The sequence below is a fragment of the Saccopteryx bilineata genome, chromosome 2, assembly GCF_036850765.1.
Source record: "Saccopteryx bilineata isolate mSacBil1 chromosome 2, mSacBil1_pri_phased_curated, whole genome shotgun sequence".
Lineage (NCBI taxonomy): Eukaryota > Metazoa > Chordata > Mammalia > Chiroptera > Emballonuridae > Saccopteryx > Saccopteryx bilineata.
The window spans coordinates 66,172,046-66,241,918 of NC_089491.1; the positions used below are offsets into that span (position 1 = coordinate 66,172,046).

Sequence of the window (69,873 nt, forward strand, 5' to 3'; positions counted from 1 at the left end):
TATACCTGAAGTAAGGGAATCTCTTTTTATAAAAGGGGGAAATAAAACCAATTAGGCCAGTGTTTCCCAACCTTTTTTGTGCCATGCCCCACCTTAACCTTTCTAAAATTTTTATGTCCCCCCCATGTAACATACATAATTTTTAACATTAAAAAATTGATTTGTTGCCTGACCTGTGGTGGCGCAGTGGATAAAGCATCGACCTGGAAATGCTGAGGTCGCCGGTTCGAAACCCTGGGCTTGCCTGGTCAAGGCACATATGGGAGTTGATGCTTCCAGCTCCTCCCCCTTCTCTCTCTCTGTCTCTCCTCTCTCTCTCTGTCTCTCCTCTCTAAAATGAATAAAAAATAAATAAATAAAAATTAAAAAAAAAAATTGATTTGTTCACTTAATAAACATAAATGATAGGTTCTAGGAAGAAATCACTATGAAATTGTTAACAAAACACAGTAAGTAAAATTTCAAAACATATAATGAAAAAACAGAAATTTAAATTCCAAATAATTTTAATACAGATTTTTCTATATTAATTTATTATTTTAATTTAGTGTGATCCTTGCGCTTGATGCTTGCTGCACAGAGATTTTTTTTTTTTTTTTTTTTCATTTTTCTGAAGCTGGAAACAGGGAGAGACATTCAGACAGACTCCCGCATGCGCCCGACCGGGATCCACCCGGCACGCCCACCAGGGGCGACGCTCTGCCCATCCTGGGCGTCGCCATGTTGCGACTAGAGCCACTCTAGCGCCTGGGGCAGAGGCCACAGAGCCATCCCCAGCGCCCGGGCCATCTTTGCTCCAATGGAGCCTTGGCTGCGGGAGGGGAAGAGAGAGACAGAGAGGGAAAGCGCGGTGGAGGGGTGGAGAAGCAAATGGGCGCTTCTCCTGTGTGCCCTGGCCGGGAATCGAACCCGGGTCCTCCGCACGCTAGGCCGACGCTCTACCGCTGAGCCAACCGGCCAGGGCTTGCACAGAGATTTTATATTAGGTTCCAATTTGGTTAGCTTTAGTCTCAAGTCTCCACGTTGTGTTATATCCAGCCGATTTCTTTTTTTTTACCAGTAAATGATTTACAGCACTAAATCCACATTCAGCTAAAAGTGAAGATGGAAACGGTAGCAATAGTCTTCTTGCACATTTGGTTGAATTTGGGTATTTGATTTCTGTTTCCTCACAAAGCCATGCCATCGCTCCTTTGATATTAAATAAAGCTTTAACTGACACATCATTTTGCAATTCTGCGAGTTCTTCATTTTTTTTTTTTTTTTTAATTTTTATTTATTTATTTATTTTTTACAGAGACAGAGAGTGAGTCAGAGAGAGGGATAGACAGGGACAGACAGACAGGAACAGAGAGAGATGAGAAGCATCAATCATTAGTTTTTCATTGTGTGTTGCAACACTTTAGTTGTTCATTGATTGCTTTCTCATATATGCCTTGACCACGAGCCTTCAGCAGACCGAGTAACCCCTTGCTGGAGCCAGTGACCTTGGGTTCAAGCTGGTGGGCTTTTGCTCAAACCAGATGAGCCCGTGCTCAAGCTGGCGACCTCGCTGGCGACCTCGTGGTCTTGAAGCCCGGTCCTCTGCATCCCAGTCCGACGCTCTATCCACTGCGCCACCGCCTAATCAGGCTGCGAGTTCTTCTTGATACTGCATATTTGATATATCAGACAAATCCACTAACATTGGCTGCATCACCCATGTTGGGAAATCAATTTGTTTTAAATCAGAAAATCTTTCTTTTAAATCAGCCGATAGAATATTCAAATGATTGACAATAACAAGTAAAGTGGTATCAGTTACTTCACATTTTTGGAGCCAATGAAACTGTTTAAAGTTTTTGTTGTTAATATGTTTCTGACATAACTCAATATTGGTAATGAAACCAAATATCTTTGCTTTTGCATCGACAAGAGTTTTATTTGTTCCTTGAAGTTGCTTATTTAATATATTTAGTTTTTCAAAGATATTGGCTAAATAACTCACAAATACTTTACCATCTATTGTTAACAGATACTTCATTTCAGGTTTGTCGCTTAAAAAAATCACTAAGAGTATCAAACAGTTCCATAAATCTTTTCAGTTTCCTTATCTTTAGATAGCCATCTTACTTCAGTATGAAGTAAAAGTCTCATGTGGTCTTCATTTTGTTCTTCACAAAATAGCTTGAAAAGACGCTCACATTTGGCACTAGCTTTAATAGCATTAACACACTTTATTACTGTATGTAATGCTTCATTCAGAACAGGTGAGATGTTTTTAGCTACCAAGTTTTCCCTATGAATAACACAATGCACAAGAATCATTTCTGGATTCGCATCTTTCATCAATTTTAAGCAGCCATTTTTCTTGCCCATCATATTGGGAGCACCATCTGCAGCACAAGATGTTATATTTTTCATTAGTATATCATTGACATCTAAGTAGTTTTTTAGCTTATTATATATATCTTTGGAGGTAGTGGTGCTTTCTAATCTTTTACAGAACAACATTTCTTCAGCAAAATGTCCTTTATCAATATATCTTACATAAGTTATCAATACTGCCTCACTGTCTCTCAAAGTTGATTCATCCATTTGCAAGGAGAATTTTCTTGTTTACAGCTTTTCAATAAGTTGTTTTTCAATATCCTCACTCATTTCGTCTATTCTTCTGCTAACAGTATTGTCACTGAGAGGCATAGCTTTTACATCTTTGTCATTTTTTTCAAGAACCGTTTTTAAGAAATGCTGATATTGACGGTTTTATTAAATTCTCTCCTATAGTGTGATTTTCTCCAGTTTTAGCGACGAATAAAGAAATTTGATAACTAGCCTCAAGAACACGATTATTAGTTGAAGTATGAGCAGTAAATAGAGACTTTAATGTTGTTCTATTTTCAAAATTTTTCTTTAAAGTTTTAAAGTAACTCAAATCTGAATTAATATGAGCACTATGTTTCGCCTTCAAATGCGCCTCAAGACGACCTCGTTTCATTGATTCGTTGGTCAAGCATTGCTGGCATAAAAGACAAAAAGGAATCCGCTCATCGTGAACAGCGGGTATGAACCCAAATTTTAAATATTCCACTGAATATTGACGAGTTTTTTTCTTGCTTGCACAACTCATTTTACTATGGGCTATAAGAAATAAAAATAAGATAAATTAAAAACTAATATTAAAATATGTGTTAAAATATATTCAATGTGACATGGAGTAAACGTATACTAAAAATTCATATTTATTTAAATGTATATAACACATTTACTACACTACCACCCGCAAATCAAAAGGTATCTATATTTTTTCCACTTGACAAAATTTTCTGGAAAGTTATGCTTCTAAAATTAAAATTGTCGTGCATGCATTATTATAGCCCCAATAATATTGCTTTCTAGCCCCGATGCAAGAAGTACTTAATAAAGAGTTTAATATTGATAAAAATAAAATCAAATACTTACCAATTATATCTATACAATATATATATGTATATTTATTAAATCAATGAGCTTTTACAACAGTTTTGACTGACACTTATTTCAAATTAACACCAACTGAATGATGTGAAACACTACAGAAGTTGCGATGAGCCAATTAGGTGAGAATAACTGCGTTGTTTAGTGAGTTTTTAAAACGTCCGGGGTTCCCCGTGGCAGACGGCACGCTCCGCGGTGAACCCAGGACGAAGTTTACTTGACGATGCCAATCACCCAGTTGATATTTTGGTCTCGTCAAACAAAATTATACTTAATAATTATTTACCGCAATTATTTAAGAATTGCATTTTTTGTTAAATTTGGCACCACTATCTAGCATTGCATTTAAATGGCCCCGGGCGAAAGAGTTAAAGTCATGTTGAGTCCATTTTCATATTGCCCCCCTTAACTATCGAATTGCCCCCCTGTGGGGCATGGGCCCCACATTGGGAAACACCGAATTAGGCCCATTTGCTGTTTGGAAAGTGCATTTCAATCCAGTTGTTCCGTTTCAAGGATAAAAATGTATTAATGATGATCCATATGTATTCTCAGTGGGTAGAAGCATTTCTCCCTCAAGGAGCTACAGCCATAGCAGGTACTAAAATACTACTAGAATATTTGCTGTTTGGAAAAGCCCCATAGGGATTGGGGAACCTGTCACACCAGACAAATTCTACACCAGGTGTGCAACATTCGGCTGATATTGCAGCATTTCCATTGAGCTTATCGGCCCCTGTTCTCTGGTTTTGTAAAACAAATGAATGAGATAGGTTAAATTCAATTGGTAAAATGTGTTGAAACTTTTTTAAAATTTTGTTGAATTTATTAATTTTAGCGAGAGAGAGGAAGGGGGGGAGAGAGAGGGAAAAAATATCGATTTGTTGTTTCACTTATTTATGTATTCATTGGTTGATTCTCATATGTGCCCTGACCAGGGATCAAACCCACAACCTTGCCATATTAGGATGATGCTCTGACCAACTTAGCTACCCAGGCAGGGCAAAAATTGTTGAACCTTCTCATTTGCGCTGTGCTAAAGCTTTGTCCTTGGTATTGCTTAATTTAAGATCAGTTCCTTTTGGTATCGATTGTCCCCTTGTTAAATTGTTACTGGAAGGTCTAGCCTATGAGCTTAGATTGGGTATCCTGAGGACCTGCCTTATTAAGGAGACCTTCTAACTTACTGCAAAGAACTTACAGAGGCTGCTGAATGCAAGGTTGTAGAGCAATCTTTCCACAATTCACTTCCAGGAGATGGATACTCTGACCATCCTGGCCTACAGTCTAGATACATGGAACTTCAAAAAGACATCTCCAGTAGGACACCCTACAGTTTTGCTGGCGTGGACAATACTGGATATTGTTAACTTATGTTTTTTAATTTTACAAGGCTTCCAAACTTGTACTTTAATCACCTGGTTGAACACCCCAGACTATAGGAGACCTCAAATATGAGTTACCCTGAGCTTATTTTTGCCCTGACAGTTTGACATTAAATGTCTTATCTTCACATCCATATTTACCTTGCTGAAGGAGATCATTATGTTAAAAAAATGATCTATTCTCTTGGTATTATGTATTTCTTAAGTAACTATTAATACCATTTAAATAAATGGATATAATTTATAACTCACAGACTGGCAGCTTTTGTTGGATTTGTCCTTTCTCTTTCCTGAGCTTATTCTAATCTCTGAGTGTAACTTGTAAACATCTGTCTAGAACTAAAGAAATGACCCCCTTTGGGTCTCAGTCAGCTCAGCAACAGAGACAGTTTAGGAACCGAGCATCACACAAGTAAGGTAAAAAGTAACAAACTAAAGTGTTGTGGAGGGAAAACCTCACGGGCTAATCCCTCCAAAGATTCCCTTTACACAAAGATGAGACTTTGGGAGAAAAGTGTTGAAGGAAAATAATTATTAGAATAATAACTTATATACGTGATTAAAACACTTGATGTACTGACTGTAGGGAGTTTTCTCAAACATTGGTTTGAATATAATGTGCCAGAGGCTCCCTCCAGTGTTCTCAGGCCAGCCTGCTCCCTCTCTGCCTCTGTAAAAGGGGAGAGCTTGACCCCACATACTCCCTCACACTTTGTACCTCTGCAGAAATCCTTTCATCTCCGGGTTTCAAAGTGTTGCTACAAATGTATATTAACAAGTGTCAGCATCCTTTCTTTCCACAGAGATGGTTCATTTAAGTAACAGAAATTTACCTAGATGGCCTCCTGCAGGTTACCTGAGAAGTCTTTTGTGTAGTCTGGAAATGCATGTCTAGAGTGTAAAAACACCTTGCAGCCTTACTGCAGATCCACATTCACTGCATCCTCTGGCGAGTCCTGGAGGACGAATCGTCCTGTCTGATCTTTGCAGCAAGACTCCTTCAGCCAGGCTTCCCTCCACCTCACCAAGCGCCCACGTTCCTGGGAACAGGACTGCAGCCCTCCTCTGTCGTCTTATCTGCCCCGAAAGCTGAGTGAGGACAGAACATGAATTTTTTTACATATTTTTTATGAATCACTTTGATTCCATAAATGCTTGGCCATTATTTTATTTGTTCCCCCAAACTCTTCTATGAATCCGGTAAACTAATATTTATATCAAGCTCTTATTTCACTGCCAGTCACTGTGCTGGACACAGGGCCACTACAGTCATGCTCCTCCCTTCAAGGAAAGGCAGACTGTCAACAAGAGTCACACATGCTGTGGTCAGTACTCTGAGATGGTGAACGTGATGGGGCAGGTGAGGGAGGCAGGAATGGATGGTTCCTTAGGCAGGTGAGTCTTGAACTGAGACCTGGAGCAGGAGAATAAGTCAGACTTTTCATTTTCATTTTAACTTTTTTGCTTCTTAGAGATTTGAGTTTCTAGTAAAGTAAATTTCAATCTTTTAATAATCCCATAAAAACAAAAAACTCTTTGGGGATCTTTTTATTTTTTATCTGGAGTAAGTGGATAATGAGCTGCAAAAGGAAGAAAACCACTGTGGTTTATCCCCAGTGGTGATTAGTCCATTTCATGCCCTGACCTCATAAGGCCCCATTGTGATGGAATTACAGACTACCCCTATATAAGGCCCTGGCCTGGTGGAGGTCATTGTCCATAATAGCCCAGGAAGCTTCGGTGACCAGTGGCTGGACTTGGCTAGATTTTTGACATTTTGACCTTGGATTTAGATTTGGACTAGACTTTGGACTAGATTTTAGACTTGATACTGATGCTTTGACTGGTTTTGGTTAATTGGTTTTTGGCTTTAGGATTTTATTCTTGGGTTTTAGCTTTGAATAATGGCTTCAAACAGATGTATGGACTCTGACGAGCAGGAGTATTCATAGGAAATTACACCATCCTACAGACAATTAGCCCGCCACACCTTAACGGGGATGAAGGTAGCCGTCAAGGTAATCAGTCGGGTGCCCTGCTATGTTTAAAGGAGATTTTTGCCTGTTCCGTCTCAAACATCCAAATATCATCAGACTATAGTAGGTCATAGAAACAAAAGAAAAAGAGTTTATGTTCCTTGAGTACATAGAGGGAGGAACATTGAGCGACCATCTAATAAACTGTGGCCCCATGACTGAAGATCATGCCCGACCCATGTTCTGGCAGTTGCTATCTGCCGTCCAGTACTGCCACACAAAAGGGATCGTGCACAGAGACCTCAAGCCTGAGAACATCCTTCTAGATTGTAACCAGAACATCAAGGTTGCAGACTTTGGCTTTGGCCAACTGTTTACAAAAGCATATCTAAATACATACTGTGGCACTCTACCATTTATGGCATGGGAGATAGTATATACAATAGCAGCCATATTTTGGGCCAAAGGTGGATGTATGGAGCCTGGGGTTCACCCTTTACTGGGCAGTGGTGGGGACATTGCCATTTCTCAGGGAGACCTCTAGGGAAATCAGGAAGAAGATAGTGAATGGCCACTTCTTTGTGCCAAGTAACCTCTCTCAGGAATTCCAGTTGCTGTTAAAAAAACTGATGACACCAGACCCCAGCAAAAGGCCAAGCTTGGAAGATGTTATAAGGGACACATGGGTGAACACCAATCAGGAACAAGAGCTGAAGGCCATACAGCCAACCACCCAGGAGACACATGGGCCCTCAGATAATGGCCGTAATGGAGGCCCTGGGAATAAATAAAAAATATATACAGGATTCTCTAACAACTGAAAAACAGCAATATCAGGGTAACATACCGAATTCTAGAAACAACAACAACAAAACTGTATGGCCACAGAATCAAAACAAAGCCATGTGCTCTCTCTGACTCCAGTAGCAGTCTGTCCCCTGCTCAAGTAGCTGCCACTCCCCAAGCCAGTCAGGAGGCGAGGAGGATGACCACCAGCCCTCCCCCAGCCAGCCTGGAGGCGAGGGGGAGAACCACTACCACCCCTCCCCCAGCTGGCCTGGAGGCAAGGAGGACCATCACCACCTCTCCTTCAGCCGGCCTGGAGGTGAGGAGGACCACGACTACCACTCCCCCAGCTGCTCTCAGGTGGTGAGGAGGACTACCACCACCTCTCCCCTACAACACAACCCCTTTCCGAGCCAGCCTGGAGGCGAGGAGGACCACCATCCTTCAACCAGCCAACCAGAGAGTGTGGAAGTCCACTACCACCACTTATGCACTGGCATGAAAACAGAAGTCTACCATCACCACTCATGCACCAGCCTGAAAATAAGGAGGATCAGCTGCCCCCCCCAAAGCGGCCTGAGGGCAAGGAAGACCGCCACCATCGCACTCAGACTGGAAATGGACATAACCACCACTGCTCCCCCACTGGGCTTAGTGTCCAGGACCACCCCCTGCCCATCCCTCCACCATGGGCCTGGAGGCTCCCCCACAACCCGCAGCACCAGCAGTGCTGGTGGAGCCCCAGATGGCGTTGCCACACACAAATGCCCCCCAGCTCCACAGCCTGATTGTGGGACCCCAGCCTTTTCCTCCAGCCACCACCAGGGCTAGCATTGGGCAGTTTGGTGTGTGTCCCAATTTATTTTAAGAATGTTATTTTGCATTCCACCAGGAAGACACAGCCAATACCGCCATTGCTGCGCAGCTTGTTTCTGTGACAAAGTTGAAGAAGATACCCCTGCTCCTCCTATCTTTAGATAAAGTAGAGAGTCTGCCTGTGGGTAGTGAAGCTAAGAAGCTGTTGGGTTTAGGACAGAACCAGCTAGTGATGGGGGAAACTTTAAAAACAGAGATAAGGAACTCAATAGTAAGTTGAAGACTGAGGTAACAAGTTTAGCTAATAGAACAAGCCAGATAGAAGAAAGAATCAGTGACATTGAAGACAGGCAACTAGAGATACTACAGAGAGAAGAAGAGAGAGACTGGTGAATGAAAAAAACTGAAAGAGCTCTACAATAATGGTCTGACTCCTTCAGAAAGAACAATATAAGAATAATGGGTATATTAGAAGAAGAAGAGAGGGAGAAGGGAATGGAGAGTCAATTTAAAAAAAATTGATGAGAACTTCTCAAGTCTATGGAAGGAATTAGAGCCTTGAGTCCAAGAAGCAAATAGAATGCCATTACCACAACCCAAAGAGACATACTCCAAGGCACATTGTAATAAAATTGTCAAAAATCAATGACAAAGATAAAATCCTCAAGGCAGCTAGGGAAAAGAAGAATGTAATCTATAAAGGAAAGCCCATTAAGTTATCATCAGACTTCTCAGCAGAAACTCAACAAGCCAGAAGAGAGTGGACCTAAACATTCAAAATACCATCAAAGTAATTGTTCAAATATGAACAAAAAATAAAAATTTTGCAGGCATACAGAAGCTGAGGGAATTTATCACTAGAAAACCCTCACTACAGAAAATACTCAAGGGGGATTATTCAACCAGATACTGTACAAAGAACAAATAAAAACTACACGTAAAAGTTCCAACTAGATCACAATAAAAATAAGGATAATCTGTGACAATAACATAAAGGGAAGAAGATAAAGATATACAGAAGCAAAGGAGGATGGAGTGCAGAAGCACTTACAAGACAAACATAAACAGCTTTAAAAAAGATGAAACAAGGGACAGAAGTATGGAATATCACACACACACACACACACACACACACACACACACACACACAACCTGAGAGAAACAAAAGAGAAGAACCAAACAAGACAAAGAGCTACCAGAACACAAAACATAAAATGGCTATAGGAAATCCTCAAGTGTGTATAATTATCCTAAATGTAAATGAACTGAACTTGCCAATAAAGAGGCACAGAGTAGCAGATTGGATAAAAGAGCACAACCCAACCATATACTGCCTTCAAGAGACACATCTAAGCTGCAAGGACAAAAGTAGATTCAAAGTGAAAGGTTGGAAAACGATTCTCCAAGCAAATAATATCCAAAGAAAAGCAGGTGTAGCCATACTCATATCTGACAATGCTGACTTCAAGACAACAAAGATAACCAGAGACAAAGATGGATTTCGCAAATGATAAAGGCGACATTGTATCAAGAAGACATAACACTTTTTAATATATATGCACCGAACCCAGGGAGCACCAAAATATATGAGATGTCTACTAACTTGTCTAAAAATAGAAGCAGTCAAAAACACAGTCATACTTAGAGTTTTCAACACACCATTGACGGCTTTAGATAGATCATTCAACTAGAAAATCAATAAAGAAATATCAGCCTTAAATGACACTCTGGACAAAATGGACATAATAGAGATTTGTTGGGCAGATAAAACATATTATGCTCACTTTGTTAAAAATGGTGCTGCCCACGTGAGGCTGTCGCCCAGGTGATATTAATGTGTGTTGAGAATCCTTGTAGCCTGGGGCTTGGTTTTGGGATTAAGCTTTTCCCACCCTTTTTGATGTGGGGTGGTACAATCCAATCATGCCTCAGAGAAGTGACTTTGTATTAGAGACTTCCCTGTTTTGTATATTGGATTAAAGGTTGTGAAGCTACACTATAAAATAGGGGCAGAATAGGAGCTTACTCTCTTGGTTCCTGGGATGATTAGCATGAGAGAGTAGAGCCAGCAGCGGAAGGAGGCCACATGGAGGAGGCCAGGAAAAGCAGCCAAGATAGCGGAGTGCTGAGTGAGATGCCAGTTTGTGTAGAGTTTGTATCTGGGATAAGGAAGGAGATGGGGAACTGAGGAGAATAAGGCTGGTGAGCTAGAAACCTTTGATTCTAGGAAACTCGGATAAGTCAGTGGCTTTGTGAGCACTGAATGTGAGTGGGTTTTGGAGCCCAGTGTGTATTTTTACTTGCCCGCCGGGTGCAAGCTAGGATTAAAGATGACAGCCCATCAGTTTTTGGCTCCGCTGTTTCTTTACCGACAGTCCGAATCCAATGCGAACCTGCATAGGCCTGGCTGCTGTGATAGTGGCCCTGGCCGTGGCTTCTGGCTCTACAAGATTTATAGGACATTTCATCTCAATACATCAGATTATACATTCTTATCCAGTATGCATAGAACATTCTCAAGGATAGAACATATGTTTAGCCACAAAACTAACATCAACAAATTCAGGAATATTGAAATTATACCAAGCATATTTTGTGATCATAAGCCTTTGAAATTAGAATTTAACTGTGAAAAAGAAATAAAGAAACCCACAAAAATGTGGAAATTGGACAACATACTTCTAAAAAGTGACTGGGTCACAGAAGAAATAAAAGCAGAGATCACAGGATACATACAGACAAATGAAAAGGACAACAGAGCATATCAAAATTACTGGTGCTGAGACCAGTTTGGCAATGGGTGTGCACGAGAGGAAGATGCTGCAGAACAAGAAAAAACACACAAGACACAACATAAAAAAAGAGACAGGTACAGGGGACTCCCAGCCTCTAGAACTAAGGGCCCAGATCTCTGCAGCCTCATTATATTTATTTGCTTCTTTAATCAACAAGCAAGTTAGAAGAGCATAGGCTCAAGAATAGAGAAGGATGATTAACTAAAACCTTGTAGGTACGCAGGAAATGGTTATAAGGTTCAGAAGCTTCCATTAAACAATGTTATCAGTGCTTGCCAGGGCAGCGTTCTGCCCCTACAGGACTTGGCATTCCAAAGTCCGCAGCAAAGACTTGTTTCAGGGCAGCATTCCAACATTCCAATCTCCAGCTCTTTTCTTACATCTGGGATGCAGCAAAAGCAGTATTATTATTCCTCTTATGAGGGAAGTATATATCATTAAAAGTTTATATCAAGAAACAAGAGAGATTTCAAGTAAATAACCTAGCATCATACCTTAAAGAACTAGAAAAAGAAAAAAAGCAACACAAACTCAGCAGAAGAAAGAAAATAATAAAAATTAGAGCAGAACTGAATGAAATAGAGAACAAACAAAAAACAATAGAAAAAATTAACACAACAAAGAGCTGTTTCTTTGAAAAAATCGATAAAATCGACAAACCCCTGGCTAAGCTCACTAAAGAAAAAAGAGGAAAGGCTCATAAACAAAATTCAAAACGAAAGAGAAGAAATTACCACAAACATCATAGATATGAAAAGGATTGTAGTACAATATTATGAAAGATTATATACTACCAAATTTAACAATCTAGAGGAAATGGATCAATTTCTAGAACTATACAATCTTCCTAGACTGAGTCACAAAGAACTGGAAAACCTAAATAGACCTATAAGGGAGGAAATACAACTATCAAAAACTTCCCAAAATCAAAAGTCCAGGACCAGAGGGCTACACTAGTGAATTCTAACAAACATTCAAAGAAGATTTGGTACCTATCCTTCTCAAAGTCTTCCAAAAAATAGAAAAAGAAACAATACTCCCCAACATATTTTATGAGGTCAACATAACCCCCATACCAAAACCTTGCAAGGACAACACAAAAAAAGAAAACTACAGACCAATATATCTAATGAATATGGATGAAAAAACCTAAACAAAATATTAGCAAATTGAATACAACAACACATTAAAAATATACTACACCACAATCAAGTGAGATTCATTCCAGGAGTACAAGAATGATTCAACACACAAAAATTGATCAACATAATATACCACATCAACAAAACAAGGAACAAAAATTATATAATCCTATCAATAGATGCAGAAAAGGCATTTGGTAAGATATAACATCCTTTATGTTTAAAACACTCAATAAAATCAGAATAAAAGGAAAGTACCTCAACATAATAAAGGCCATATATGGCAAGGCATCAGCTAATATCATACTAAATGGTGAAAAAATGAAGACTTTTCCTCTAAAATCAGAAATAAGACAAGGCTGCTCACTCTTTCCATTTTTATTCAACATAGTTCTGGAAGTTTTAGCCAGAGCAATTAGACAAGAAAAAGAAATAAAAGGCATCTGTATGGCCAGCAGCTGCTGCCATGCAGGTTCTCATTGGATTGGAGCAGACGGTAAAGAAACAGTGGAGCCAAAAAATAGTGGCCCATTCTGTTTATTAAAATTTCGTACCAGTGGCCCTGGCCAGTTGGCTCAGCGGTAGAGCATCGGCCTGGCGTGCGGGGGACCCAGGTTCGATTCTCGGCCAGGGCACATAGGAGAAGCGCCCATTTGCTTCTCCACCCCCCCTTCCTCTCTGTCTCTCTCTTCCCCTCCTGCGGCCAAGGCTCCATTGGAGCAAAGATGGCCTGGGCGCTGGGGATGGCTCCTTGGCCTCTGCCCCAGGCGCTAGAGTGGCTCTGGTCGTGGCAGAGCAACATCCTGGAAGGGCAGAGCATCGCCTCCTGGTGGGCAGAGTGTCGCCCCTGGTGGGCGAGCCGGGTGGATCCTGGTCCGGCGCATGCGGGAGTCTGTCTGACTGTCTCTCCCCGTTTCCAGCTTCAAAAAAATACACACACAAAAAAAATTTGTACCAGTGGATGAGCAAACAGGTAGAGAAGACTGCTTCCCTCTCATTCAGAGCTCCCAAAGCCCTGCCGCATTCTCCAGTTCCACAACTTGGAAAATCTTCTCTGGTTCCTCCTAGAATCAAAGGCCCCCACCAGCCTTAGTGGAGCCCCCAAAGCCCCTCAGCTCCAGTTCCACATCTGCACTCCTTCTCTCTCAGCAAACCAGGCTGGGGAAATCCCTTCTCCAGCAAACATTAGCAATACAATAGCCCTTCCCAAGCAGGAAGGTAATCCGCAATTTGCAATTTGCCACCCTGAGGGCAAGCACCACAACCTTTCACAGACTACATACACATAGTGCTGGCCAGGCCAATGCAAAATAGGAGCAAGCAAACCTAAAACCACATTTTATAAATTTATTTGCCCAATAGCGTCCATATTGGAAAAGAAGAAGTAATTTTGCAGGTGATATGATCCTTACATAGAAAACCCCAAAGACTCCACCAAAAAAACTATTAAAAACAGGCTCTGGCCAGTTGACTCAGTGGTAGAGGATTGGCCCAGTGTTTGAATGTCCCAGGATTTTTTTTTTTTTTTGTATTTTTCTGAAGTGAGAAGTGGGGAGGCAGAGAGACAGACTCCCGCATGCGCCCAACCAGGATCCACCCAGCATGCCTACTAGGGTACTATGCTCTGCCCATCTGGGGCATTGCTCTATTGCAAACAGAGCCATTCTAGAACTGGAGGTGGAGGCTATGGAGCAATCCTCAGTGCCTGGGCCAACTTTGCTCCAATGGAGGAGCCTTGGCTGTAAGAGGGTGTTGGTCAAATAAGTTTGTAAATATGATATATATGTTTGCTCACTTGTGACTTATAATGGGTATGGGGGACAGGCTATAAGCAGGCCAGGTTGTTATAGCCTGAGGTTTGGTTTTGGGACTAAGCTTTTCCCCACACCCTTGACTGATTGTATGATCTGGGTGGTGCACTCTCATGAGGAATCCAATTATGCCTTGGATAAGTGACTTTGTATCGGAGACTTCCTTGTTTGTATATTGGGTTAAGGGATTTTGGTTTTCTACACTATAAAGTGGGACAGACCAGGAGCTTGGACACACAGTTCCTGCTATCACAATTGCAGGGGCTCCCCTGATCCCTTGCCCTTCATGGGAAGAGCTGGTTTTCTGCTTTTCCCTTGTCTTCGTTTGTGGTTTGCCTGTCTTGGTGAGACACCAATAAATAGGATGGCCCCCCATCCTCTGACTCCGCCATTTCTTTATCGTCTGCCCAAATCCAATGGGAACCTGCATGTGAATGGCCACAATGGCAGCTCCTGGCCTTACAACTGGCGTAGTCAGCAGGATTCAGAGATTGGTATGGAGCCACCACCCTTGATGGGTGGGATAGAGTACTGGTTGCTGCTCTGGCTCCCCATGGCTGTCCCTTTAGGGGCCATGGGCTACATGTTTTTTACTCAAGAGGAAACTGCCCGAGGTCAAAAGCTTCAGCATGAATTGCAAACAGAACGGCAGAAAAGGCTGGAATTGGAGCGAGCACTGGAGAAGGAATTACGGGTTTGAGAGTTGCAGTTTACCCTGGAAGCTGAACATCTTCACCGGCAGTTGTTGGAGAAACAACTGCGGATTCAAGAGCTCGAGTCTCAGCTTCTGGCCAAAAGCCAGCAGCCACAGGAGCCTAAACGGTCACCAAAGGAGCAGCAGCATCCGTGCCGGTGGATTGGCTTTGGGTCAGCGGGAGCAGGCGCTTGCGACTCCTCTTCTGAGGATGAGAAGGCTCAGGCTGAAGCTGCCATATGCACACTGAGAGCCCGCCAAGAAGGTAAAACCCCAGCAACAAAGAGTCCCTCAGGGGCAGCCACAGCCTCCTGCCAGGTAATGGAACACTCTGTGGTCCGGCCCTATACCCAGGCAGAGCTGATGGAGTTGGGGGCACAATTTAGGCAGAAACCTACTGAATCCCTGGTAGCCTGGTTACTACGATTATGGGATATAGGGGTGGATGGCATCATGCTCTCCGGAACAGAGATGGAGAAATTTGCCACCATTACCACACACTCTTCCTTGAGGCAGCGTCTTCAGAACTGCCATGGCAACCCAGGAGACCATACCCTATTAGAATGGGTGATGGCTGCCATTCGTATGGTCTGGCAGAATGCTGGAGAACTGCTGGGGGCAATGAGTCGGTGGCAGTGCTACAGTGAGTTAGTAAAGGTCCTTCGAGAACTAGGTATGAAGAATGCTGTTTTCAACCCTGGGTCTCGTGGGCCAGACGAGGAAGTGTTTACGGCCAAAATGAGGGAATTTGTCCTTGCTAGCGCCCCGTCAGCCCTTTTTGGGTCACTTGTGGCTATCTTGGGCCCCTATGTGGGGCAGCCCATCAATGCAATTACACAGATGGTAGCAGATTTGGGAGAGCTGGAGGCCGCTCGGGATCATAAAGCAGTGAGGGCTGCTGCCTATGTTTCCCCCCCAACTAACAAGGGAAACGGGCCTGTAAAGGTTACCCGAACGCAGATGTGGGTAGACTTGATTGCGGCTGGAGCAGATAAGGGGAAATTGGATGGCCAGTCTAATAAAATTCTTTTGGAACTTTGGCAGCAGCTTAAACCAGAACAGAAGTTTCAGCCACTGAGACGAAAGGCCCCAGCAGCTACCAATAAAACGTTTGGTGCACGCACAGCTCGGTTACAAGATTATATGATAGAGACAGCCGAGGGAGAGGGGAACTCCCAAGACCCATTGTACCAGTTTGAATAGGAAAAAGGCCGAGGGACCCGTCTAACGAGGATGGGCGAGGACCGGAGGCCACATGTGGAACTGGCTATCCACTGGTCCCCTTCCAACGTACAACAGGTGTTGGCCTTGGTGGATACAGGTGCAGAATGTTCCCTTCTCTATGGAAACCCAGAGCGGTTTGCTGGGACCCCAGTGGCCATTGACGGTTATGGGGGCCAAACTGTTCAAGTGAAGCCAATAACTATTCCATTGGGGATAGGGAGACTGCCTCCTAAGCCATATAAGGTGTATGTATCTCCTATTCCTGAATATATTTTGGGGGTAGATGTCTTGCAAGGACTGTGGTTGGAAACTACAGCTGGGGAGTTCCGGCTGCGGATCAGGGTTGTGAAGGCAGTATTGCAGGGACATGCATCACATTCCCCTTTGCAATTACCCATCCCTCGGCGTGTGACTAACACCAAGCAGTACCGCCTGCCAGGTGGTTATGAAGAAGTCACAGGGACAATCCTTGAACTAGAAAAGGTGGGGATCATCCAGCCAGCACACAGTCCTTACAACTCCCCAGTATGGCCTGTGCGCAAAGCGGATGGAACCTGGAGAATGACAGTAGATTACAGGGAACTTAATAAAGTTGTTCCCCATTTGCACGCTGCTGTTCCCTCGATAGCTAACATGATGGATCGGCTAAGCCATGAGTTGGGGACATACCACTTTGTGGCAGACTTGGCCAATGCTTTTTTCTCTATTGATATAGCCGCAGAGAGTCAAGACCAATTTGCCTTCAGTTGGGAAGGGAGACAGTGGACCTTTACAGTGTTACCCCAGGGCTATTTGCATAGCCCCACCTTGTGCCATGGGCTGGTGGCTGCTGACCTGGCTAAATGGAAACAGCCAGAGGTAGTTCGCATGTACCATTATATTGATGATATTATGCTAACTAGTGATTCTCTTTCAGAATTGGAGCAAGCAGTCCCTACCCTGCTATCCCATTTGAAAGCATGTGGCTGGGCAGTTAACGAGAACAAATTACAAGGACCTGGGTTATCTGTTAAATTCTTGGGAGTTGTCTGGTCGGGTAAGACAAAAGTTATCCCTGACGCAGTTATAGATAAGATTCAAGCATACCCCGTGCCCACTACGGTAAAACAGTTACAGGAATTCTTAGGTTTGTTGGGGTATTGGCGAGCATTTATACCGCATTTGGCTCAGTTACTACGCCCCTTGTACAACCTTATTCGAAAGGGGGTTCGCTGGGATTGGACTGAGCAGGCGCAAGGTTCATTTGCAGCTGCTAAGAGAGCTGTCAAGGTGGCACAGGCCTTGAATGTGTTTGATCCTGCCAGGCCCTGTGAGCTGGATGTTCATGTAACCTCGGAGGGGTTTGGATGGGGCTTGTGGCAGCGGACAGAGTGCCTACGGCAACCTATTGGATTTTGGTCCCAATTGTGGAAAGGTGCTGAAGTTCGTTACTCATTAGTAGAGAAGCAGCTGGCAGCTGTGTATGCTGCCCTCCTGGCAACTGAGAGTATTACAACCACAACACCAGTTACAGTCAAAACAACATACCCTATAACTGGATGGGTGAGAGATTGGGCAACTAAACCACGTAGTGGTATGGCCCAAATGTCTACCCTGGCCAAGTGGGGTGCCTATCTGCAACAACGCTGTGCTCTTAGCACCAGCCCATTGAGGGCAGAACTGCAGGAAGTCTTGGGTCCAATCACCTATGCGACCTTAGAGTCAGGTGCAACTGGGGCTCAGGAGGCAGAACCTGAGGTCAGTCCCTACCAGGAGGGGCGGGTGCCCATCCCCGAAGATGCCTGGTATACTGATGGTTCCAGCAGGGGCCAACCTGCCAAATGGACGGCTATCGCCTTCCATCCGGCCACTGAGACTATTTGGATGGACACGGGTACAGGCCAAAGCAGCCAATGGGCAGAATTAAGAGCTGTTTGGCTAGTTGCCCATAATGAACCTTCACCTCTGGTGATCTGTACTGACAGTTGGACTGTCTATCGTGGACTGACCCTTTGGATTGCTACTTGGCACATTAACCAGTGGATGGTAATGCACCGTCCATTATGGGGTCAGGCCATGTGGCAGGACTTATGGGAAATAGGACACCAGAAGCAGGTGACAGTATATCATGTCACAGGGCATGCCCCTCTAGCCCATCCTGGGAATGATGAGGCAGATACGTTGGCAAGGGTGCGATGGTTGGAGACTGCACCTGCAGGTGATGTGGCACAGTGGCTCCACTGGCGCCTGCTCCATGCAGGACAGAAAACTATGTGGGCTACGGTTAAGGCTTGGAACTTGCCTGTGTCCTATGCAGAGGTACTTACAGCCTGTGAGCAATGTGCAGTATGTTCCAAGGAACACCCTCGGAGACCATTGGTGTCACCTGGACAGATCCAGAGGGGTCGTGTCCCACTGACACGATGGCAGATAGACATCATTGGACCCTTACCAAAGTCAGAAGGGTATCTGTATGCAGTCACTTGTGTAGATACTGCCACCGGGCTGCTTGCTGCTTACCCCGCTCGTAACCCTGACCAGAGGGCAGTCATACAGGCTCTGGACCGCCTGAGTGCTGCATACGGGCGACTGCTGGTCCTTGAAAGTGGCAATGGTACCCACTTCACTGGTTCAACGGTGAGGCAATGGGCTCAAAAGCTGGGGGTGGACTGGAAGTACCATGTTCCCTACCACCCCCAGGCTGCTGGTATCATTGAGCGTTATAATGGACTCTTAAAGCAGGGACTGCGACAGGAGGGGGGGCACCGGCTCTCTTACTGGATGGACACGCCACTTATGGACAGTACTTTGGATTTTGAATGAGCAACCTCGACGGGGAAGCCCCGCTCCAGTAGAGGCCCTCCTGCATCGGACAGCTGCCCCCATTCAGTTGCAGATACGCACCAAGGACATTTTACTCAAGCCAGGTTTTGGACAGCAGGGCAACGTGCTCTTGCCTGCTCCAACAGCCCTTCTTAAAGGACAACGGCTTCAATGGACTTGGCCCTGGACTGTACAGGCCCCCCATCTGAGATGGGTGGCCTTGTTGGCACCATGGGGAAAGGGGTTAGAGGTGGACCTCCAGTTAACTCCTTGGGCAACCAGCACCTGGCCACCTAAGGTAGAAGTGTATTATCCCTTGAGTGCTCAAGGGGACAGCATTTTGAAGGGCACCTTTGTAATTTCTTTATGGCCAATAATGAGTTCCCCTATTTTACTACACATAGAACCAGCAGATGCTGGTGTATTGGCCAATAAGGTTTGGTATGCCCGCTCAGGGCGGCCTCTGGTGCCAGCTACGGTGCTGTCTGCAGACAAAATTCTGGCCTGTATTCTGCCAGAGGGAAAAGATTTGCCTCTCTTGGTGCCACTGACAGCTCTCTCATTTCGCCCATAGTTTTTGATCTGTTAATCCTATTGCTGTATCTGGTACTATTTCTGTTTATGCAATGTATCCTACTCCTTGCACAGTGACCATCATGGAAGATGCCTGTGGTTTAGATTGTAAAGCGAGCAAAAGGGGTGGAATGTTGGTCAAATAAGTTTGTAAACATGATATATATGTTTGCTCGCTTGTGACTTATAATGGGTATGGGGGACAGGCTATAAGCAGGCCAGGTTGTTATAGCCTGAGGTTTGGTTTTGGGACTAAGCTTTTCCCCACACCCTTGACTGATTGTATGATCTGAGTGGTGCACTCTCATGAGGAATCCAATTATGCCTTGGATAAGTGACTTTGTATCGGAGACTTCCTTGTTTGTATATTGGGTTAAGGGATTTTGGTTTTCTACACTATAAAGTGGGACAGACCAGGAGCTTGGACACACAGTTCCTGCTATCACAATTGCAGGGGCTCCCCTGATTCCTTGCCCTTCATGGGAAGAGCTGGTTTTCTGCTTTTCCCTTGTCTTCTTTTGTGGTTTGCCTGTCTTGGTGAGACACCAATAAATAAGATGGCCCCCCATCCTCTGACTCCGCCATTTCTTTATCGTCTACCCGAATCCAATGGGAACCTGCATGTGAATGGCCACGATGGCAGCTCCTGACCTTACAGAGGGGAAGAGAAAGATAGAGAGAAAAGAGATGGGGAAGGGTGGAGAAGCAGATGGGTGCTTCTCCTGTGTGCCCTGGCCAGGAATCAAACCTGGGACTTCCACATGCCAGACTGATGCTCCACCACTGAGCCAACCAGCCAGGACTGTGAATGTCCCAGGTTTGATTCCTGATCAGGGCACACAGCAGAAACAGCCATCTGCTTCTTCATCCCCCTTCTCCCTTTTCTCTTTCTCCTACTCTCTCTCTCTCCTCCCTTTCTGCAGCCAAAGCTTAATTAGAGTGAGTTGGCCCTGGCCACTGAGGATGGCTCCATGGCCTCTGCCTCAAGAGCTAAAAAAATGGCTCTGATTGTAACAGAGCAAGGGCCCCAGATGGCCAGAACATCATCCCCAGTGGGCTTGCCAATTGAATCCTGGTTGGGGTGCATGCAGGAGTCTCTCTCTGCCTCCCCCTTCTCACTAAAAAACAAAACAAAAAAACAACAAAACTATTAGAAACAATAAACCAATACAGTAAAGTCATAGGATACAAAATCAATACATACAAAAGTATACTGCTTTCCTATATGCCAACAATGAAACATCGAAAAATAAACTCAAATAAACTTAAAAAACAATTGCTTTTACAATTGCAATAAAAAAATAAAATACCTAGTGTAAAGCCAGTAGCCACGGCCAACATCACAGCTGCCTGGCCAGTGCAGGTTCGCATTAGATTCAGACAGACGGGAATGAAACAATGGAGCCAAGAACTGGTGGGCCATTACCTTTAATCCTAGCTTGTACCTGGCAGGCAAGTAAAAACACACACTGGGCTCCAAAACCCACTCATTTAGGGCTCCCAACGCTACTGACTTATCCGAGTTTCCTAGAATCAAAGATTTCTATCTCACCAGTTTTATTCCCTTCGTTCCCCATCTCCTTCTCTCTGCACAAACTCTGCAAACTGGCTTCTCCCTCAGCACTCCACCATCTTGACTGCTTCTCCTCTCTTCCACGTGGCCTTTCTCTGCTCTCCTCTATAATGCTAATCTCAGGAACCTAGAGAGAGAGCCCTGGGTCTGTTCCTATTTTTTAGTGTAGAAATCAAAACCTTTAATCCAATATACAAACAAGGAAGTCTCTGATACAAAGTCACTTATCTGAAGCATAATGGGATTCCTCATGAGAGTGCACCACCCCATATCATGCAATCAGTCAAGGGTGTGGGGAAAAGCTTAGTCTTAAAACTAAGCCTCAGGCTATAACGACTGGCCTGCTTACAGCCTGTCCCCCACACTCAATACAAACTATAAACGATCAAACATATATATCATATTTTAAAACTTATTCGACTAACACCTAGGAATAAACTTAACAAAGGATATGAAGGACTTATATATTGAAAACTATAAAACTTAATTGAAAGAAGTTGAAAAAGACAAAATGAAATGAAAAAATATTTCATGTTCATGAATTGGAAGAATCAACATAGTTAAAATGGCCATATTACCCAAAGCAATATACAAATTTAATGCAATTCTCATCAAAATCTCAATGTCATTAAAAAAAATAGAACAAAAAATTACCAAGTTTGTATGCAACCATAAAAAACCCTGAACAGCCAAAGTAATGCTGAGGAAAAAGAAAGAAGCTGGAGATATCACACTAACTGACTTCAATTTATACTATAGAGGCATGATAATCAAAACAGCATGGTATTGGCACCCCCCCCCAAAAAAAATACCAGACATAGAGACCAATGGAACAGAATCGAGGGCCCAGCAATAAAACCAGGTGTGTGTGTGTGTGTGTGTGTGTGTGTGTGTGTGTGTATAAATCATCTTCGACAAAGGAGCCAAAAACACACAATGGAGAAAAGAAAGCCTCTTCAATAAATGATGCTAGAAAAATTGTAAAGCCACATACAAGAGAATGAAAATAGACTACAGTGTATTCACCTGTATACAAATTAATTCAAAATCTATCAAAGATCTAAATGTAAAAGCCGAAAAAAATTAATTACATAGAAGAAAACATACCTAGGTACTAAGCTCATGGACCTTGATTGTAGAGGACAATTTATGAATCTGACCCTAAAGGCAAGGGAAGTAAAGGCAAAAATAAATTGGTAAATATATAATATAATGTGGTAAATATATACAATAGAATACTACTCAGCCACAAGAAATGATGACATAGTGACATTTACAACAACAAGGACGGACCTTGAGAACATTATACTGAGTAAAATAAGTAAATTAGGAAAAAATAAGAACTCTATGATTTCACACATAGGTTGGATATAAAATTGAGACTCATAGACATAGGTAAACGTGAAGTGGTTACCAGGGGAAGAGGGAGGGGAGAGGATGTAAAGAGGGACAAATAAAAGGTGACAGAAAATGATTTGACTTTAAGTGATGGGTATTCAACTGTTCAAATGCTATAGAAATGTTTACCTGAAACTGATGTACTTTTATTGATCAATGTCACCCTGTTAAAGTTAATTTTCTAAATAAAAATTTTAAATTAAAAAAAAATGAGGAGGCAGAGTTTGGGAACCTAGAGTTTGCTTGAGATATGCTGGACTTAGCAAAATTCTTTTTTAAAAGGCAAGAAATAAAAGTAGCTCAGCTGTGTGCTACATGGGCACATCTTTTTCTTTTTCTTTTTTTTTTAACAGAGACAGAGAGAGAGAGAGTCAGAGAGAGGGATAGATAGGGACAGACAGACAGGAACGGAGAGATGAGAAGCATCAATCATTAGTTTTTCATTGCAACACCTTAGTTGTTCATTGATTGCTTTCTCATATGTGCCTTCACCGCGGGTCTTCAGCAGATTGAGTAACCCCTTGCTTGAGCCAGCGACCCTGGTTTGTAGCTGGTGAGCTTTTTGCTCAAACCAGATGTGCCTGCGCTGAAGCTGGCGACCTCGGGGTCTCAAACCTGGGTCCTCTGCATCCCAGTCCGACGCTCTATTCCGTGCACCACCGCCTGGTCAGGCTCACGGGCACATCTTAAACTTGGAGAAGTTAGTGTTGAATCTGAGAATGATGTCCACGCTGAGGAGGAGTTCCAAGCGTGCCTGACCCTGCAGGGGCAGTAGCTGGAAGCCTATGACTGTCTCCTTGCAGAGACCCACACCCAGCTGGGCTGGGCCTATGGGTACAATTCTCAGTATGATGAGGCAGCAGCACAGTTCAGCGAATCTGCTGAAGTCAAGGAGGAGAGAATGGCTGTACTAAATGAGCAGATGAAGGAGGCTGAAGGATCACCTACTGAATATGAGAAAGAAATCAAGAAGCTGAAGGAGCTGCTACCTGAAATTAGAAGATGGAAGATGCAGAGTCCCAGAGTAGGGGGCATGTAGCTGAATTGGCTCTGAAAGCAGCCCCAGTGAGAGCCAGACTTCAGGCAGAGCAGTGGGGGAGGTGCCTCCGTCTGCATGATTGCCAACAGACAGCCAACAGAGGTGCTTCCTCAAGTTGTGTGACAGCTGCTGGCCACCTATCAGAAAGAAGAGGAAACTGGAGGAACAGACCCCTGGAAAGATGATGCAGAGAAAGCCAGACAAGGGCCAGAGGTGAGTGGAGGCAATGGGGATGCACTCTCCAGAGCGAATGAAGTTCTGGGAAACGTGAGGAGGAGGAGGAGGTGGGCAGTTAAAGCAGGGCTTGGACTTTTGCCCCATTTCCCCTTGTTGTCGGCCTGGGGAAGTCATTCCTTCCAAGTGCACGTTCCCCACCTTGAGCCTATTTGGATTGCTGGAATGTAACCCTCGTAAAAACATTGAGATTATGTGGGGAACAGTTTGGTGTGGAATATAAGATGTCTCACTGACCAATGGAACCTATGTTTGTATCACAGGTCCCCCTCTAATGGATGTATGTGAAGACACTTAATTAGCATGACTTTTGAGTCACTTCTGCTTGCTCCTTTCCATGTAATGCATGAACATTGACTCTGTCAGCCCTGTTACAGAGTATTTCAGAAGTTGGCTTTATACTTTGGTCACTGCCCTGTTAGCGTAGAGAAAAAAGTGAGGTATAGGTGACCTGTTTACTCCCTCTGACTGAGGCCTGCTTGGTTGTATGAGAGAATGGCTTGAATGAGGATCACTTATGCACAGGCTCCCTGTTTATGTTTCAGGCTGAGAACCAGGCTGAAAGCCAGCAGCCATGTATGGGACAGTGGAGGTGGAACGGCAGCAGAAGGCACTGAATATTAATAGGGACAGTTTTCCTCCCAAGGAAAAGCATTTTTGTATATTTTGTGATATTTTGTGTTTCTTTACTTCTGGGAGATTCTTTTAGTGACTTCAATTAAGGTTGTACACACTATATATTATCACCCTCTAATATATTTTTTTTAATTTCTTTTTTTTTTTTAATTTATTCATTTTAGAGAGGAGAGGGAGAGAGAGAGAGAAAGAAGAGACAGAGAGAGAGAAGGGGGGAGGAGCTGGAAACATCAACTCCCATATGTGCCTTGACCAGGTAAGCCCAGGGTTTCAAACCGGTGACCTCAGCATTTCCAGGTCGACGCTTTATCCACTGCGCCACCACAGGTCAGGCCTAATATATTTTTTTAATTTTTTGTTAGTGTATATGTTTTTATTTCTTTTTTGTGGTTGTTATTCTAATTTTTAACATTGTGGATGGCCAAGGCAGGGCCATGGTCAAACTCGCTGGGGAGGTTGAGCAGCACTCTGTGCATCTGAAGTGCTGCATATGGTGCAGGGGGTGAGCCAGAGGCTGGACAGACAGCTGTGGGGGACAGTGGTGCCAGAAATACAGGCTGTGTGTGCGATGGGCGAGGACTCAGTCCAGCGGGATTCACATCAGGAGGGTGTCCACATCTGTGTGGCCTTCAGAAGCATCTTGTCCAAAATACCTGCTGAGCCTGGAGGATGACTTGGAAGCCCCTGGGAGTCAAGAAGAGAGTCTGCTCTCCTTGTGGGTCCACCCCTCGGCCCCCACCTGAGTGAAACTTCAGAGACTAGACTTTTTCCTGGGAATCTCTCCTCCTTCCCTGCTCTTTATCCCATGTTTTTTTTGGGTTCTTATTAAAGTATATGGTTCTGTCAAAGTTTGTAATAAACTTGATTCTCCAGAAAGTTGTATTAGATTTAGATTGGTGTTTCCCAACGTGGGGCCCACGCCTCACAGGGGGGCAATTCGATAGTTAAGGGGGGCAATTTGAAAATGGACTCGACACGACTTTAACTCTTTCGCCCCGGGCCATTTAAATGCAATGCTAGATATCGGTGCCAAATTTAACAAAAAATGCAATTCTTAAATAATTGCGGTAAATAATTATTAAGTATAATTTCGTTTGACGAGACCAAAATATCAACTGGGTGATTGGCGTCGTCAAGTAAACTTCATCCTGGGTTCACCGCGGAGCCTGCCGTCTGACGCGGGGAACCCCGGACGTTTTAAAAACTCGCTAAACAACGCAGTTATTCTCACCTAATTGGCCCATAGCAACTTCTGTAGTGTTTCACATCATTCAGTTGGTGTTAATTTGAAATAAGTGTCAGTCAAAATTGTTGTAAAAGCTCGTTGATTTAATAAATATACATATATATTGTATAGATATATCAATAATTGGTAAGTATTGGATTTTATTTTTATCAATATTAAACTCTTTATTAAGTACTTCTTGCATCGGGGCTAGAAAGCACTAATATTTTATAAATATTATTGGGGCTATAATAGTGCATGCACGACAATTTTAATTTTAGAAGCATAACTTTCCAGAAAATTTTGTCAAGTGGAAAAAATATAGATACCTTTTGATTTGCGGTGGTAGTGTAGTAAATGTGTTATATACATTTAAATAAATATGAACTTTTAGTATACGTTTACTCTATGTCACATTGAATATATTTTAACACATATTTTAATATTAGGGTTTTTTTTATTTCTTTCTTTTATTTTTCTGAAGCTGGAAACAGGGAGAGACAGTCAGACAGACTCCCGCATGCGCCCGACCGGGATCCACCTGGCACGCCCACCAGGGGCAACCGCTCTGCCCACCAGGGGGCGATGCTCTGCCCCTCCAGGGCGTCGCTCTGCCACGACTAGAGCCACTCTAGCGCCTGGGGCAGAGGCCAAGGAGCCATCCCCAGCGCCCAGGCCATCTTTGCTCCAATGGAGCCTTGGCTGTGGGAGGGGAAGAGAGAGACAGAGAGGAAGGAGGGGTTGGGGGTGGGAAAGCAAATGGGTGCTTCTCCTGTGTGCCCTGGCCGGGAATCGAACCCGGGTCCCCCGCACGCCAGGCCGACGCTCTACCGCTGAGCCAACTGGCCAGGGCCTTAATATTAGTTTTTAATTTATCTTATTTTTATTTCTTATAGCCCATAGTAAAATGAATGGTGCAAGCAAGAAAAAAACTCATCAATATTCGGAGGAATATTTAAAATTTGGGTTCATACCCGCTGTACATGATGAACGGATTCCTTTTTGTCTTTTATGCCAGCAATGCTTGACCAACGAATCAATGAAACGAGGTCGTCTTGAGGCGCATTTGAAGGCGAAACATAGTGCTCATATTAATTCAGATTTGAGTTACTTTAAAACTTTAAAGAAAAATTTTGAAAATAGAACAACATTAAAGTCTCTATTTACTGCTCATACTTCAACTAATAATCATGTTCTTGAGGCTAGTTATCAAATTTCTTTATTCGTCGCTAAAACTGGAGAAAATCACACTATAGGAGAGAATTTAATAAAACCGTCAATATCAGCATTTCTTAAAAACGGTTCTTGAAAAAAATGACAAAGATGTAAAAGCTATGCCTCTCAGTGACAATACTGTTAGCAGAAGAATAGACGAAATGAGTGAGGATATTGAAAAACCGCTTATTGAAAAGCTGAAAACAAGAAAATTCTCCTTGCAAATAGATGAATCAACTTTGAGAGACAGTGAGGCAGTATTGATAACTTATGTAAGATATATTGATAAAGGACATTTTGCTGAAGAAATGTTGTTCTGTAAAAGATTAGAATGCACCACTACCTCCAAAGATATATATAATAAGCTAAAAAACTACTTAGATGTCAATGATATACCAACAAAAAATATAACATCTTGTGCTGCAGATGGTGCTCCCAATATGATGGGCAAGAAAAATGGCTGCTTAAAATTGATGAAAGATGCGAATCCAGAAATGATTCTTGTGCATTGTGTTATTCATAGGGAAAACTTGGTAGCTAAAAACATCTCGCCTGTTCTGAATGAAGTATTACATAAGTAATAAAGTGTGTTAATGCTATTAAAGCTAGTGCCAAATGTGAGCGTCTTTTCAAGCTATTTTGTGAAGAACAAATGAAGACCATGTGAGACTTTTACTTCATACTGAAGTAAGATGGCTATCTAAAGGAAACTGTTTGAAAAGATTTATGGAACTGTTTGATACTCTTAGTGATTTTTTAAGCGACAAACCTGAAATGAAGTATCTGTTAACAATAGATGGTAAAGCATTTGTGAGTTATTTAGCCGATATCTTTGAAAAACTAAATATATTAAATAAGCAACTTCAAGGAAAAAATAAAACTCTTGTCGATGCAAAAGCAAAGATATTTGGTTTCATTACCAATATTGAGTTATGTCAGAAACATATTAACAACAAAAACTTTAAACAGTTTCATTGGCTCCAAAAATGTGAAGTAACTGATACCGCTTTACTTTGTTATTGTCAATCATTTGAATATTCTATCGGCTGATTTAAAAGAAAGATTTTCTGATTTAAAACAAATTGATTTCCCAACATGGGTGATGCAGCCAATGTTAGTGGATTTGTCTGATATATCAAATATGCAGTATCAAGAAGAACTCGCAGAATTGCAAAATGATGAGTCAGTTAAAGCTTTATTTAATATCAAAGGAGCAATGGCATGGCTTTGTGAGGAAACAGAAATCAAATACCCAAATTCAACCAAATGTGCAAGAAAACTATTGCTACCGTTTCCATCTTCATTTTTAGCTGAATGTGGATTTAGTGCTGTAAATCATTTACTGGTAAAAAAAAGAAATCGGCTGGATATAACACAACATGGAGACTTGAGACTAAAGCTAACCAAATTGGAACCTAATATAAAATCTCTGTGCAGCAAGCATCAAGTGCAAGGATCACACTAAATTAAAATAATAAATTAATATAGAAAAATCTGTATTAAAGTTATTTGGAATTTAAATTTCTGTTTTTCATTATATGTTTTGAAATTTTACTTACTGTGTTTTGTTAATTTCATAGTGATTTCTTCCTAGAACCTATCATTTATGTTTATTAAGTGAACAAATCAATTTTTTAATGTTAAAAATTATATATGTTACATAGGAGGGGACATAAAAATTTTAGAAAGGTTAAAGTGGGGCATGGCACAAAAAAGGTTGGGAAACACTGATTTAGATACTTGTTTTTCATCCCCTCTGCACAGAACTGAGGCTGTACATCCTCTAGTGTCTAGTTTGAGAAGTGTGTAGTGATGTAGTAGTTCGACTTTATTTTGGGAACTCCCCACAGTAATGACTGCAGTTCTAAAGGGAAAAAGCCGGTGCCCAGCATGCCAGGCTGGTTCCAGACACCAGGGCACAGCAGTGGGTGAAGCAGTCAGGGGTCCCCATTCTCTTGCAGCTGATAGCCCGGGTGCTCTGTGACATCAGCAAGAATCATCTCTCCTGCCTCTTGGCTTTGCTCATTTCTCTCTGTGTTGATGTCTTTATATAAGTCAGACTCTTTTTTTTTTAATGGACTTTATTGATTTTAGAGAAAGGAGAGAGAGAGAGAAAGAGAGAGAAAGGGTGGAGGAGCAGAAAGCATCAACTGGTAGTACTTGTTTCTCATATGTACCTTGACTGGACAAGCCCCGGACTTTGAACCAGTGACCTCTGCATTCTAGGTCAAGGCTGTATTCACTGTGCCACCACAGGTCCAGTTGTATAAGTTAGACTCTTAAAGTGCTAGAGGAAAAGGCTCCAGGCAGAGGGAACAGCAAAGCTCAAAGAAAGAGCTCCAGTGGGAAAGAACTTGACATTTTTCACGGTGACCACAGTTTAGTGAGCTAGAGTGAGAGCAGGAGTTGTGGCTGCAGACACAGGGCAGAGCTGTAGGCTGTGGGAAGGAGCATGGGTTTTATTCTGAGAGCAATGGTCAGCTCATGAATGGTTTTAAGCAAGTGTTGGGCAGATAAGATAATATTTTGCTCACTCTGTTAAAGATGGCCACAGCCCACATGGGGCAGCTGATTGCCTTCTTGCTTGGGAAGGGGCTTGGTTATGCCAATGTGTGTTGGGGGAGGGCTTTTGTGCCGAAAAGTTTTAAAGGGAGGAGCTAGGAGGCCATTTTGGAGAGATCACATTGTCCCAAGGAGAGAGAAAGGCCACATGGGGGAGAGGAGGCAGCTAAAATGAAGGCAAAGAGGTGGGAGACTTTGATTCTAGGAAAACTCACATAAGTTAGTGGCTTTGGGAGCCCTAAATGGAAAGGGAAGTGTTTCCCACTGTTTGTATTTTCTTGCCCGCTGGTGCAAGCTAGTATTTATTTATTTATTTATTTATTTTTTATTTTTAGAGACAGAGAGAGAGTCAGAGAGAGGGATAGACAAACAGGAACGGAGAGATGAGAAGCATCAATCATCAGCCTTTCATTGCGACACCTTAGTTGTTCATTGACTGCCCTCTCACCTGTGCCTTGACTGCGGGCCTTTAGCAGACCGAGTAACCCCCTGCTCGACCCAGCGACCCTGGGCTCAAGCTGGTGAGCTCTTGGTCAAACCAGATGAGCCCGCACTCAAGCTGGCGACCTTGTGGTCTCGAACCTGGGTCTTCTGCATCCCAGTCCAACGCTCTATCCACTGTGCCACCACCTGGTCAGGCGGTGCAAGCTAGTATTAAAGGAAAATGGACCACCAGTTTATGGCTCAATTGTTTCTTTACGATCTGTCCCGATCAAATGCGAACCTGCGAGAGTCAGGTGGCTGTGATAGTGGCTGCGGATACTGACCTTACATCAAGTAAGTAATATGACTTGATTTATGTTTTAAAACTAGTAAATTGTGGAGAATATCCTTCCTCTGCAAACATTTCTAGCTCTACACATTACAAAATTCAGCAGGCAGGATAGGTTTCCTTATAACCACTGAAGTATGAATCGGAAACTGTGTTTTTTTCCCCCACCTGATTCCTTACCACATCAGTGCCCGGAACAGGTAGAAACAAATTAATACATTGTTTTAAAAGGGAAAGACCTACTCACCTCTGTGGAGCTGGTTCACTGGTTCTCACATCACTGATTAGCTGCCATACCTGCCCTTTTCACTGAGGAACTTGGATTCATCTGTCCTCCTTCCCTGTGATCCCAACAGCATATGACACAGACCCACGTGTGACTCTCATCACTTTGTATTACATTAAAGTGGTTCTCTTCCTCTGCTTGCCCTGACTTTTCATTCCTGAGTTCTCTGGGGGCTGGGAACTACCTTACTCACCTTTGTATTTCCAGTCATTCTCACAGAGACAGGTCCAAGGTAGGTGTTCAGAAAATGATGGATAGGTGAGTAATCAACCTGGTGACTATATAGTGGATTGTCCCAAATCAAGACACATTGGAGTATAAAAGGGGATGTGAGTAATGACTATGCTGAGACAACAGTGTGAAGTTGGACTAGGATTTTACTGGGATGTATGATCACCTCGGTAATCATTGTAAAGAATTATGAACAAAATTGTGAACTCGGCAATTCTGGAGATTTTTTAGAAGCCAGTACTGTACTCCATTTGCCTGAGCTAGTTTAGACCAGTGGTCCCCAAAACATAGGAGACATAACAGCATAGGAAATGTTTGTAAGAAGCAAGGGCATCAAGATTAATATAGATTCACACTTTCATAATGTTCCTTTGTCAATTCTACTTCAGCATTTTTACTTAAGACAAATGTAGTCTCAGTGTCGGACTAGGTTATCTTTAACCTCCTCACAATTCTGCTAACTTCCTTTCTAAACAAAAAGTAAAGAAACCTCAGAATCAGAATCTTTGAATAAGAAACGGTATTTGGCTAGAATTTAATATTACTATGTTAATTATATGTATTTTTTCTTTTTTTTTTTATGGAACGCTTCATGAATTTGTGTGTCATCCTTGCACAGGGGTCATGCTAATCTTCTCTGTATCGTTCCAATTTTAGTATATGTGCTGCCGAAGTGAGCACTAATTATATGTATTTTATGCTTTCCTTTTCTCCTGGTAAATTATAATCATTTCCTAGGTAGGACTGGAATATACAATTTCATTTTCAATTAACCTTTTGAAGTAAAAAAGATAATGTTTAAAATATATATGTTAAAGGTCTACTCAAATTTTGGCAAAAAAGGATGAGGTTGATGGACCAAATGAGTGAAGTCTGGGAAACTAGATCAGATGATTCCCAGCCTGTTTCTGAGCCTGCCTTGGGAGTTCACATTTATTTGAAAATATTCATATAAAATTAAAGTAATTTATAAAAGTATGTATGTTATGTGTATGCTATATATATTTATTTATTTATTTTGATTTTTTTTTTCTTTTCATTTTTTGGAAGCTGGAAACGGGGAGGCAGTCAGACAGACTCCCGCATGCGCCCGACCGGGATCCACCCGGCATGCCCACCAGGGGCGACGCTCTGCCCACCAGGGGGCGATGCTCTGCCCCTCCAGGGCGTCGCTCTGCCGCGACCAGAGCCACTCTAGCGCCTGGGGCAGAGGCCAAGGAGCCATCCCCAGCGCCCGGGCCATCTTTGCTCCAATGGAGCCTTGGCTGCGGGAGGGGAAGAGAGAGACAGAGAGGAAGGAGGGGTTGGGGGTGGAGAAGCAGATGGCGCCTCTCCTGTGTGCCCTGGCCGGGAAATGAATCAGGGACTCCTGCGTGCCAGGCCGATGCTCTACCACTGAGCCAACTGGGCAGGGCCTATGCTATTTATTTTTATAATCTTTTTCTCATTATAGATGATGCATGCTTCTTGTTGTTGGAATATAACCCTGCAATATACATAAATGCACACAAAGATACTTACAAAGTAAAAAATGTAAAGTAATACCAATCAAGGAAAAACACAGTTAATCTAAGTTGTATTATTTTTGTATTATTATATATTTTAGAAATATAATTTTAAATTCAAAATATTAGTACATATATAACTCTGAATTTACATAAAAGAAATAAAAGGGATATGGTTTTATTAAAAACAATTAACAAAGGCCTGGCTGCAGATACAGTTATGCTAACGTTGTGGGTTTGATTTCTAGTCAGGGCACATATGAGAATCAACCTATAAGTGCATAAATAAGTGGAACAACCAATCAATGTCTCTCTCTCTCTTTTCTTCTCCCTCTTCCTTTCTCTCTAAAATCAATAAATGAAAAAAATTAAAAATAATAGAATGACATATCAAACCTAGAACTGTGTACCTAAAAGTTTAATTTACTCAGAATTTATACACATGTAATATTTAGCCCCAATCTTGTCCAGTAATATAAGATACATCTTTATTAATAAAAGTTCATACAATTTTAGTCAGTTATGAGATAAGTGAAGCTCCTTTTTGGAAAGTGTGCATTTAAACCTCTGCTTTTCTTACTTGCCAGAGACGTGCACTTTCCAGCCCTTTGCACATGTACTTTCTACTATGGAGAATAAAAGCGTAGCAAATTGAACTATGCTCTAACGTTCAGTGGGAGGGAACGGCTTTGGCCCTATTGCCTACCAACCCAACGGGTGTAGGGAGATAATTATATCTTATAAAAATGGTTCAGGTTTTGAAAATATTGTTTACATTTTTCCAAAGCAGAAACAATTTTTTCCAAAGCAGAAATAGCATTTTTTTTCCAAAGCAGAAATGTCAGTGTGGTATATATAATATTATTACTTTAGTCACAAACAGGAAAGATGGTTTAAAAACAACAGTAACAGCAACAGTAACAATAACAATCACTGCACACCCAGGTAATGACCTACTGTTGCAGTGACAGCTGCATGTTCCTCTCCCTATTGAGGGTTTCTCTGTAGAGGATAATTATACCCTCACTTAATTTTGAAGTTACAAGGTGAGAGACATTGGGATTATATGATTTTATTAGAGCCCTTTGTCAGGAAACATGAAACTGAGGGGACAACCCATGATCTTGAAACAAACACCTGGCTATCTGCCCCAGCTCCACTCAACCTGAATACCAACACTATAAAACAGTGGTCCCCAAGCCCCGGGCCGCGGACCGGTACCAGTCCATGGGCCATTTGGTACCGGTCTGCAGAGAAAGAATAAATAACTTACATTATTTCCGTTTTATTTATCTTTAAGTCTGAATGATGTTTTATTTTTAAAAAATGACCAGATTCCCTCTGTTACATCCATCTAAGACTCACTCTTGACGCTTGTCTCGGTCACGTGATACATTTATCTGTCCTACCCTAAAGGCCGGTCCGTGAAAATATTTTCTGACATTGAACTGGTCCGTGGTCCAAAAAAGGTTGGGGACCACTGCCCTAAATAGCACTTCATTCTTAGAAGACTCTTTACTATTGTTGAATGAATGAGCCATTATCACAACAGCTACTATTTCTAAATACTCAGGATGTATTTGGTGCTGCAACTTACTACACCAATTCCAGTAGTTAGTATTATCTGTGCTGTCCCATTGAGAAAACAGTCTTAGAAATGTTAGATAATGTGTCAAGTTCACACAGTGATGAAATAGGATTTAAAGCTAGGTATGTCTGAGGCCAATACTTCAGTATTTTCCTCTACAGAATGGAAAAGAGTTACATGACTTCTGAAAAGGCCTTCATATACAAAAAGGAATACTCCAATAATGTAGACTCAGATTCTTTTATTAGAATAAATATCTTTATTTTATATTATAGTTTACATTCAACTATTATTTTGTATTAGTTTCAGGTGTAAAGCACAGAGGTCACACAATCACACAATTCACAAAGTGCTCCCTCTGCTATTTCCCTTACCCACCTGGGACCCTACGAAGTTATTACAATTTTTTTTTTTGACAGACACAGAGAAAATCAGAGAGAGAGATAGATAGAGATAGATAGACAGGAAGGGAGAGAAATAAAAAGCAATTATTTCTTTTTGTGGCACTTTAGTTGTTCATTAATTGCTTTCTCATATGTGCCTTGACCATAGGGCTACAGTAGACCAAGTAACCCCTTGCTCAAGCCAGCGACCTTGGGTCCAAGCTGGTGAGTTTTGCTCAAGCCAGATGAACCTGCGCTCAAGCTGGCGACCTCGGGGTCTTGAACCTGGGTCTTCCGCATCCCAGTCCGATGCTCTATCCACTGTGTCACCACTTGGTCAGGCTGACTATATTCTTTATGCTGTAGTTTACATCCCCGTGACTATTTTGTAACTACCAATTTTTCTTTCTTAATCCCTTCACATTTCCCCCTCAGTCTCTCAACACCCCTCCCCATTGGCAACCATCAGTCTGTTCTTTGAATCTATGAGTATTTCTTAATTATCTTTGTTTATTTTGTTCATAGATTCCACATATAAGTGAAATCATGTGGTACTTATATTTCTCTGACTGGCTTATTTCACTTAGCATAATACCCTCTAGGTCCATCCATGCTGTTGCAAAAGATAAGATTTAATTCTTTTTTATGATCAAGTACTATTCTATTGTATATATATACAACTACTTTTATACCCACTCATCTATGGGCACTTGGGTTGCTTCTATATTTTGGCTATTGTAAATAGTGCTGCAATGGACATACAGGGTGCATATAATCTTTTGAATTAATGTTTTTTTTTAAATATACCTAGAAGTAAAATTGCTGGGTCACAAGGCAGTTTCATTTTTAATTTTTTGAAAATCTTCTGTATTATTTCTATAGTGGCTGCACTGATATGCTTTCTCACCAACAGTGTACAAGGGTTCCCTTTTCTCCACATTTTCATAACACTTGTTTGCTGATTTATTGATGACAGCCATTTTGATGAGTGTGAAGTGATATCTCATTGTGTTTTAATTTGCATTTCTCTAATGACTAGTGACATTGAGCATCTTTTCATATGCCTGTTGGCCATCTGTATGTCCTCTTTGAAGAAGTGTCTATTCAGGTCCTTGTCCCATTTTTTAAATTTTGCTTGTTTGATTTTTTGGTGTTGAGTTGTATGTGTTCTTTATACATTTTGGATATCAACCTCTTATTGCATGTATCATTGGTAAATATTTTTTTCTTTTGTTTATGGGTTTCCTTTGCTATGAAAAAGCTTTGTAGTTTGATGTAGTCTCATGTGTTTATTTTGGCTTTTGTTTCCTTGCCTGAGGGGATATATCATAACAAATATTGTTATGAGAAATATCAGAGATTTTACTGCCTATGTTTTTTACTACGAGTTTTATGGTTTTAAGTCTTTAATCTATTTTGAGTATATTCTTGTACATGATTAAGAATGTAGTCTAGTTTCATTTTTCCCCCATGTATCTGTTCAATTTTCCCAACACTGATAGACTGTCTCTATCCCATTGTATGTTCTTGCCTCCTTTGTCAAATATTAATTGCCTATCTAGGCATGGGATTATTTCTGAGCAATCTGTTCTGTTCCATTGATCTATTTGTCTGTTTTTATGCCAGCACCATGGTGTTTTGATTACAATAGACTTGTAATGTGGTTTGATATCAAGTAGCATGATTCCTCCAACTTTGTTCTTTTTTCCCATATTGCTGAGGCTATTTGAGTTCTTTTGTGGTTCCATATAAATTTTTAGATGACTTGTTCTAATTCTGTGAAATATGCCATCGGTATTTTGATAGAAATTTTGTTGAATTGATAGATTTCTTTGTGTAGTATGGACACTTTAATGGTGTTTATTCTTCCTATCCATGAGCATGGTATAGGTTTTTATTCATTTGTATTTTTTTTCAATTTCTGTCTTTAGTGTCTTATAATTTTCTGAGTACAGATCTTTTACCTCCTTGATTAGGTTTCTCTCCAGCTATTTTTTTTGAGGCAATTGACAATGAGATTTTTTTTAATATTTCTTTTTGATAGTTCATTATTGGTGTATAAAAATGCAACCAATTTCTGAATACTTATTTTATATCCTGCTACTTTACTGAACTTATTTATCAGTTCCAGTAGTTTTTTGGTGAAATCTTTAGGGTTCTTTATAGACAACAGTGTTTTTCAACTGTCAGTCTGCAGACCCGTGCCAATCTGCCAAAAATTTTGTGCTGGTTCATGAAAGAGTTAACCACTCTGATGTTGTATTAAGATTATAGACCCAATAAATTATCGTAGTCAAATTTGTTTATGCTCAGGATGATTTCTGCCTTAGTGGTCTTTGAAATAATTCTCCTATTTTCACTAGTCCTTAAATGTAAAAAGGTTGAAAACCACTGGTATACAGTATCATGTCATCTGCAAATAATTACAGTTTTACTTTTTTTTTCTAATTTATATGCCTTTTTTTTTTTTACAGAGGCAGAGATAGACAGGGACAGACAGACAGGAATGGAGAGAGATGAGAAGCATCAATCATTAGTTTTCCGTTGCGCGTTGCGACTTCTTAGTTGTTCATTGATTGCTTTCTCATATGTGCCTTGACCACGGGCCTTCAGCAGACTGAGTAACCCCTCGCTGGAGCTAGCAACCTTGGGTCCAAGCTGGTGAGCTTTTTGCTCAAGCCAGATGAGCCCGCGCTCAAGCTGGTGACCTCAAGGTCTCGAACCTGGGTCCTTCCGCATCCTAGTCCGATGCTCTATCCACTGCGCCACCACCTGGTCAGGCTAATTTATATGCCTTTTATTTCTTCTCCTTGTCTTATTGCTGTGGCTAGGATTTCTGGTACTATGTTGAAAAGGAGTGGTGAAAGTGGACATCCTAGTCTTGTTCATGATCTTAAGGGAAACATTTTTAGTTTTTTCCATTGAGACTGATGTTAGCTGTGTGTTTGTCATATATGGACTTTATTATGTTGAGATATGTTTCCTTTATTCTCATTTTGCTGAGAGTTTTTTTGAAACAGACTTTTAAATACAGAGAACAGGTTAATGCTAGCCAGAGGGGAGGGGTGTTGGGTGACTGGGTGAAAATGTGAAGGGATTAAGTACAAATTGGTAGTTATAAAATATTCACATGAGTGGAAAGGACAGCATAGAGAATATTGTTAATAATACTATAACAACTATGTATGATGTCAGGGGGTACTTTATAAAGTATATTATTGTCTGACCACCATGCAGTACACCTGAAACTAATACAAAATGTAATGTAAATTAATACTGAATGTAATCTATAATTGAAAAATAAAATTTTAAAAATTTTAAGAAAAATAAACTTATAGTCACTGGTGCTAGGAAACAATCTTACTGGGTCACAATTTGACAGCATATATAAAACTTGGGGCTATCTTTTGACCTTGAAATTCTACACTTTGAAATTTATTTTATGGAATAGTAAAAAATAGATTATACTTAATTTCTACTGCACATTTACTATGTTCAAGGTCCTATGTCAAGTAATTTACTTGCTTTATCTCATTTGATTTTTGGAGAATCCTATGAGGTATGAATTGTTATGTCATATTCTTTATTTATTTCAAAGAAGAAAGTGTCACCCAAATAACTGGTAATTAGAAAATGGAGTATTTGCTTTAATTACATAAAAAAATTGAAACAGCTTAAAATTCTAGTATAGGGATTAGTTCAATTAATGTCACAATTAGACAATGGACTTCAGCCATCTTGACTTTGAAAATAATGGTGTAGAGTAGTATTTTTTTCTTTTTGTATTTTTCTGAGATTGGAAACGGGGAGGCAGTCAGACAGACTCCTGCATGCGCCCGACCGGGATCTACCCGGCATGCCCACCAGGGGGCAATGCTCTGCCCATCTGGGGCTTTGCTCTGCCGCAACCAGAGCCATTCTAGCGCCTGAGGCAGAGGCCACAGAGCCATCCTCAGCACCTGGGCAAACTTTGCTCCAATGGAGTCTTGGCTACAGGAGGGGAAGAGAGAGACAGAGAGGAAGGAGAGGGGGAGGGGTGGAGAAGCAGATGGGCACTTCTCCTGTGTGCCCTGGCCAGGAATCGAACCTGGGACTCCTGCACACCAGGCCCGTCACTCTACTACTTAGCCAACTGGCCAGGGCCTAGGGTAGAGTATTTTTGACATACACGGATATCTGTGATGTATTAGGTGGGAGAAATAGGTGGCAAGAGAGGATATACCGTATAATCTCATTTATAAAGAAACAGGCATATAACAAGTTCTCATTCTTTTCTTTCTGGTCCAACTCTCCAGTGATTTTTATGCACATGAAAATGTAAAAACTACTATTTTACATGTCCTCACAAAAATCCTATGAATTAGATAGTGCTCACATCATCAGCCATTCTAGAAATTCAGAAACTGTACATAGAAGAGACATCACTTCCTGCCCCGAAAGAAAGAGAGGTTGAAAAATGTTTACATGTAAAGGAGTAGAGGGAGGAATGGGAAACAAAGAGAACAGAAACCACAACCAAAAGCAGAAGATGAATAAAGAGACTGCATGATAATAGAAACAAAAAATTAATTTTCCAAAAAGGCTGAGAGGAGACAGCCCTTGGTGTGAGACACTCAGAAAGGTCAGGCAGCATGTGGATGGGGAAAAGGTCACCGCGTGTGCTGATAGAACATCACTGGTGACCTTTGCGAGAGCAGTGGCTGTGACGGTGGGGACAGAAGATGGGGAAAGAAGTAGTGAGGTCTGAGAAAATGCAGTTTGCCGACACAGACTGCTCTCTCCCGTCTGCCAGCTTCCAGAGGGAGGAGATGGGATGGAAACTTGAAGAGGTGGCCAGGACCTTGGCGACAGGGACATAGAGTCCAGAAAAAATGGAAAGGTAAGAGAATCGAGGTTTAGAAAACACAGAAGGGACTGAGAGGTACAGAAGCGGCAGAGGAGTCCTTCGGATAGAGGAGGAGCTGGCTTCCTTCTGGACCAGTGTGCAGCTTGGAGCGATGCTCTTTCAAAGACAGAAATCTGAAGTTTTCAAGCCAACGTCAAAACCAGGAACCAAATTCACCCTAAAAAGGCGCAAATGGATGAACTGCAGGGCAGTTCAGGACACCTACTCTGTGTTTAGTCTCAGAGGTACGAATAATGTTAACACATCGGATTGGACAAATACTTAGTAATTTCGGGAAATATCATGGTTGGAGAATTAGACTGTTACTTTAAAGCAGATACTGTATAGTTACTTGGCTACTTCGAAAAAATTATGACCTAGAAATCTTGCTGAATCCACTCTGCCACTAATAACAAGTATTTTGGAGTTGGCATTTTTGGGTAGATGCCCTGCTTGGGTTCTTTACGAATAAAACGAAAAGTCACTTAACTCACTCAAGTAGGTTAAAATTTTTCCATTCTCACCTGTCTGTTTTCCTTGTTTATCAGAAAACCTGGCAAACCTTTTATCTGCATATGTTGCAGAGGCATAACTTCAGTCGGGCTTGTATTAAATTATCACAAAACCCCAAATTAATAAGATCTGACTGCCTAATGCCACAGACCTGCTTGACCTGAGTGCCCTTAATTGCCCTGCCCATGGGAATAGGAAAGTGGGCTAGGAGATTTTAATGGTCTTGGTTAAGCTTCCCAAGTGATAAAAGGCTCCTAGACATAAAATGTTCCCAACAACTGGCTCCCTGTAGAGAGATGGGTAATAGCAACTTGCCCAGCCGAGCCCAGCCATGAAAATTGAGATATTAAAGTTTGATTTGCTAGGGACGCAGTCCTAACCCTGGGTCTGGCTTGCTGCTGTTCCAGGCTGTAAGGCCGGTGGCCGCCGCCATCGTGGCTATGCAGGTTCACAGTGGATTTGGGCAGATGGTAAAGAAACAGTGGAGCCAAAAAATGGTGGGCCATTTCATTTATTAAAGTCTCACACTGGCGAATGAGCAAACAGGCAGGGAAGACCGCTTTTCTCTTTCAGGGCTCACAAAGCCCTGACACGTTCTCTGGTTCCTCCTGGAATCAAAGCCCCCCACAAACCTCAGGAGGTCTCCCAAAACCCCCTCAGCACTCTGTATCTGCACTCCTGCAAAAACTGGCTGGGGCAACCAAACCCCTCCTCTAGCAAATAGCAAAACAATGATCCTTCCCAAGCATGAAGGTAATTTGCAATTGGCAATCTGCTGCAGCCTTTCATAGACTACATACACATGGCGCTGCCCAATGCAAACTATAAGTGAGCAATCTTAAACATTTGTTAAAACTTATTTGCCCAACACAGGCCCTGCCTTGCCACACTGGGCACCACAGGGGACTGCTCAGCATCACCTGGTGCCCCTGCTCAGTAGCCTCCAGTTTGATCTCTTGGTACTTGGCAGCTCTCTTCTTGGTGACAAAACCTGCTAGATCAGTTGTGTATTTTGGGAGAGTCGGTGTGGGAAACATGCGTCTTTGTATTTAGAAAACGTATATTAATCTCTCTGGTTATCAGCTTGATCTTCCATACACTCAATCTTCCATAACCTGGCACTTGTGGGGGAAAGGAATAGTGGATGATCAGTTAGAGCAGGGAAGGTACCTTTTGGTGACACTATGCACCACCTTGTTCCAGAATTGCATAAATAACTACATGACCAGTTGCTCTATGTCAGTTTCCCATCTACTGGGGGAGTAGTGTGTTCATGGTGGTGGAGATTGTTATATTCCTGGCACTCTGCATGAGACTTGCCATGCCCCAGGTGCTCAGTTGCAATTTGCTGAATGAGTGAAGGATCCATCAAACAGTGCTCAAAGTCAGAACCTGCCTGCCCACAAAGGTGGGTTCTGCCAACCCCAGGAGGGCTGACTGGTGCTCTTTCAGGTCCTTATCCAAGGACTGGAACTGGTGCCAAGGGTTGAGGCCATCCTAATGAGCAGTTGGCAGGAGAAGGGTAAGGATTTGGGGAACCATGACCTGGGAGAAGGAAGAGTTGGAATGCCTGCTAGTTAGAAGTCTCCTGGTCTGAAATCCCAAGCGTCGCCATCTGAGTATTAAGGACAAGATCCTAGCTACCATCAATAGCCATTTTCTATAACTTAACTTGGGTTGAATTTGTAGAGGAAAGGGAGAAAGGCATAGAAATCCCATCATCCATTTAACTGTTTCATTTGAAAGAACTTCGTGTGCCTGGTTGGCTGTGACTAGAATCCATAAGTGTGGAGCTCTCTCCATTTTTTTGTGGCATTTGTAATTCAGGGTTTTATGTGGGAGGCAGTATAATTCAGTACTTAAAAGGGTTTGGAGTCCAAATTCTGTCACCTGTTAGCTGTATAGCTTGTTACTAAGCTCTCTAAGCCTCAGTATCTTTATCAATAAAACAAGGAAATTGCTTGTAATAAACATTGAGCAGATGTTAGCCTATGTAACAGGCAGAGAGAAGACACCCTCACACACTGGCCCCTCTTGTTCAGTGAGTTTCATAAACACGACACCATTTTATGAGACTGTTTTGTTCATTCACTTACAGCCTCATTTATTAGCTCTCTCCCGAGCCGCTGCAAAGTGGTTGGTGAGACCACAGACTGGCACTTTGCTCTCTGGTTTTGCATTCTTGCTCAGATATTTACTGGCTGCATCATCTTGGGCAGGTTACTTCTTATTTTTTTAATTTTTATTTTTATTTAATTTACAGAAACAGAGAGAGTGAGTCAGAGACAGACAGACAGGAATAGAGGGATATAAGCATCAACTATTAGTTTTTCATTGTGACACCTTAGTTGTTCATTGATTGCTTTCTCATATGTGCCTTGACTGTGTGGTTACAGCAGACCGAGTAACCCCTTGCTTGAGCCAGCGACCTTGGGTCCAAGCTGGTGAGCTTTGCTCAAACCAGATGAGCCTGCGCTCAAGCTGGCAACCTCGGGGTCCCGAACCTGGGTCCTCCGCATCCCAGTCCGACGCTCTATCCACTGCGCCACCACCTGGTCAGGTGGGCAGGTTATTTCTTAACCTCCTCTCTGTTCCCCAAACTCCCATTTGCAAAGTGTATCAATAGTGTTTATTTCATAGGTGATTGTGAGGATTGATGAAACTAATGCATTAAGAAGGGAAAGAACCTGGTAAACGTTAGCTGCTGTTAGGATTATGAGCCAGGTACTGTGGGTTGTGGGTGGGAAGTAAAACTACTGTAGATAGAAACCTCTGAACTAATGGAAGTTACAATCCGGTACAAAAGATGGTTTATGGCCTGACCTGTGGTGGCGCAGTGGGATAAAGCGTCGACCTGGAACACTGAGGTCGCCAGTTCGAAACCTTGGGCTTGCCTGGTCAAGGCACATATGGGAGTTGATGCTTCCTGCTCCTCCCCCCTTCTCTCTCTCTCTGTCTCTCTCTCTCACTCCTCTCTCTCTCTAAAAAAATCAATAAATAAAATATTTTTTAAAAAGATGGTTTATAAATAATTATACAAATATTCTTATAATTATGATTGCAATAAGTGGCAAGATGGCGATGTAGAGGGGGCAGTGGGCCGGTGGACATGGACCTGATCCTAATGTCTGGACAGAGGGAACACGGGGGAGGTTTGGCCAGGCACAGGCAGAATTCTTTACACTAACAGCAGACACAAAGGCCCCAGCACGGACAGAGGCCAGCAAGTTCGAGAAATGGAGACAAGGCTGGTGTTGGGTGGGGCTGTATGCAGCCTGTGGAGTCTGGCAAGGGGTTTAGGCTTGACCCTGGGGGCACCACATGCTCCCAAGGGGTTTTAAACAAAAGACAGATAGGGCAACTCTCCCACTGTTTTGTTCTATCTTTGTAGTAGCCACAAAGTGAGATTAGGGCATGGCTCTTTGGCCACTCAGGGGTGCTGATGCCTTCCTTCCGCTTATCTCTGTCAGCAGTCCATCTCAGGAGTCTCAAAGCCAGGGATAAATGTGGGGAAACTGGGACGTGCAAGTTCTCAACCATTCTTTCCTGGCACCCCCTATAAGGACATACTTCCGGGCCAACGTGATGACATGTGCCTTTCCTTCTCTAATCGCAGCCTGCAGTACCTAGGACAGTGTAATGTGAAATATAAATGGACCAGTCCGTAAATGGTGGATGTTCAGAACCAGCACCGTGCGGACGTCCTCGGGAGCCCATCACCCCGCACCCAGCTCAGTTGGCACTCTGGGCTCTGGTGGCTCTGGCAGGTGGTGCTGGAGCAAAGGGCCTGCCCCCTGGGCTCCTCCCCTGAAGCCCGGTACAGCCAAAGTTACTTCTCATTTAAGGAAACTGTGAGCTTTACAGAGACAAGATGCTGTGACATGGCTTAATTTTACTTTTATATTTTGCTTTTAGCAGACATTTGCTCCCTCCTCTTGTACCTCTTTGAAAGCCCAGGATTCCCTGAGAAGCACGGACGCCATTTGAATTCTACTACCTTACATTCCTTGACAAAGTGTCTGTGCTGGGGAAGTCTTCCCTTGATCAAAAGCCTCAGCTCCTGTGAAGAGTTCGGATTACCTGGCTTGCTTGCTTTGAGATGTCTGTGGAATGCATTTCAGGACAAAAATGCTGCCTTCTCTGTGCAACAAATCCCAGCTGTCAGGAGGCTGCCCACCTTGGGGAGCATTAAACAAACTCTCTGCTATCTTCTCTGGACTGCAGCCGATTTCGAGAGCATTAATTAAGCAGCAAATGCAAAGTCTGTACAGAAAAATATAGATAATCTTCCCCTTTGGTGGCTGAGTTGCTAGTGTGCCGCTGAGCTCCTTCATGTTGGCTCCCTGACAAGGTTTTGTTTGGTTTACATTCCAGACACAAGCAGGCTCCTGGGACCTTCTGCCACCCCACCCTTTAGGCTCCACTCTGAACCTCCCCCTGCACAAATGCAGCCCTCCCCTCCTTTCACCATCCAAGGACTTTGAACCAAGTTAAATGAGGGTACAATTCAATTCAGATTCAGCTTAGGGAATATTTTGATTTTCTGGTTGAATAATTTTAGAAAAGATATAGGTTTAGTCCTCCGTCTACCTGTCTTATCGAATTTATGTATTAAAAAACAACTTTGATTTGCTCCATAGCTCCTTTTAAAATAACCTGGGCTCAATCTGATTCTGGAAATGAATGTGACCTATTCCCATTTTCTGCTCAGTGCACAGTTCGAGACCCTGTGTCCCACACTTGAAGCTAAATGAAACTCAGTCCTGAAAAATAAGTTTTTCAGCCTGACCAGGCAGTGGCACAGTGGATAGAGCGTTGGACTGGGATGTAGAGTACCCAGGGTTGAGACTCCGAGGTCGCCAGCTTGAGCGTGGGCTCACCTGGTTTGAGCAAAGCTCACCAGCTTGGACCCAACGTCACTGGCTTGAGCAAGGGGTTACTCAGTCTGCTGTAGCCCCACAGTCAAGGCACATATGAGAAAGCAATCAATGAACAACTAAGGTGTCGCAACGAAAAACTGATGATTGATGCTTCTCATCTCTTTCCGTTCCTGTCTGTCTGTCCCTGCTTGCAATAAATTTAAAAAAAAGAAAAAAATAAGTTTTTCAGGGTTCCTGTGTGACTGTGTTTGGGATCCAAGGAGAGTTGAAAAGACCCAACAAGCCTATTTTAAGCAACAAGTTGATCTACAGCCAGTTTTAAGGAAAACACCTTTACTTTGTCAATGACCACAGGAACAGCTTTCATAGCCCAGGGCCAGCGTGTGGGGAGCACACGCCAAAGTTACTTCTCATTTAAGGAAACTGTGAGCTTTACAGAGACAAGATGCTGTGACATGGCTTAATTTTACTTTTATATTTTGCTTTTAGCAGACATTTGCTCCCTCCTCTTGTACCTCTTTGAAAGCCCAGGATTCCCTGAGAAGCACGGACGCCATTTGAATTCTACTACCTTACATTCCTTGACAAAGTGTCTGTGCTGGGGAAGTTGTTTTCCTTGTTATGTAAAAGAAGTGGAAGAGGGAGGCAGTCCAGGGCTGACCTGATGTCTCCATGATGCTCAGAGCCCGTCTTCCCTCTGCCTGGTCCCCTCCATCAGGAGGAAGAGCATGCTGCTGATCTCTTTCTCCCCACTTACTCATTGTGGAATGTAACACGTGTGTGTGTGTGTGTGTGTGTGTGTGTGTGTGTGTGTGTGTTTTACCATAAACAAACATGTAACCAGTATCTGGGTTCAAAAGGTCCATTTTAGATTCTTGCCTAATCCCTCCCCCCAGAAAAACCCACACAAACATCCATACTTTAGAATTGTCAGTTTATTACTTTTTTCTGGTTTTATCAGTTAAGTTTATATACCGATAACACTACAGTTTAGTATTGTCTGTTTAAAAAAAAAAAAAAAAATTTTTTTTGAATTTTTTACAGAGACAGAGAGTGAGTCAGAGAGAGGGATAGACAGGGACAGACAGACAAGAATGGAGAGAGATGAGAAGCATCAATCATTAGCTTTTCATTGTGCGTTGCAACACCTTAGTTGTTCATTGACTGCTTTCTTATACGTGCCTTGACCGCGGGCCTTCAGCAGACCAAGTAACCCTTTGCTGGAGCCAGCAACCTTGGGTTCAAGCTGGTGGGCTTTTTTTTTTTTTTTTTTTTTTTTTTTTTGTATTTTTCTGAAGTTGGAAACGGGGAGGCAGTCAGACAGACTCCCGCATGCACCCAACCGGGATCCACCCAGCACGCCCACCAGGGGGCAATGCTCTGCCCATCCGGGGCGTCACTCTGTTGCGACCAGAGCCACTCTAGCGCCTGGGGCAGAGGCCAAGGAGCCATCCCCAGCGCCCAGGCCATCTTTTGCTCCAATGGAGCCTCGGCTGCGGGAGGGGAAGAGAGAGACAGAGAGGAAGGAGGGGGGAGGGGTGGAGAAGCAGATGGGTGCTTCTCCTATGTGCCCTGGCCGGGAATCAAACTCGGGACTCCTGAACGCCAGGCTGACGCTCTACCACTGAGCCAACTGGCCAGGGCTGGGCTTTTTGCTCAAACCAGATGAGCCCGCGCTCAAGCTGGCAACCTTGGGGTCTCGAAACTAGGTCCTCTGCATCCCAGTTCGACGCTCTATCCACTGCGCCACCGCCTGGTCAGGCTAAAAAATTTTTTAATAAATGGAATCACACAGCATGCATCATGGTACTTCTGATATCTTTTGCTGCTCAATGCTGGGCTTGTGAAGTTCACCCATGTGGTACGTGGAGGAATTGCTTGTTTTCATTGTGTAGCACTCGGGTATCCTGTCGTGCTAACTAATGAGCATTTTCTTGAGTACTAGCGTAGTTAAGCACTTTTTCATAAGGATTTTAGCTATTCAGTAACTTCTATTCTGAAGCACCAGCTCAAATCTCTTGTTTTAAAATGGGCACTGTCTGTTTTATTTATTTGCAAGAACTCCTGTGTGTTCTGATCAGTTTGCCAGCTCTTGTGTTACAAACTGTTTCGTGCTACAGGTCTTGCCATTTCACTCCCCTTAGTCCTTGGATCGCAGAAGTCCTTCCTTTTAATGTAATCAGAATTAGCAATCTTTTTCATTATGGTTAGTATTTTTGATGTCTGTTTTGGTTGAGAAATCTTTAGGAACCTTGAGGTAAAAAAATTTTTTCTTGTTTTATTTTCCAGATGCTTTATTATTTTGCCTTTCCTATTCGGATATACTGTCCTCCTAGCACTGAGTGGATGGAGTATGTGGTATGTGTGAGTCCAGGTAAGTGCCTACCCCCCCACCACCACCGCCAACTGGACATCCAGTAGTTCCAATACCATATGCTAGCAAGCCCGTCATTCCCTCTGCTGCTCTGCAATGCCACTTTTCACATCAGGCAAGTGTCCATGCTCATATGGGTCTGTTTTTTATGTTGTATTCTATTTCATTGATTTCTTTTTCTCTCCTTGATTCAATATCTCATTGTAAAAATTACTCTAACTTTATAGTATGGGGTGTGTGTGTGGGGGTAATAGTAGGTTTACAATTCATATGGAAAATAATACAATAATTAATAAGTAATAATACAAGAATAAACTTTCACATACTCACACTTGCCAGTCTACTTTTGCCCACCTGTAGCTCTTGATATCAAGTTGAGCCTGTCTTTTCCTTTTTCTTCTTCAAACATATGTTGGCTTTTGTTGGCCTTTCGCATTTCTATATAAATTTCAGAATCAGTTTGTCAAGTTTTGTGTGTGAGCACACACACACACTCACACACCTGTTGGGCTTCTGATTGGCATTTAATTAAATTTATAAATCAAATTTGGGGAGAACTGACACCTGTGAACATGGCATATCCCTCCTTTTAGTTAGGTTTTCTTTAATTTCCCTCAATAAAGTTTTATAGTTTTCTGTGTGAAGCTTTTACTATAGATGATTCCTGATATTTGATCATTTTAACATCATTGCAATTGTATCTTTAATTTTCACCTTCTAACTGGTATGTAGAAATGCAATTGTTTATAATCTGATCTTGTAACCAAGAGGTTTTCTAGGCTCAATTATTAAATGTAATTATTTCTCTGTGGATTCTTTTGGGTCTTTTACATATATAATTACATCTATAAATTTCCTTAAGTAATATAGGTCTGTTTAATTTTTTTATTTCTTCTTGGGTCTATTTTATTAACCTGTCTTGTCTTTATATCAGTCTGTCTGCTTTCAGTGTATTTAATTTGTTCTTTTTTCTCTAGAGTCTTAAAATGGAAGCTTAGATCATCAATTTGAGTCCTTTCTTTACTAACATAGGTTTTTAAACTTATTACATTCTTCTAAGCATTGACTTAGCTGCATCTCAAGATTTTTGATACATTTGTATTTTTGTGTCATCCAGTTAAAATACTTTCTAACTTCTCATGTGGTTGTTTGAACCAAACATTATTCATATTTCTGTTGCTTTTCTTCTAAATACTGGGGACTTTCTGCTTTATTTTATCACTATTGTTTACTTCAAATATATAAATTTTTTGCACCTTAACTCTCTCTTCCCCTATGCCATTTCAAAATATGTATGTTTACTGTTCGATATCATCTAAAGGTCCATAAGGTGGTGTGAATTTCCTTCAAGGCTCCATTGGAGCAAAGATGGCCCGGGCGCTGGGGATGGCTCCTTGGCCTCTGCCCCAGGCACTAGAGTGACTCTGGTTGCAGCAGAGCGATGCCCTGGAGGGGCAGAGCATCGCCCCCTGGTGGGCAGAGCGTCGCCCCCTGGTGGGCGTGCCGGGTGGATCCTGGTCGGGCGCATGCGGGAGTCTGTCTGTCTCTCCCCGTTTCCAGCTTCGGAAAAAAAAAAAAAAAAGACATGCTCCATTTTCTTGGTTCTTTGAAAGTCAAGAAATTTCAGATTATATTTTGAATATTATGAATGCTAGGTTAGGAGAATTTCAGAATTTGTTACTTTTACTCAATTTTTATTGCTGCCTTTGTTTTAGCAAGTACATATTTTCTTGGCTAGGTTTGAATTGTAATTCTGTTTCTAGGATAGTGGCTTTGGTCTTAATATGGATCTTTTGTCTTTAGCTCCAAATCTGTTTCATGGCTGAGTCGTTCAAGGGTTACATGAACATGTAGGTAAACAGAGTTTGGGCTCTTTCCTTGTGAGGGTCTTCTACTTCCCCCAGCACCCATGATTTCCCAGGCCAGAACACTGCAGGTGTTCAAGTACCCGCTCTACCTTTGTGTGTGCAGCTTCGCCCCAGGCTAAACGCCCTGGGTGAGGGGTTTATCTGTGTGGTTCTCAGGCTTCTCCTCCAAGCCAGCACACTCCCTCCCATCATCTGCCATGTTCACATTCTACAAGCTTCAGGCAGTTGGGTTTTCTATTATGTTCAGGGTTAGTGGTTGTTTTCTGCAGTGGAAGGGGGATACCTTAGCAGGTCATAGTCAGAAGTAGAAGCTGTCCTTCAGAATTCCATCAGGACAGCACAGTGCAAAGAGAAGGACTTCAATGGCAGTGAGTCAGGCACCAGGCTGGCCCAGTGCTCCACTGGATATAAGCAATTTGGCAGTAAGTTTCCTTGTTTCTGACACTGAAATATGGTCAGTAGATCAGAACATTTCTCTTCCTATCCAAAATACCCAGACATACTTCTGAGCAGGCAGCCTCAAAGTGGAGCCAAGCCACACACCTACACTATCTATACTGGGAAAGTTCTTGGCTTTCAAATATGTTTAATAGGATTTGAGAGTAACCCAGCAGTTAGAATCCCATGTTCCATGAGGAAGACCTTTCCTGATTCTTGTCACCAGTGTTTGCCAGTAAGGACAGCATAGATGGTCTGGTAGAACCCAAACACAATAGAATTAATTAAGAGGCTGGAAGTTAGAAGAAGACAGGAAGGACCCACCATGAAATTCAAATTGGGGAAATAGAAATAGAAAAATCACTGCGGTTACAAAGTATTGACTGACTGAGTCATCTGGGAGATGGTCAGGCAGCAGGGAATTATAGGCAGTCAGGGGCTGCTCAGTTGGTCCATTTGGGGCATGCGTTCCAGGGAGAGGGGATGACTATACTGCTCTTAAAAATTAGGCGATATTTTGTCATTTCATATTCATTTTGAAATATGCCCTAATTTTTGTGAGCAGTATAGATGCTGAATGCCCACCATGTCCTGGGGCTGCCACACTCCCTCCATCTCCATGTGACAGAGAAAGAAACTGAACATTAGACAGATTTTACCACCTGCCCGGTATTTCACAGAGAGAGAATGACAATGTCAGGGTGTGAATCAGGGGTTCTTGGCTTCAGAGCAAGCAGGAAATCAAGTCAGGGTAGACTACTTGGAACCATTCTGTGGATCAGAGGTTCTCAGCCTTCACTGGGCCTCTGGGCTGTAGTATAAATAAAACATATAGTGCGGTTTCCCAACGAGAGGCCCACGCCCCACAGGGGGGAAATTCGATAGTTAAGGGGGGCAATTTGAAAATGGACTCAACACAACTTTAACTCTTTCGCCCCGGGCCATTTAAATGCAATGCTAGATATCGGTGCCAAATTTAACAAAAAGTGCAATTCTTAAATAATTGCGGTAAATAATTATTAAGTGTAATTTCGTTTGATGAGACCAAAATATCAACTGGGTGATTGGCGTCGTCAAGTAAACTTCGTCCTGGGTTCACCGCGGAGCCTGCCGTCTCCCGTGGGGAACCCCGGACGTTTTAAAAACTCACTAAACAACGCAGTTATTCTCACCTAATTGGCCCATCGCAACTTCTGTAGTGTTTCACATCATTCAGTTGGTGTTAATTTGAAATAAGTGTCAGTCAAAACTGTTGTAAAAGCTCATTGATTTAATAAATATACATATATATATATTGTATAGATATAATTGGTAAGTATTTGATTTTATTTTTATCAATATTAAACTCTTTATTAAGTACTTCTTGCATCGGGGCTAGAAAGCACTAATATTTTATAAATATTATTGGGGCTATAATAGTGCATGCACGACAATTTTAATTTTAGAAGCATAACTTTCCAGAAAATTTTGTCAAGTGGAAAAAATATAGATACCTTTTGATTTGCGGTGGTAGTGTAGTAAATGTGTTATATACATTTAAATAAATATGAATTTTTAGTATACGTTTACTCTATGTCACATTGAATATATTTTAACACATATTTTAATATTAGTTTTTAATTTATCTTATTTTTATTTCTTATAGCCCATAGTAAAATGAGTGGTGCAAGCAAAAAAAAAACAACTCGTCAATATTCAGAGGAATATTTAAAATTTGGGTTCATACCCGCTGTTCACGATGAGCGGATTCCTTTTTGTCTTTTATGCCAGCAATGCTTGACCAACGAATCAATGAAACGAGGTCGTCTTGAGGCGCATTTGAAGGCAAAACATAGTGCTCATATTAATTCAGATTTGAGTTACTTTAAAACTTTAAAGAAAATTTTTGAAAAAAGAACAACATTAAAGTCTCTATTTACTGCTCATACTTCAACTAATAATCGTGTTCTTGAGGCTAGTTATCAAATTTCCTTATTCGTCGCTAAAACTGGAGAAAATCACACTATAGGAGAGAATTTAATAAAACCGTCAATATCAGCATTTCTTAAAACGGTTCTTGAAAAAGATGACAAAGATGTAAAAGCTATGCCACTCAGTGACAATACTGTTAGCAGAAGAATAGACAAAATGAGTGAGGATATTGAAAAACAACTTATTGAAAAGCTGAAAACAAGAAAATTCTCCTTGCAAATGGATGAATCAACTTTGAGAGACAGTGAGGCAGTATTGATAACTTATGTAAGATATATTGATAAAGGACATTTTGCTGAAGAAATGTTGTTCTGTAAAAGATTAGAAAGCACCACTACCTCCAAAGATATATATAATAAGCTAAAAAACTACTTAGATGTCAATGATATACCAATGAAAAATATAACATCTTGTGCTGCAGATGGTGCTCCCAATATGATGGGCAAGAAAAATGGCTGCTTAAAATTGATGAAAGATGCGAATCCAGAAATGATTCTTGTGCATTGTGTTATTCATAGGGAAAACTTGGTAGCTAAAAACATCTAGCCTGTTCTGAATGAAGTATTACATACAGTAATAAAGTGTGTTAATGCTATTAAAGCTAGTGCCAAATGTGAGCGTCTTTTCAAGCTATTTTGTGAAGAACAAATGAAGACCATGTGAGACTTTTACTTCATACTGAAGTAAGATGGCTATCTAAAGGAAACTGTTTGAAAAGATTTATGGAACTGTTTGATACTCTTAGTGATTTTTTAAGCGACAAACCTGAAATGAAGTATCTGTTAACAATAGATGGTAAAGCATTTGTGAGTTATTTAGCCGATATCTTTGAAAAACTAAATATATTAAATAAGCAACTTCAAGGAACAAATAAAACTCTTGTCGATGCAAAAGCAAAGATATTTGGTTTCATTACCAATATTGAGTTATGTCAGAAACATATTAACAACAAAAACTTTAAACAGTTTCATTGGCTCCAAAAATGTGAAGTAACTGATACTGCTTTACTTGTTATTGTCAATCATTTGAATATTCTATCGGCTGATTTAAAAGAAAGATTTTCTGATTTAAAACAAATTGATTTCCCAACATGGATGATGCAGCCAATGTTAGTGGATTTGTCTGATATATCAAATATGCAGTATCAAGAAGAACTCGCAGATTTGCAAAATGATGAGTCAGTTAAAGCTTTATTTAATATCAAAGGAGCAATGGCATGGCTTTGTGAGGAAACAAATCAGATACCCAAATTCAACCAAATGTGCAAGAAAACTATTGCTACCGTTTCCATCTTCATTTTTAGCTGAATGTGGATTTAGTGCTGTAAATGATTTACTGGTAAAAAAAAAGAAATCGGCTGGATATAACACAATGTGGAGACTTGAGACTAAAGCTAACCAAATTGGAACCTAATATAAAATCTCTGTGCAGCAAGCATCAAGCTCAAGGATCACACTAAATTAAAATAATAAATTAATATAGAAAAATCTGTATTAAAATTACTTGGAATTTAAATTTCTGTTTTTCATTATATGTTTTGAAATTTTACTTACTGTGTTTTGTTAACAGTTTCATAGTGATTTCTTCCTAGAACCTATCATTTATGTTTATTAAGTGAACAAATCAAATTTTTAATGTTAAAAATTATGTATGTTACATAGGGGGGACATAAAAATTTTAGAAAGGTTAAAGTGGGGCATGGCACAAAAAAGGTTGGGAAACACTGATATAGTGGGTCTTTATCACCCACTAAAGAAAGCAAATTAAAAGGCAAATAAGGAAGACTGCCATTATTAAAAATTAACCACAAATATCAATTTATATTTAAGAAAAGACAATCATTTATTTGCACATTTTAGTATTTTAATTATTATTCACAACAAATGACTCAAGCCACCACCTCATAACTTATCCTGCACATCAGGGTGAGGGCATTCAAGGCCTGGGCGCTGTGAATCCTGAGAAGAGGAAATGGCCCACAGGTGGATGCAGAGAAACATCAAGAGAGAAGGTGAATCAGACAGTCTCCCTGGGCCCAAGCAGTAGGGCAGCGAGAGGCAGCCAGCCAGAGCCTGATTTCTTCCATCCTCTCCCAGCTCCTCTACCTCCACAGCTCACTCGGCCTGCTATCAATCTGGCCTCTTCGTGCTATCAACAGGGCTTCCTGAATGCCATTGCCCAAGTCCCATCTCCTCCCAAGTCTACTCCCCCCATCAGAGGGAGCCAAGTGGATTTCTCAGTTATTGCATTGTATAGTCGTGACCTTATTATATATGTATACTTGGAAGAGGTAATATAGGGTAAGTTTCTTTTCCATGGAAATATCATATTGGCTTGTCTGGGGAGTGAATGAAATATTGAAAATGCTCTCTCAGTCTCAATAGCCCATTAAGCGAGAGGCAAAGGTAAAATGCCACTTTGTTAAGGGTTGGATAGAAGCATGGGTCCTTTGGGAAGCTCCAAGGCAGCGTGCTTCACTGAGAGCATCACTGCCTAATCTGTTACAATCTGATTCTCTCTCAGTTATTTTTCTACCTGTATCAATGGACAGATATGTGCAAAAAAAAAAAAAAAAAAATGAACCACCTTCTTACACTATACACGAGAATAAACTTAACTTCCAGCCAAGATGGTGGCATAGGTAAATACGGTACCTGCATCTTCCCACAACCACATCAAAATTACAACTAAGCTAGAGAACAGCCATCATTTAGAACTTCCTGAAATCTGGCTGAATGAAGTCCTACAACTAGGAAATTAAGAAGAAGCCACACAGAGACCGATAAGGAGCAGAGATGTAGAACAAGCTGGTCCCACACCCATGTGTGACAGATAAAAATCAGGGATATTTCACCTGCAGCAGTAACCCCAAAGAGTGAGGGGGGTCAGTTCCACATAAGGACCCCATCCCTGGATTCCAGAGCCAGTATTTGAAGTCCCCATAACTTCTAGCTCTGAGAACCAGCAGGAATTGAAGCTGAGGAAAATGGAGGGTTGCTGGAGTCCCAGGCAGTTTCTTTTAAAGGGCCCATATACAAACTTAGTCCAACTCACTCCCTCTGAGCTCAACATTGGGTCAGTAACTTGAAAGGCACTGGGGACATATGGGGAGGAACTAAAATGTTCAGCAAATGGTTAAGAGCTGGGGAGCCAGCTTTTTCCCAGAGAGAAGTGCTGGCAGAGGCCATTGTTCCTCTGATGAGCCCCGCCCTTACAGAGCTGGCAGGCAGGCAGCATATGCGAGACTCCATCAACCTGGCTCACACTATTTGCCCTGCTCTGGTGATTCACTGAGGTCCTGCCCCACCCAACTTTCAGGCCCTCCCAAGCTGTTTCCAGTGGCTTTTCCATAGGAGTGGCCTATCTTGGCCCATGCTTCAGATTTTCCTAAAATCTCTCAACCAAGCAACAGTGGCCTCAGTGTGCCCCATAGCTCTCACTAAGTGGCCACAGACCCAGCACTGGCAGCAGCCATCTGCAGGTCCAGGAAGCGCAGAGGGTCCCAAACACGATGAACCCAAAGAGGCCCACAGCAAGACACATCATAATTAAAATACAAAAGGTTAAAGACAAAGAATCTTAAAAGCAGCAAGAAAAAAGCAATTAGTTACTTACAAGGGAGCTCCCATGCGGCCATCAGCTGATTTCTCAAGAAAAACCTTGCAGGCCACAAGAGATTGGCAAGAAATGCAATGATGAAAAGGAAGGACCTAGAATCAAGATTACTCTACCCAGCAAGGGTATAATTTAGAATCAAAGGACAGATGAAGACCTTCCCAGACAAAAAAACCCACAAAAGCTAGAGGAGTTTATCACCACCAAACCAGTATTGTTATCTTATTGTTATCTGAAGGTGTGTTTTTTCATGTTACTGATTCTATTACAAAGAAACTAAAAGTATTCTCATGCCAAAGCAGAGCGAGTGTGTGTGTGTGTTTAGTCCCATTGTAAAGGGAATACAAATTGTTTATTGTTCTTCTTACTGCATTCCCATGTAGGATTTTGGAATTGGAACTTAATTGCACTGTCATAGTTTTATAGATTCTATAGTCTCTCTCATGCTCTTATGCTCTTTGCTTTTCCCCAGTAGCTTTCTATCCCAGTAGGCTGTTCTGTACTGGTTTTTTTTTTATTTCAATATTGAATACATACAAAAGAATATACTGTAAGCATAAAGTGTGAAGAAAAATAATTAAGCTGGATAGTGGATAGAGAAGCATCAAAGACTATCTGTCCCGAGTCTGTTTTCTTTTTTTTTTCTTTCTTTTTTTTTTTTTTCAGAGACAGAGATAGACAGGAACAGACAGACAGGAACGTAGAGATGAGAAGCATCAATCATCAGTGTTTCGTTGTGACACTTTAGTTGTTCATTGATTGCTTTTTCATATGTGCCTTGACTGTGGGCCTTCAGCAGACTGAGTAACCCCTTGCTCGTGCCAGCAACCTTGGGTCCAAGCTGGTGAGCTTTTTGCTCTAACCAGATGAGCCCGTGCTCAAGCTGGCAACCTCGGGGGTCTCGAACCTGGGTCCTCTGCATCCCAGTCCAACGCTCTATCCACTGCGCCACCGCCTGGTCAGGCCCGAGTCTATTTTCTGATCGCATGTCTCACCTTCTGCTTCCCAGATGTAATTGTATCCTGAATAGACTTTTTTGTTGTTATTGTTGAGTCAGAAAGATGGACAAATAGGGACAGAGACAGGAAGGGAGAGAGATGATAAGTATCAATTCTTCGTTGCAGCTTCTTAGTTGTTCATTGATTGCTTTCTCATATGGGTTCAAGCAGGTGACCTTTGGGCCAAGCCAGCAACCCTGCACTCAAGATGGTGACCCCGCACTCAAGCCGGCAACCTCGGGGTTTCAAACCTGGGTCTTCCACATCCTAGTCCGATGCTCTATCCACTGCGCCACTGCCTTATGAGGCGAGATCGATCTATCCAAGTTGTTGTATGCACCAGTAGTTCCTTTCTTCCTGGGTAGCAATCCAGGGCATAGATATACCGTAGTAAAGCATTCACCTGTGAAGGACTTTTGGGTTATTACCAGTTTGAGGCTAGTTAATAAAGCTACTGCGAACAATTGAGTACAGGTTTTGTGTAAACATGTTTTTATTTCTGTGGGATAAATGCCTAAGAGTCTGTGTTAAGTTGGGTTTATGAATACATGGTTTTTTTTTTAGGAATGTTCTGTCCAAAACAAGGGCACTTTGCGTACAGATCCCCTCTTGTCTGTCTGTCTCTGGCTGAGGCATCGTTGCCTTTGCCTCATAGTGTATTTACACTATAAGGGTCTCGGACTGTTACACAGTCGTCTCCTTACAGATGAGGTAACTAAGGCCCAAAAAGGTCAAGTGGCCTACCTTTCTAGGGTGCCAAGGCGATCCAAGACAGAGCCAGGCTGGGCCTCAGGTCTGGCTGAGGTGCCAAGTGTGTGACACTCCTGTTTCCAGGAGCCATCTCCTTATCTCGGCCGTGCCTAGTTCAGCCGCGGCTAAACTTAGACACACTTTTTGTTCCTTTCCAGTGAAGTTTTTCCACATGGTCCTTTATATAATTGGCCCATGGCTCAGAGAGAAAAATGTGTGCTGGTGTCAGTGGTTAAACCCTCCACTGTTCCCAAGTTAGCTTTCTGCCCGCTCCACTTGTCAGCTGTGGAGCAAGGAAATCTAGGACAAATGCTCCCATGAATCGCTGATGGGGTCTGGAAAGAAGACTGTTTCCAGGCTTCTGAGACCTGGCCTAAGGAACGCACGTCGCTTTAGAAAAAGAGAAAGGCTGACACTTTCCAAACCGGTGCTTTGTCGGCCTGAGTAGCTGACCTTCAGCGCAGTGTAAGCACAGTAGACACAGTCCGCTAGCTTCACCTCTGTAATCCCCCTGTGGCCTTCACCCTGGAGCAGCACCCTGGTGGGGGCAGGGCTACAGAAGACCAGATGAATGAGCCCAGGGGAGCCAGTGAGTCAGGAGCGCTGAGGCTGCGGGGCAGGGAGTTCAAGAGCATCCGGAAATCTCGTCTTCCTGCGTGTTACTGCCCGCAGCACAGGCGATGGTCCGTGGATGTGGGTTGAAAGGACTGAGAGGAAGGAACTGAAGACACTGAACAAAACCCATAAATCCCTGGGATGAAGGCAGCAAGCTTCAGAAACCGGAGCTTATCGCATGTACAAGGAGCTCAAGCCCAGCCTTTAAGCTTGTGTTTGAGCCTGTGCTGAGTCCTGAGGGTCAGCCACCCTCTTAGCTGCACACTGCTTTGTGCAAAATAGTGAAAAACACCCAGGTCTGGGCATTCCCCTCCTGCTGTACTAGGCATTCTTACTGTGCCTTAGGCGTTCATTAATTGTCCCCTAAAGCCTTTGAGATCGTTCCTAAGATCCTTGTTTTCCAAATGAAGAGGTAAAGCTCTGCAAAGTTACAAACTTCCTCGATTTACCTGTCTGTAAAGCAAAGAAGCCTGGATTTAAACCAAGGTTTCACTGATCCTGGAACCCAGGTTCTAAATCATGATGCTAATGATCTCTTGCAATGTGTTTGCTCTACAAAAACTAGCCCAGTTACCAGGTCACCTTCTGGTAACCATGCCTAAATGCTACTTTTCCCGACCCCCAACAATATTGTTGAAACCAATAGTTGGTTCCCTGTGTCATAAGGTTTCCTATTTGGGAACAAGGGTCCACTCTCTCTTCTCCTTTTATAATTTCCAACTCTTTGCTTATTAGAATCTTTTTTTTCAAGGATCTAATATTGTTATGATGGAACAGCGAGATAACGAGATAATGGACGTCTTGCCACACAATCACAAAACCAAATTAGGTAATTATTATTATTATTTTTACTTTATTCATTTCTTTTACTTCTTTTTTTTTTAAGATTTTATTTATTCATTATGGAGAGGAGAGAGAGAGAGAAAGAGAGAGGGAGAAGGGGGGGAGGAGCAGGAAGCATCAACTCCCATATGTGCCTTGACCAGGTAAGCCCAGGGTTTTGAACCGGCAACCTCAGCGTTTCCAGGTTGACGCTTTATTCACTGCACCACCACAGGTCTGGCCAAATTAGGTAATTAGAGAGCCTTTATTAGCTAGCTATGCATGCGAATCACACGGAGGCTGAAGCCCTTCAAATCAAGGCTGAAGCCCTTCAAATCAATGTGGCCGCGACTGCAAATTGGAGTTAAGTTTTATGGGGAGAATTACATACTGATTGAGGAATGAGGAGAGGGAAAAGTATAACAGTAAAACAAAGCAGTGAAACAAGCTTTTTACAATGTTTATCTATAGGATTAATTCAGGGAGAAACATTCTGAGAACACCTGCTACTTTGCAAAGCTAGTCCAAGGCCACAGTCTGGGAAACCAGACTCAAGGCCAACAGGGAGTAACTTACTTTCAGAAAAAGTAAGTTCTGCTAAAAGTCTCTTTGTTTTAGAGAAAGTAAGTCTGCCAAAAATTATTTATGTTACAGCTTTTCTTTTCTACACTTCAACATTTACAGTAAAGTAAAAATGGTTAGGGAGTCTCATAAAGGATGTTCCAAGAATTGTTCATAGAGAAATAGCACCTAGAGGCCATGAGCCACAAAAGGAATCAGATCAAAATCGAGATTAGGTCACCAAGGAAAGGAATCGGTCATCAAGAAGAACTGAGGGTGTCATCAAGGACAAGAGGAAGGAGGCTTTTCTATTGGGGATGGATGTGGGGAGAGGAGATGGTCAGTAGGTTGAATATATAAACCTCCTTAGCTGACTTAAACTACCAGCCAGTAATACTCTCCCTTCTCCCGAGGCTGCCTCCCTATGGTCTAGCCCAGGAAATGGTCCGGGTGTCATCTCTTCTGTAGCTAACCTGGATTCCTGAGGCATGTTCTGTCTAGCCTGGTTCCTTTATCCTCTAGCACAGAGGTCCCCAAACTACGGCCCGCGGGCCACATGCGGACCCCTGAGGCCATTTATCTGGCCCCCGCCACACTTCCGGAAGGGGCACCTCTTTCATTGGTGGTCAGTGAGAGGAGCATAGTTCGCATTGAAATACTGGTCAGTTTGTTGATTTAAATTTACTTGTTCTTTATTTTAAATATTGTATTTGTTCCCGTTTTGTTTTTTTTTTACTTTAAAATAAGATATGTGCAGTGTGCATAGGGATTTGTTCATAGTTTTTTTTTATAGTCCGGCCCTCCAATGGTCTGAAGGACAGTGAACTGGCCCCCTGTGTAAAAAGTTTGGGGACCCCTGCTCTAGCATGACTGATTTATCCAGGGCCTGGACAGGGAGTCTCTGTGGATGACCTACCTTCTGCCCACCTCCTTCCTCACCATTAGAAAGTATATAAAGGCATCACACCTAGAAAAGAACATTCTCAGTAATAATCTCAGAATTGACAGCTTCTCACTGTGAGTGAACAGAAAGGCTACAGGAAATCCTGTTCCAACCATGAAATTACAAAACTAGCCAGCATCACTGAGGACTGTCTCTCCCCATTCCTGTGTTTTATTAGCACAGCTCCAACTGACTTAACTAGAACAAAGGCTCATTAAAATAGCATGTTGGATGAGATGTAATTTTCAGAATAATGTTAACATCAAACAAGCAATTTGGAGGCAAGAATGCTCTGGCCCTACAAGTGAGGAAGTAATTTGCAAGGTAAGCACTCCTCTGGCCAGTGGGGTTTGGATGCTGTGTGAATGGTAAATGCTCATGGAAGAAGAGGCTGCTACTGTGAGTCACTCTAGAACCTTCATATTGACCAAACCCAACCCTATCTAGTCAGTCTTGTTCTCTGAATATTTGGCTTCTCAACATGTAATTCTTTTTAACCCTAAATCCACTAATTATACCTTCCTCAAATTGACTGTTCAGCAATTCTTCCATTTAAGTCAACCACCAGTTCATTTCTGGGAGACAAATTAATGTCAGAGTCTTCCAGAGCCGTCTTCCCATGGGGAGGATCAGTCAACTGTGAGGAATTGTGGGAAACATCACTAGGGCAAAGGCATTTCAGAGATATAATAGTTGGTTAGGTGTAGTATACAGAACATTGCCTCAAATTGGGTCTAATGTTTAGTACTAGCTCAATTATTGCAATGGGTTGAACAGTGTGCTTCCCAACTTTAGGTCTACCCAGAACTTGTCAATGTAACCTAGGTTTTTCACAGGTGTAATTAGTTAAGTTAAGATGAAGTCAGATTAGGATAGGCCCTACTAATGACTAGTATCCTTATAAGAAGAAGGGAAGTGCAGCCTGACCAGGCGGTGGCACAGTGGATAGAGCATCGGACTGGGGCATGGAGGACCCAGGTTCAAACCCCGAGATTGCCAGCTTGACTGTGGGCTCATCTGGTTTGAGCAAGGCTCACCAGCTTGAGCAAGGGGTCACTTGGTCTGCTATAGCCTCCCTGGTCAAGGCACATAAGAAAGAGTGAACAATGAACTGCTAAGGTGCCACAAGAAAGAACTGATGCTTCTCATCTCTCTCCCTTTCTGTCTGTTTGTCCTATTTGTCCCTCTCTCTGTCGCTGTCATAAAAAAGAAGAAGAAGAGAGGTATATAGAGACATACAAAAGGAAACTTAAGATGAATGCTGAGAGTTGAAAAGGATTTTTAAATAGTCAAACTGTTTATTGAGCCATCCAGTATATATATCTATGTGTATCTATATATGTAGAGATATATAGATATACATTCACTGAGCATGTTCAGAAGATCTTAGCTGACACTGTACAGCTTACACCTAGAGCAGCCTTCCAATGAAACAGTCAAGGATGGGTCAAATTTGCAAATCTTGAAAGAATAATCAAACAGGTTAGACATCTTCTTTCCCCACATCAGTATTACTAAGTAATTTCTCTGCAATATTCAGAAAGATTTACTCTGGAACACAAAAAGGTAGTAACCAACTCCAGCTCTCATATCTGAGTACCATAATTTCTATATTCCCCTGGGAATTATTCCACCATAGTTTTATTTTATTACTATGTATTATATTACTATGTAATATTACATATTATTTTACGCACAGCATAAAACCTGACTTTGAGCCACCAAATGCTATGATGCTGATTCAATATTTTTTATACCTCAGCTAACTCCTTTGGGAAAGTACTATAGAAATATGTTCTTTTTGAGAGAGCTGTGGTTTTTCTAATATACACAAAGTACATTGCTGAGCAAAAGACAAGGAGTTGAGTATATTTATTATACACCTTTGGGATGAGTGTAAGGCTGTCTGTAGATAAGAAAATTATGTTTGTTCATTTGCTTATTGAAATATTGACTTTCAATGTATTTTCCAGATTTATTATTGACATGAAGTGTTGTATGAGTTTAAGGTGTACACATATGGATTGGATGCATGTGTACAGTGTGAAGTGATGACAGTGGAGTGAGATTTAGCACCTCGATCATCCACATAAGTACCTTTTGTGTATGTGTGGTGGGAATATTTACAATCTACTGTCTTAGAAACTTTCAAGTATATAGCCCAGTATTGTTAACTCTAGTGCTCATGCTACACATCAGATCTCTAGAACTTAAAATTTATCTTGTAACTGGGAGGTTGCACCCTCTGAGCAACATCTTCCCATTTCTGCCACCTCCAGCCCTTGATAACCAGCATTATATTCTCTGTTTCTATTATTTTGACTTTTTAAAATACCACCTATGAAATAATATAGTATTTACTTTTCTCTGTCTTTTTTTTTTTTTTTTTTGTATTTTTCTGAAGCTGGAAACGGGGAGAGATAGTCAGACAGACTCCCACATGCGCCCGACCAGGATCAACCCGGCACGCCCACCAGGGGGCGACTCTCTGTCCCTCCAGGGTGTCGCTCTGCCGTGACCAGAGCCACTCTAGCGCCTGGGGCAGAGGCCAAGGAGCCATCCCCAGCACGCGGGCCATCTTTGCTCCAATGGAGCCTCGGCTGCAGGAGGGGAAGAGAGAGACAGAGAGGAAGGAGAGGGGTCTGTCTGACTTATTTCACTTAGCATAACACCCTCCAGGTCCATTCATGATATTACATATGGCAGGATTGTATTTTATCTTATGGCCAAATAATATTCCATTGTGTGTGTGTGTGTGTATTTATACAACATCTCCCTTATCAATTCATCCATTGATGGACACTTAGGTTGTTTTCATATCTTGGCTATTGTGAATAATGACAAAATGAACATGGAAGTGCAGCTATCTCTTCATGATTATGATTTCATTTCCTTTAGATATAACATAGAAGTAGGATTGCAGGATTGTGTGATAGTTGTTTTTCTTAATTAAATTTATTGGGGTGACATTGGTTAATAAAATTATATAGGTTTCAAGTTTACAATTCTGTGATACATCATCTGTACATTATACCACCACCATCTGTGAGCCCACCACCCAAAGTCAAATATTCTTCCATCACCTTATATTTAACCCCCTTTAAACTTTCCTACGCCCCAGCCACCTTCCCTCTGGTAGCCACCATACTGTTATCTGTATCTATGAGTTGTTTGTTTTTTTCTTGTTTGTTCATTTGTTACTGTCAGTTTTCTATCCCATATATGAGTGAAATCATATGATTCTTGACTTTTTCTGTCTGACTTATTTTGCTTAGCCTGATATTCTCAGGATTCATCCATGTTGTTGCAAATGGCAGTATTTCCTCTTTTCTTATGGTTGAGTAGTAGTTCACTATATATATGTACCACATCGTCTTTATCCAATCTTCTATTGAAGGACACTAGTGTTGTTTCCATGTTGTCTTGGCCATCGTGAATAATGCTGCAATGAACATAGCAGTGCATATATCTTTGCAAGTAAATGTTTTCAAACTTTTTAGATAGATACCAAGAAGAGAGGTTGCAGACACACAGACCAGTGGAACAAAATTGAGAGCCTAGAAATAAACCACATGTGTATGGGCAAATAATAATTTTCGATGGAGGAGCCTAAAACATACAATAAAGAAAAGGGAGCCTCTTCAAAAAATGGTGCTGAGAAAATTGGAAAGCCATATGAAAAAGAATGAAACTAGACTACTCTTGGTCTGCATATACCAAAATTAACTCAAAGTGGATCAAAAGCCTAATTATAAGACCCCAAACAATAAATTATGTAGAAGAAAACATAGGTACTAAAATTACAGACCTTGATGTTAGTGAAGATTTTATGAATTTGACACCAAAGGTAAGGGAAGTAAAGGCAAATAAATGAATGGGACTACATCAAACTAAAAAGCTTCTGCACAGCAAACAGTTCTGACAAGGAATTAATACCCAAAGCATAGAAAGAACTCATAGAACTAAACACCTAACAAACATTCCAATTAAAAACAGGGCAGAGCACCTAAACAGACACTTCTCCAAGAAGACATAAAAATGGCCAACATATATTTGAAAAGATGCTCAACTTCACTAGCTCTTAGGGAAATGCAAATCAAAAGAATCTGTTAAATTGGCTGTTATTAACAAGACAAATAATAAAAAGTGTTGGAGAGGTTGTGGAGAGAAAGGAAACTTTCTTCACTACTGCTGGATAGGGAAGCTGGTACAGCCACTATAGAAGATAGTATGGAGGCTTCTAAAAATTAAGAATAGAGTTACTCATGACACAGCATTATAGCTTTGTAATTATGTGTAATACAGTTTAAAATCAGGAAATGTGGTGCCTCTAGCTTTGTTCTTATTTTTCAGGATTGCTTTGGCTATTTGGGGTCTTTTGTGGTTCTATACAAATTAAATTTTAGGATTTTTTTTTTCTATTTCTGTGAAAAAAAATGCCATTAGAATTATGATAGGGATTGCATTGGATTTATAGATGGCTTTGGAGAGTATGGATATTTTATCAATGTTAATTCTTTTGAGCCATGAATATGGATAATCTTCCCATTTACTTAATATTTTTTATTTCTTCCATCAAAGTTTTTATAGTTTTTAGTGTAAATATCTTTTATCACCTTAGTTAAATTTATTCCTAAGTATTGTATTGATTTTGATGCTATTGTAAATGAGATTTTTAAAATTTCCTTTTCAGTTATTTCATTGTTAGTGTATAGAAACATGCTAATTTCTCTGTTAATTTTATAACTGGAAATTTTACTGAATTTGTTAATTAGATCTAACAGTACTTTGATGCAGTTATTTGGGTTTTCTATATATGATTATATCACCTGCAAAAAAAATTATTTTGTCCTCTCCTTTAGGGATACCTTTATTTTTTTTTTTTTTTTGCCTAATTGCTCTGGCTTGGACTTCTAGCAGTATGTTGAACAGGACTGGAGAGAATGGGCAACTTTGTCTTGTTCCTGATTTTAGAGGTAAAGCTTTCAAACTTTTACCATTAGATATGCTGTTAGCTGTGGGCTTTACTATTCTGAGGTATGTTTCTTCTATACCCAATTTGTTGAGAGTTTTGTCATGAAAGGATGTTATGATGATGTTTTCTCAAATGCTTTTTCTGCTTCTATTGTGATGACCATATGATTTTTATCTTTCATTCTGTTAATGTGGTGTATCACATTTACTGATTTGTGTATGTTGAGTCATTCTTGCATTCCAGGGATAAATTCTACTTTATCATAGTGTATGAATCCTCTAATGTACTATTTCTTTTTAATGTAGGTGTTTATTACTACAAACTTCACTCTTAGAACTGCTCATTTTCATAAATTTTGGTATGCTGTATTTCCATTTTTTACTCTTTTATATATATTTTTTATTTTTCTTTTGATTTTTTTGGACCCATTGGTTGTTTATAAATGTTTTGTTCCACATATCTGTTAATTTTCCAGTTATCCTCCTATTATTAATTTTTACTTTTATATTATTATGGTATAAAAAGGTACTTGGTATGATTTGATTCTTCTTAAATTTACTAAGATTTGTTTTGTGATTTATCATTTGGTCTATCCTGGAAAATGTTCCATGTGTACTTGAGAAGAACATTTATTCTGCTGCTGTTGGATGGAATGTTCTGTATATATCGGCTGTTAGGTCCATTTTGTCTAGTGCATAGTTCAAGCCCAATGTTTCCATATTGGTTTTCTATCTAGCTGATATATCCATCACTAAAAGTGGATTATTGAAGTCCCATACTATTACTGTATTGTTGTTTATTTTTCTCTTTAGATATGTTAGTATTTGTTCAGTATATTTAGATGCTCCAATGTTGGATGCATATATATATTTAGGAATTTTATATTCTCTTAATAAATTGATCTCTTATCATTATAGAATGACCTTCTTTGTTAACAGTTTTTGGCTTAAGGTCTATTTTGTCTTATAAAAATATAGCTAGCTCTGGTCCCTTTTGATTTCCACTGTCATGGGATATCTTTTTTTATCTCTTGACTTTGAGTCTATTGTGTGTCTTTAAACATATAGCAGAAGTGAGTCTCTTGTAGGCAGTATGTTGTTGGGTCTTGATTTTTTTTTTTAATCCATCCATCTGCTCTGTGCCTTTTAATTGGAGAATTTAATTTATTTACATTGGTTGGACTTACTGTGCCATCTTCTTGGTTCCTGGCTGATTTGTAGTTCCCTTACTCTTCTCTCCCTCTCTTGCTGCTTTTCTTCATGAATTAATAATCTTCTGTGGAGTTATGCTCTTCCCTTTATCTGTTGTGAATCTACTATAGATTTTGCTTTGTGGTTACCATGAGACAATCTGGCCCTCACCTAGGATTTTCCCCATTTCCCCAGACATGCAGCTTATAGGTCAGTACTTTGGGGTAGGCCGGGAGAGAAATGGGCTTATTTGGCAGCATCCTGCACGGCTGGGGCTCACTCACTTGACCTCATCTTCCCTGAGGGGGAACCATAGGCTGAGAAAATTCTCTTGGTCCTGAGCTGTGCTACCCTTGGGAAGGGTTGATGCAGAAAAAGTCAAACTATTTCTCTTACTCTCATCAGTGTGTTCAAACTTGGATTTGTTTGCTCTAGCAGTATGCTGGAACTTCTTCACTGGAAACAGGGACTTCCACAGTCTCTTTTGTCCATGGGTGATAGCCTAATGCAGTATTTTCTAGGGGCTCCAGGACCATACCTGAGAAAGTGTGGAGTTGGTTCATGAACCACCGCAGGGTCTGCTGCCCAGGCCCAGTTCTGTGCGCCTATTCACCAATGCATGGGTGGGCGAGACTCCTCATGGGTCCCTTTGTGTAAGGTGTGTGATCCCACAGACCCACAATGGCACGTTTTTCTGTGGGTGGATGCCAGATTATTGTTGTTGATGGAGGAATAGAATGAGGAGTGTCTTATTTCATCATGTTGCTGGCATAAACTGTTCATTTGTTTAGAAAATCAGTCAAAGCAGTTGTTGATTTCAAACAGTGAGAGCATGTGGATGAGGTATGGGATGGGATTTAAATAAATTATTTAAATTCATCAATGCAGTGATTTTAATAAGGAGTGGGAGGGTGTGTAAATGAGCCTGAATTTTATTTAGCTCACTTTCTTGAAGTGGAGATCTAAAACAAGGGTGACATGGTATGTGTGTGTATATATATAGATGAAAGCAAATACAACCCAAGAAAAAATTATTCAGCTCATTTCTGATCAGAATACAATAGGAAAAAAGAACTTATACCTGGGTTTCTCTTCTTAACAAACATAAATATGCATAGGGAATTGTTCAAGGTGATGAAGTATTTAGAAACTGTACTGTGTGAGGAATGACCGAGGGTATTTAGCCTAATTTTAATTCTGGGAGGAAGCCTTCAGCAAAGTGTCTTTGAAACACTGCAAACCACTTTGTGGAAGCAAATCCATTCTGTGTTGTTCTAAGATGGCAGACACCATAAAGAAACAAGTGCGGTGATGGAATTTGCAGTCATTAGAAGCACCCAGTGACTGAATCGGGGTTGGCGAGAACAGAGCAAGACAAGATACAGTGGCCGCAAAAACCATCTGGGGCAGGACAGAAAAACAGAACTAGGTCAACGAGTGAGGAGCCGGGTTCCTCTTCAGTCCAGTTCTCTACAGAAAAGGAATCAGAACCGAGAAAGCTTTAAAAAATAATTTTAAAATAGGCTTTATTTTTAAAGACAGTTTTAGCTATATCAAAGAACTAAGACAGTGGAGAGTTCCCATAAATCCCACTCTCATTTTTAACTAGCTTACATTAGTATATTTATCTTTCATAAATCTCCTGTAGGTTTTCAGTTACTGTAAGTCCTCCATGCCACTCTCCCAGCATTTTCTCATGGTTCATATGTTATAATTAATGCAACAATATTGAAACAATATTACTCAGTAAGGTCCATACATTATTTAGGTTGTCTTAGTTTTACCTAACACCTTTTCAGGACTCATCCAGGACACCACATTGCATTTCCATGTCGTCTCTCCTTAGGCTCCTCTTGGCTGTGACTGTCTCTCACATTTCCTGGTTTGGGCTGACCTTCACAGGGTTGAGGAGTTCTGGTCAAGTGTTTTATAGGATGCCCTTCCAATGTGATTTGTCTTATGTTTTTATCATAATTACAGGAGGATTATGAGTTTGGGGAGGAAAGGCACAGAGATAAAGTGCCATTTTCATCACATCCTATCAGGAGTACATATGATCAACATAGTTTTCACTGTTGACATTGACCTTGATCCCCGACTGTGGTGGTATTTGTCACGTTTTCCACTGTCAAATCACTCTTCCTACTTTTCCTTGCTGTACTCTTTGGAAAGAAGTCACTGTGTGAAGTCCACCCTGCATGGGGATTTATGCTCTCCTCCCGGAGAATGGAGTATCTGCATAATTAAACTGAAAGTCTTCTGCAAGAGAAATTTGTCTCCTCTTCATAAATTATTTATTTATTCAGTCATTTATTTATGTTCGCATAGGCTCACTGAGATTTATTTTATACTTGGGTTATAATATACTACTTTATTTATTTTGTTGCTCAAATTATTCTGGTTTGGCCATTGAAGGCTCTTTAAGTTGGCTCCTGTGTCCTTTTAATCTACTCAATCAATGTTGGTTTTGTTTGTTTACTTTATTTTTTCAGCACTTTCTTACTTTTCGGCACTTCAGGATGATCCCAGCTCATTGTGTGTATTTACTGCCCCAGGACTAGAATCAGTCATTCTCCAATGAGCCTTGGTCTTTCAGTGGAGAGCGGTATTACAGACCGAGACCTGGGTGTTAGATGTGCTCATTGCTACCAGGGCATTGCTGCTGGTAGGTTAACTCAGCCGGTAGAACAAGGAAAACATGCGTGTACCCTAAACTGTGTACACACATCTGTCTATAAAGATTTCTACATGTAGCCATCTGTACGTGTATTAATATGGAGCTCATCCTGATGCCTTCAACTTTAATGTTACCACATGGATTACTCCTGCCTCCTCTCCTTGCTTATCTGTAATTCTCACCAAACAGTGAGAAATCTGGTTCTCCATTGTCACCATCCAATTAGTTCATTGTTCAGTTCCAATATCTGAACCATTCATCTGAGCCCATAGGAAACAATTCTGTCCACCTGAGTGCAGTGCTTATGTTCAGGCCCTTTGCCTTCAGTCTAACACAGTGGTCCCCAACACCCAGGCTGCATAGGCCATTTGGTACTGATCCGCAGAGAAAGAATAAATAACTTATATTATTTCCGTTTTATTTATATTTAAGTTTGAACGATGTTTTATTTTTAAAAAATGACCAGATTCCCTCTGTATCTTCCGTCTAAGACTCACTCTTGACGCTTGTCTTGATCATGTGATACATTTATCTATCCCACCCTAAAGGCCGGTCCGTGAAAATATTTTCTGACATTAAACCGGTCCATCGCCCAAAAAAGGTTGGGGACCACTGGTCTAACAGACACCAGAGTCCCAGGTCAGCCTCTCTACCTCACCCCCTCCACTGAGATGAGTTTCATGTATTTGTGATGCAGTTAGATTCTCCTGGCAGAGTCTGGATTCTTTTCTGAGATCCCTTGACTGCTTAATTTTAAAAAAATTTTCTACATTAAGACTCACCCTTTGTGCTGTCAAATTCTATAGGTTTAGAAATTCGTGTTGTGTATCCACCATTACAGTAACATACAGCACAGTGCCCCTGCCTGAGGGTTCCCTGTGCCGCACTGGTTCAACCCTCTGCCCCTTCCCCTGAGCCCCAGGCCACCGCGGATCTGTTCACTGTCTCCAGTTTTGTCTCTTTCAGAATGTCATATATTGGGAACATATAATAAGTAGTCTTTATAGGCTACTTCTTTTGTTTAGCAACATGCATTTAAGGTTCATCCCTATCGTTCCATGGCTTGACAACTCATCTCTATTTATCGATGAATAATACTCCAGTCTGAACAAACCACTGGTTGTTCATCCATTCACTGATTGAATGACATCTTCGTGACTTCTTATTTTTCTTATTAATAAACTTGCCATAAACATTTATTTACAGGGACATACATTTTTAAATAAGTTTGGTAAATACCCAGGAGCATAATTTCTGGTTGTACAGTAAGAATATGTTTAGTTTTGTAAAACACTGCCACTTTGTTTTCCAAAATGATAGTACTATTTTTCATTTTCATCAGCAATGAATGACAGTTCTTATTGCTTTGCTTCCTTGCCAACATTTGGTGTTGTCAAGATTTGGGGGATGTTTAGTTTGTTGGTTGTTTCTTTTTTCTTTGGGTTTTAGCCATTTTAATAAGTGTGGCTTTCATCTTATTGTTTTAATATGAAATATTTTAATGATAAACAATATTGAGAATTTTTTCATAAGGTTACTTTTCATCTATTTACCTTCTGTGATAGAGTATATGTTAAAAATCATTTGTCCTTTTTAAAAAATTTATTGCGGTGATATTGATTTGCTAAACCATATAGCTTTCAGCAACATAGCTCAATAAAACATCTGCACACTGCATCATGTGCCCATCG

At 41.4% G+C, this 69,873-nt stretch overlaps 1 non-coding gene and 1 pseudogene across 1 annotated transcript; one reads left to right on the forward strand and one right to left on the reverse strand.

The window, feature by feature from the left end:
• The first annotated feature begins 11,215 nt into the window (after window positions 1–11,215).
• LOC136322234 (nuclear autoantigenic sperm protein-like) lies at window positions 11,216–24,321 on the forward strand (annotated as a pseudogene).
• Window positions 24,322–31,205: 6,884 nt separating this feature from the next.
• LOC136327907 (U6 spliceosomal RNA) lies at window positions 31,206–31,312 on the reverse strand. The gene has a single exon (XR_010729964.1). It is a non-coding gene; the product is annotated as a U6 spliceosomal RNA (small nuclear RNA).
• Between the last annotated feature and the right edge of the window lie 38,561 nt (window positions 31,313–69,873).